The sequence below is a fragment of the Lepidothrix coronata genome, unplaced genomic scaffold, assembly GCF_001604755.1.
Source record: "Lepidothrix coronata isolate B3197 unplaced genomic scaffold, Lepidothrix_coronata-1.0 Scaffold206, whole genome shotgun sequence".
In the NCBI taxonomy this organism is placed as follows: domain Eukaryota; kingdom Metazoa; phylum Chordata; class Aves; order Passeriformes; family Pipridae; genus Lepidothrix; species Lepidothrix coronata.
The window spans coordinates 268,703-340,791 of NW_016690386.1; the positions used below are offsets into that span (position 1 = coordinate 268,703).

A 72,089-nucleotide genomic window follows, 5' to 3' on the forward strand; every position below is an offset into this window, starting at 1 on the left:
GCTTCCTCTTTTGGTGCCAGGCTGGGTCAATTAGGAAGCTAAAAACAGCTGCAATGGAATTCCTGAAGGGATGTATGGGGAAGCAGGAGCTCAGTAAGCTGAAGCATCAGATCCAAGGTTTATGATGACTACTGCGACTTATACCCTCAGAAAGGAGAAACGCTGCAGAGACTAAGACCCAAAATGTGTCTGAAAATCTCAGAAATTAATATTGATCCTGATAACCAGCTAAAATGTAGGCTTTGCAGTTGACTATACTTCTTCTCTAAAGTGGTGCAAAGGTGCCTGAGAGAGCAGAGACATGTACTGGTCCTATATGTTAAGCCCACCTGGTCTTGCACTAGGTGAGAATAGTTACAAGTTTGGGTCGTGAAGCCTAAATATTGAGGGAATAAGCCCAAGCTTATCAGCAGGGCTTTTTCTCTCATAAACATGACACTGTAAACTGCATCTGGATTTACTTGACCCTTGTCAGATTGAGTTTCTTGGCACTTCCTGGGATTTCCAGTCCTGCAGTTAAAACTGGGATAAGAAAGAAACCATATTTATGGGAGTAATATCTGTGGAGGTGAGAAGTTGAAAGGAGTTGTGTCAATAAGGTTCTGGCCTAAGATTCATTAGCTCCAGAAAACTGGTTGACATATCTCAGAACTGCATTACATTACCAAATGATGGTGCCAGAATGCTGTGTCCAGATAAGGGCTGATGCACTAGTCAGAGATCTGCCACGTTGCAGTAAGAACACAGTTATTTATGTGAGCTAATATACAGAGGTGCAATCATTTCTGAAATCAATGCAAAATCTTTCTTTCCACTGAGATCCATTTTAGAATCTAGTACATTCATTAAAAATAAAAATTGTGCAACCCTCATATCTGGGCATGGTGCTGTAAGTTTTCATCTGAAATGACCTCCAGCTCAGAGAAGGGCTGCAATTTCACTTCCTATGAATTAATCCAACCCAAACCCAGTAACCCTACACATGAATCATGTAAAATATTTCTGCAGTATTTTTAAGGCCTAGAGGGACACCTGTTCTAAGGATGAAAAAAATAACCAGATATTTGCAGCAGGATTTATTGAATACAGGTTTTAAAGAGGTTGCATTTATCAAACACTGCTGAGTGGATATATGTTGTCTGAAGTTTTCCAAAGAATTTCTAGTTGCCTATAGGTTTGTGGTCCAGATCTGGATTACTGTACAAATAACAGGGAGAAAGATGGAGAACCGGTCTTTTGAAGACTTCTCCAAAGAATTTTTGGAGGAAAAGCTCAAAGGTAGCTTCACAATAATATACTATTCAAGAAGTTCATGATTATCCAGGGCAAAGAATGGTAGCTATATTTCCCGGTGTTTCTTAGGTGTTACAGATGCTACCACAGGAGTAATTTGGCATGTTGTTTTATACTGATGCCTTAAGATCCATAAGTACATAGATTTTAATGTAGCTTTTAGCACTTTTTAGTAATTTCAGGATAGAGCTTTTACCTAAATACTTCTGTACCAAATTCCAAAATACTGTTTATGTTTCTCATCAACGATTTCAATAGATAGAGATTTTTTAGCAAGCTAAAGGACATCTAGTCTGTAAAGAGTGTACAATAGCAAGATATAACCAGCGCCTTCCTTGATACAACTTCAGTCAAAGCTATTCAGAAGGCCCAGAATCCTTGAAATTGTTCCAAGGAGGACAGAACTTCATGAGGAAGAGGAAGACAGAGTCATAGAAGACCACTCACCCAATTTGGGGAGGCAGGCCTGAGGGAGGGCCTGAGGAAGGTCATTGTGGACAAACAATTTTCAGGATGCATGTATCCCAGTACATATGATAATTAGCTAGTGTTAGAAAATTGTAAAATCTATCCTGTGTGCTTGTGCTAAAAGTATTTTATGCACCTTAAAGTGCTTTAATTAAAAGAACTGCTCTCTACCTTTCTATACTAAAATTGTCCAGAGAATTTTTCTTTGATTTTAGGCAATAACACAACCTTTATACAACCCCCAAACAAAGCACTATTTAACAGGGCAGATGGCTGGCTTTGTGTTTTAACAGATCAAATATGTAGGTGTCGCGTGAGAGGTGGGAGTTCAGATTTTTACTCATCAGTGCCCCAGGAAACTTGAGACACTGGTGCCCAACAATCTGTCAGCGTCTCATAAGGAGACCCTTCACCCACAGATTCACAAGATCAGAGGATACCTTGACCTCCCCCATTAGGAGGAACTCAACAGAGCCAGTATCCCTCAGCAGGTCCTGCCAAGGTGTTATCCGCCACCGGCAACTGCAAGGATTCACTTTAACAATTTACGGAATAACACTTTCTATTAATACAAATTGTGACAGATTAATAGGGTTTGAAGGTTGTCGGTGATAGTATCTACTGCAAAAATATATTTAAAGCAATCTACTGGAACATATATTTAGCAAGCACAAGTTCTGATACAAAGTAGTCTAACTAATATGCTATGGGGTAAGCACAAGCAAAAGCTCTAGCCCTAAAAGCAGCATTTAACGAGCATAGAGTATATTTCTCACCCAAGGCATCCCTCTGGGGGGTGAGAAGATGGACTCAGCCCATAGACTGATCCCAGCAGTTCTGGTGGAGGTCTTTTTCCACTTTCTCCTTATCCCCAACTTATTTTTATACTATTTTCTTTATGTTTGGGTGGAGTTTGAGTGGCTCTAGTCATAAACACTTTTTTTTTCTGATTGGTGTACCTAATGGGAGGGGGGTGGTGGTCGTGGTTTGGCACCTGAGGAGGGGGTTCTACATGGTTGTTGGCTTCAGCAGCAGAACATCTTGATTCTCCTTTATCAGACAGGTACTGTACGGTCTTAGTACCTCCCTTAGTACAATGTTCTCCCATTCTGCTGGAATTAGAATGGAGGGGGGCCACATAGTCTCCACTTTGTTTCACATTCCGTTCTGTTTCTCTGAGCAGATGTTTATTGATGTACTGGGGAGCATGCTGGCTTCAGTCCATCCACGGAGTTGCAGCTTCTTTTCACCTTAAAATTCTGAATCCCCTCTAGGTTTAACTCTATCCATCATCCCACAGTAGGACACACACTTATAATGAGAGAATTTTAAAACTCTTGGATATTCTTCAGATATGATATAATCCTTCAGACACAGTGGAGTCCTGTCCATAGGAACCACAGCAGTAGCTATGTATAAAGAATTTGAAAGTGCAGATATACTTTTGGAGGGGGAAAAGGATTGAATTCTGCTGCAGGTTCAGCACTGTTGTAGTTTAACTCCAGTTGCCTCACTTTCTATGGCAGGTTAAGGAGGAGCAGAATTTTCTCCAAAACCTCCGGCTGAGACACTTCGTATAGGACTACTAGGGAGAGAAAGTTTTTGACTGATGAATGATCATCAGTTTACAGACAAGCATTTACATGGATGAGTAATCTAATGATGAATAATGAATAAGCACCACTTTGGGGAAATTGTACTCCTCTTCAAAAGAGTTTGAAAATGAGGCAATAGAAAGATTTTCTGGAGTGCAATAACTGTTTTGCAGATTGTCCAGCACTCAGCCAGCCTTTGAAATGATTCACCTTTAGGAATCAGTTCCAAATTAGACATAAGATTATTAGGGGAAACTTCCATTATAAATTACTCCTTTCATGTTTTTCTCTACTGATAAACTAAATAGGGCTAATGCATTCGTCCCGAGTCCTGCCCCAAGATTGTTCAACCTATCAGTGTAACCCTAGGCACAGTTTTGAACTGTGATAACTAGGACTTAACAACATCTCAGCCTTGGCCATATTGATCAACATAACTGGTCTACTCTGGCCTCCAATCGGGAGACCTGGAGACACACTATCTTCGACGCTGCTGATGCTTTTGAGAAAGAACGCGGGATCACTCTTGATGAGAAAAGACAACGCAGAAAGAATCGTGTCTTGCAGAATTTACCACCTAAGGAGTCTTTCTGTTGTGCCTTTTGCAATCGGACATGTCTATCTCATATTGGCCTTTTTAGCCACCAACGCGCTTGCAACAAACATGGGTAGAGCCCTTCCCAAACCTTCGTTCGTGAAGCCTAGCCATGAGTGAGATGAGATGACCTAGGCAAAACCTGGGCATGATTTGGAGGTTAGTGTAGACCAATAACCTTTCCAGTTACACAGATTAGGAGTAGTCACCTCTTGTGAGAGGACAAGCAAGTGTAATTGCAGAGATGGAGCTGTGACATAACAGTGGACCTCAGTGTCAGAGCATGGTTCTTGATCCATTTGATATGTTTAAATACTGCATAAATTAATGTATACAGCAGTAACCTGCAAAATTCCTTGAGAGGCTTGTTTTGCTTTCCTGTGTGGAAATAGAATTTGTACTAACACAAAGCTGAAGGTCACTTAGACAAACTTAATTTTCGTCAAAGCTACAAGAAGGTTTGTGAAAAGGGTACAGTCACAGGTCAGGAACCTTTTTCATAATCCCTGTGCACAACCAGGTGTCCCAGCCCTCCAGAAGTATAACATGTTGGGTCTCATCCCAAAACAGAGATCTGGAGATATGTTTTTCTTTCATCTCAGATCACAGACTGACACCTTCACAAGAAAAGTTGAGATTCTCCTTTGCCACTTTTATCCTTTCAATGAGTAAACCATAAGTTTCAAAAACTGATTTTGATCATGGAAATTATGAACACTTCTAAGAATAATCAAGTTCTCTTTAGTCTGGCTTAGACATAATCAACTGATGTCAAATTGCTTCTTTGAATAGCACAGAATATAATTAGGACAGGAATAATCATGTACTTACTACCTGTTAGCAAATCCTTCCTTCACAGTGAGCTTTATATTTAATTTCTATATATAGACCTTATTGTCCTATATGTCAAATAAGTCTCTCTATGCATTTAAAGAAATAGTCTATTTCACATTTATGATACACTGCGTCACAGCAAGTCATATCAAACAGCTGCAGGATGTCACTTTAGTAATTTTATTTAATAAGATTAGCATACTTGATATGCAGACCCTTGACTTGTTTGAGGGATGTCTATACAAGTACAGAAATACAATGTTCCCTGCCATGTTTCTTTGTTAAATTGAGAGAAGAAAAGCATGAGCATTGGAGTAGTCCTCAATGAGTTTCACTTCTTGAAATCTCTCAGATTTTTTTAGGAAATCTCCTAGGATGAGAGCTTTTTATTCTTCTCCAAACTTAAACATCTTTTCATAGTTTGAGGCCAAGAGTCTTGACAAAATTCACAAAAACTGTGATGCAGTTCTTTTTCAAACGACTTCATTCTATAAGTGACTAGAAGGACAATACATTTTGTTACCAACGGTAAAATCCAAATAAGAATAAAAATGCATTATTTTTAATGAATTGAATTTTATCTCTAATAATTTTACTTGTAGAGGAGGAGTTGTATCACCTTTGCAAATATATTTGGGCTACGGTATAGCTTTATTTTGCAAATCTGGAATCTCTGAATCATTACCAGTGAAGTCTAGCATAATGTTAGAATATAATATAATGTAATAATCTGGGGGTACAGTTTTAGAGAAAATAGTGCTAAATTATTTTCTCTGTTATGATTTTGACTCTGTTTTAGAAGAGGAATATTATACCTATTAATAATCTAAGGTAGCATTAAATCAGACTTTTTTTTAGTTCGGTCACCATTCAATTCTCTGAAAAATAATTCTCAATAGTCATACCTGTTGCTCAAGGGAGAGTTTTTCATGAGATTAGGGTCTAATTACATGCAAAAAATTCATGTAATAAAGAAATATAGCTACAATAATTTAGTAATATTTAGCATGAACAGTAGTATGATAGAAGTCTGAATAAATAACAGTAACTCTATTAAGTTTTATCAGTCTTGTAATCTGATCAAAATAGATATCAAATTAATTAAATAGAATCATCCTTCCATAAGGTCATATTGATTACTGCTATTTCTATTGTCAGATTTAATTTAATCTAATGCTTTATTTTTTATTGTTCACAAGTGGCCATTTTGTTTCAAATTTATTCAGACTTTCCAAAGTAAAATGCATGTACTCTACATGTATGGAAATCACATGTGCATGTGGAAAAATAATGAGGAAAACCTTTCTTGTTGTTCTTTCTTAGGCAACTCTTAATAACAGAAACAACATGTACTTAAGTGGAGGTAGGGCCCATTTCTAGAATTCCCAGATTAATTCAATCCAGCATTTTAGTACATAAATGTAATCAAATGATGAAACAAAGATATCTGCTAAAGTATGTGGTTAAATGCTCTGTTGAACTGGATATATATCTTCCAGCTTCTTAAATTTTGCAGAATTAAAACCCGTATTTTCCACTTGGATAAAATATCAGATGGTTTTCACAAGGAAGGACAAAGCTGCTTCTCAAGTCATTAGACCAAGTTCTGATTGAAGGTATATTCCAGAGAGACCACAGTCACTCACTCCTAAAATACCTTACTTTGAACAAGTGGAAATAAGAGTCCAGACTAGCCCAGGAAGAGCTATATGTACTTACATAGGATCACAACTCATGTTCTTTCTTTGATAAAATGATGAAAAGCAATGTCAGAAATTGAGTACATGAGACCAAGAAAATGAAATCAAGTCTTAATATTTCCCAATTATGAGTTAAACATGAAAAAAAAAATCCTAGAGTGAATACTTCATTTATAATGTCCATTTAAACTGAAAGAGGACCATAACATTCAGATGCTTAAATATGCTGTGGGGTTTCTGACTTTTCTAAAGATGTTCATTGATTTTCTGTTGCTATAATTACATTTCATACATAATTCTTAAATAAAATTTTTTTACTCCAGGTCTTCAGCCACCTTAAGGATAAACTTGAAGTGGTATATGGAAGCGAGCTGAAGAAGCTAGGCAAAGAACAGCATTGAAATGCTTGAATCTTTAAGGTTCAAACCATAGAAATTTTGCTAAAACCAACATATTTAGCCTCAGGAATTGTAAAGGATAGAATTAATAAATATCTCAATGGCTCTGCAGCTACTAATTAAAAACATAAAGAAATACTTGCAGTGCATTCATAGCACAAATGTAATCTTGTCTATTCAGTGTAGATCTTCTTTCTTCCATCTGTCCTAATTATAATTCTTCCCTTCTAACAGGGAAGAAAATCACTTTTGGTCTGGTTCAAATAAATATTTATTTTTGAACTCTAAAAAAAATACTTTTACCTTTAAAAGATCAATATTAAGGCTTCTTAAAACCACAGCTGAGGTTAAGGGATGTGATCCTTCCTCTGTATGTGACACTGGTGGGGCACACTTGGCATACAGGGTCAAGTCCTGGGCTCCCCAGCACAAGAGTAACACGGAAATACTTGAGCAGGTCCAGAAAAGAGCCACAGAGATGATTAAGGGACTAGAGCATCTGACATAGGAAGAGTATGGACCCTGCTCAGCCTGGAGAAAACTCGGGGGAATATTTAAAAATACCTGGCTGAGGGCAATAAAGAAGATGGAGTCAGACTTTTCTCACTGGTGACAACTGACAGAAAAAGTGACAGTGGGCACAAACTGAAGTACAGGGGGGATTTAACCATAATAGATGTCAAGCCCAGGAACTGCCTGGAGAGTTTGTGAAGTCTCTATCCTCTGAGATATTCAAAACCTTACTGGACATGACCCTTAGCAACCAGCTCTAGTTGATACTGCTTTGAACAGGGAGTTGGATTACACAGTCCTGAGAGGCCCTTCCCCATCACAGTCATTCTGTGATTCTGTGAACAAAAGTTTCATTTCTATTTTGAACCCAAAGCCTCCATGAAGATGCAAATGTCTTGCCAAAGTCAGGAATACAGCATACATGTTCTCATTCTTCTACAACCTTCTGCAACTGAACTAACATGCAAGACAGTGCCCAACTAGACATGAAAAAGCCAGATCAGCAACATTTTCAGACTTGAGGTGAGGGAAAATTATAAAAAATGTCTAATAATTTGAGTTTATTTTATTATTTTCTGAGGGGAAAAAAAACCCAACACCCCACAGTTTTATCTTTATCACTTCCTTTACTTCCTAAATTTTTCCGTGTTCTAGGAGGGTTTCCTTTTTCTTACATGTGTTATCCAGAGAGCAGTGCTGAAATAGATTTTGTTCCTAAACCTCTGTGAGCTTTTCTTGAGCACTCCTCAGTGAGAGACACTCAGGCCTATTTGGAGTAAAGGTTCAAGTTGAAACAGGTTGCCCAGGGAAGTGATTGAGTCACCATCCTTGGAGTTATTTAAATGTTGTGGTGCTTAGGCACATGTTTTAGTAGTGAACTTGGCAGTACTTGATTGGTACTTGATTGGATCATTGGTTGTGCCAATGATCTTGAAGTTCTTTTCCAACTGAAAAGATTTCATATTTCTATGAAAGTCAAGAGGTTGAGCTGTAGTATGACATACTGAGAAGAGCTTTGTGAAGTCTCAAGGGCCATGTCCTGGTTTTGCCCAGAATAGTTAGTTTTCTTCCTAGCATCTGGTACAGTGTTGTGTTTTGTATTTGGTAGGAGAGCTATGTTGATAAGATACTGATATTTTACTTGTTGCTGAGCAGTGCTTACACTAAGTCAAGGACTTCTCATACTGCCCTGCCAGTGAGGAGACTGGGAGTGCACAAGAAACTGTGAGGAGACACAACAAGGACAACTAAACGCCACTGACCAAAGGGATATTCCATTTAGTATGGTGTTATGCTAAACAGGGAAAATGGGAGGAGTTGACTGGGGGGGTAGCAGTCTGCTGTTTGGGGCTGGCTGTGCATTTGTCATCAGAGGGTGGTGAACAGTTGCATTGTGCACCACTTGTTTTGTTTATTCTTTTACCTTTATTATTATTTTACCTTTATTTTTTGTCCTATTAAATTGTATTTATCTTAAACCAAGAGTTTTACTTTTTTTTTCTGATTCTCTCCCTTATCCCACTGGGCGATGGTGAGTGAAAAGCTGTGTGGGTTTAGCTGCCTGCCAGGCTAAACACAACAGACCATTACAAATGTCTAGGGTTAACAGTGTGACATATATATCTTGGGTCTGGTGAGGCTTAAATGAAACCATGGGACAAGTCAGATGTCCAAGAATGGATCAGTATATACCAGCAGGTTTCGTTCCTGATAAAGTAAGTACTAGTGCTTTCATACAAAATCATAGAGATGTGTAGAAACACCACTTTTGCAACCACTAACCTTGTCTTAGAGTGGACTACGTGCAACATTCTTTTAAAGGTGTCTAGCTGACACCCCAGCCTCCCAAAAAAGACAAGGAACCTTTTGTCGTTTTGCCTTGAAGATGTAACACCATAGTGCTAACTCCTCCAGTAGCTCAGAGTTTAGCCCACATAGCCAAATAATCAAGGGAACCAGGAGCCTACCACTTAAATGTATCATAGATTCAATCAGGGCTCGGATGTGGTATAAAACAGATTGCTGTGACAGAAGTTACAAAGGCTCACATTTTACCCAAATTAACCCAAATTTAGCTGTTTTCTTCTCATGAATCCAGCTTTCAATAAGGAAAATAATAATACAGAAGTAAGGACTATTATATGCTTTATTATAGTAATGTGTGACAATGTTGCATCCACAGTATTCTTTCCAGATGTACTCATGAGCATGTTTATAAATGTTAGTTTAATAGTAACTTTTCAAATATTTAAGCAGATGGAGCATCTGCTTCTATCAAGTCTATAAAGAGGGTGAGGTGTTAACAAAGGCTTCACTATTGGTACAGCAAATGTGAGAAAGATTATTGTCACTTGTAAAAGCAGTAAACACAATGAGAGGTGCAGTCTGCATACGGATGGCGAAATCTTTCCAAAGGTCCCTTCCTCTCTCATCATTAGACTGTATTAGCAGTCTATCAAAACAGCAGCTCTCTATTAAAGAGACAGGAGCAAGGCAGGGTAAAATGCTGAAAGTAAAGCCACATGGCAGTAATCATGGTGAATAACTCTCGCTGTAAAATTTCATTAAATGAAATTAACTTTATAGTCACAATAAAACTGGAAATAGTAAAGGTTATGTTCTTTCTGCAGAGAAAAGCCTAGCTGTTTCAAGTTTAGAGGGAATCACGTAGACATTTGAAACTGTCTGCAAATGTACTATTAAGCCCTGAAGTTCAGCTATAATGAACCATGAAAGAGGAGTAAAAAACTGCATATAGACGTAATATAAGGTGTAATCATATTAAAATTACATGAGATCTATGAATCTACAGTGGGTGTGCATGTGCTCAGCTGCAAGTCTCAGGAAGGGAAGCTTCAAGAACGTCAGTCTTTATTGCCATGGAATGTGATATGTATTACTTTACTATTCCTCTTATATTGTTAACTTGCTATGTACTTTGCCACTGTTGCCCTCTCCCACATTAACTGCAATCACTGCAGTGAGAATATTGCCAAGACTTCTCTTGCCTCCTTGAAGCCTCAACAATTGTAATCTCCTTTGTGAACTGCTATTTAATTGCAGTACTTTCTTTCCTCACAGACAGTTTTGTTCAGCATATTTTTTAGAATTCCTAATAAAAAATTATCAACATTAAAGGCTTAGACATCTTAATTGGGACAGTAGTTGGCTTCTGGATTCCAGCCCTGTTGTGCTGTTCAGAAAAATAGCATGAGATCATTTTCTTCTAGATAGACACACCATGGTCATTTTGATGTTCATTTGAATATTCACCAAAATATTGTCATTGATATTAGTATGATTGGCATAGCAATAACAATTACTTTTGAGTTACTTTCTTCCTTAGAATAAAGTCTTCTATTTACATAGGAAAAAAGATGAAGGGAGGTTTGGGTTATGATGGGGAGAAGGATGGGGAGCATTTGCTAGCCAGTCCTTATATATAAACACTGGTTTCTACCTCTAAACCCAGGAATAAACTGATCAAGATTGTTGCACCATTTGAGTTATGTGCAATCCTGTTAGCGTTTCCTACAGGGCAGTTCCTCAGATCAAAGGATTGAGTCTCTTCAAGAGCTTCATGTTAATTTTTTTTGTGGGGAGAGAAAGAGAGAGAGAGATATATGCATTTATATATTTATTTTATATGCATAGATATGAAGCCTGCAATCAAACAATCAAACAGTATTTTGCAACTTGATGATGGTATGCTGTTTGGGAATGACTATTCTGTCATTGAATTTAACCTTGTTCACCTGCACCTTTAACCCCCGTATTTCCAACCACTACTTTACATATATGGATTTACACTCTATTTAAATTTATTCTGCAGGATTCCAGAATTTATACCTCTGGACTTAATTAGGGCAAAATAATGCTGATATCCAATAAAACAGCAGAACAAGAAAAGTTCATGGTAGAAGAGATTTAATTCAAACTTCATCTAAATGTTTACATAAGAGAATGGTTTTTCATTAACTCTGTTGTTTCAGATTTTCTTTTAAATATTTATAACATTATACTTTCACCAACATAAATATATTTTAGTAATATTCTCAGTGGTGTTTCTTTCTTAAACCAGTCTTCTAGATTGAAAAGCTCATAGAAGAGCACACAAAAAATGTTCTAGGAAATATTCCAAGCAGCTAAAACTACTCCTAAAATGTAACAATAGGCCTTTAGTTCATGGAATAAGAACAGTACATATCCACACAAAAAACAGGGAGTATTTCAGCTTTTATGTCATTCCAGTGACAATAGTACAGCACTAATTTTTCTTTCCTATCTCCTTTGTATGACTTGATATGAGCAGGATTCAAGTGAACATATACAGTAAAATATTTAACAGTTCCCTCTCCCCTATTCCTACTTGCCCTGCTCTCCCTACTTTTTTTGGTTTTCCATATCCCATTGTGGTGGGTTGACCTTGGCTGGATGCCAGGTGCCCACCCAGCCGCTCTTTCACTCCCCTTCCCAGAGGGACAGGAGAGAGAGTAAGATGGGGAAAAGAAAAAGAAAACAACTTGTGGGTTGGGATAAGACGGTTTATTTAAAGCAAAAAAAGTAAAGCGAAGCTTGCGCATGCAGAAGCAAAGGATAGCAGGGTTTATTCTCTACTTCCCATGAGCAGTGATGGTTGGCCACTCCTGAGAAGCAGGGCATCGATACGCGTGACGGTTTCTCAGCAGGCAGCCATCAGACAGTGAATGCCCACCCTCCTGCTCTGTGCCTTAGCTTTTATATCTGAGTTGATGTCATATGGTCTGGAATATCCCTTTGGTCAGTTTGGGCCTACTTGGGTCCCCTCCCAGGATCTTGCCCTCAACTAAAGAAGGAATGTTACAGTGTTGATGCTGTGCTCAGCAGTAGCCAAAACACCGGTGTGTTATCAATACCCTTCTAGCTGCTAGTGCAAAGCACAACACTAAGAGGGGTACTCCTGTGAGGGGAAATGAACTCCAGCTCAGCCAGACCCAACACACCTGTCCAAAAAAATTCCTTCCATACCTCTAAATTGAGGTAGTATACATCCTTATAAAATCACTCCCATCTACTGTTTACCTACAAATCCCAAAAGAGTGGAACCTCTATAAAATTTTTTTTGCATTCTGTTTATTCTTAATCTGGGCTACAGTTTTTCCTTGAATATCAAAATATTTTCTAATCTTGAAAATTTGGATTTAAATTCTTTCGGTCAGGAATTAACCTTATTCCATGATTATACCTATAACTGGGTGATTTCATATTGATATAGTCCTTATACATAACCAAAATAAAATGAAACAATCAGCAAGATTTTATTAAACTATTTTAAGTCTTGTTATGCTGTAGAATAGGTGCTACATCATTTTTTTTCTTTCACATATTGCTTCAGAATCAGCACTCCCTTTATAACTAAAACCTGAGACTGGAGTTTAGATATTTTGTGTCTTGTATGGGAATGACCCTTTTTGATTATTTGTCTGATAACACTGTCCTTTGCTTAGCACGCTGTTACTATCAACCTTTCCCTTTGCCTTAACATAAAATGAGTAGAACAATACATTCCATTGTGCTGGGTTAATTATTATTAAAAGACATTGTTATTTGTTATTAAAAGACATTAAAAGGTCTCCCTTTCCTCCCCTTTTCAGAGTCAACGAACACAGAAGAGGTAATCTTTTCCCTAGCAATCCATGTTATCTTTTTCAAATTGATCAGCTGGGAGAAGTACTCAGTGAAACAAGGCATGACTCACTATTAGTAAAACTTGAGATGTTGCTGAGAGCTGTGGGGAAATATAAAAATATATATGAAGCAAAAAATGAGGATAGACCAAAAAGTATTTTAAGGATAAGTAAGGGAAACACCAAAAGGACACATCAAATAGAAAACTCCTGTGTTCATTCAAGCCAGTGAGCCAGCATCTGAATGTGAGGGCAGGGAAACCATAGAGAGAATGATATCACACCCCTCTCTACTACATCAGCAGTTTGCTGATTTTTTTCATTCTTTCTGTACTAGTGTGCTCTGAGGTAGATTTCACATTGTAAACCATGTGTTTTGGAGGAAACTGAGAGTTGTACATGTTCTGTGATTCTGTATGTGTGTGGGAATACATACTTTGTTCTTAAACCAAAATGGAAAGCAGTAGGACTAGGAAGCCTTTAGACAGCACAAAAAACAATAGTTTGAAGGAGATGATGTTTCCCTTGGGTTAAGTAAGTTCTTTATTCTTTGTAAAAGAAAGCAACATTTTTCTATCTGAAAATGGGCATCTCCAATTACTGTGAATTTGTGGATGAACAGCATGTTGTTAGGGAATCATTAGTCAGGCAAGTGGTCTTGGTGACTCACAGAGCTACTTTAAAAGTTTATCCACAGATTGTCAGGATCAGTGATGGCTCTGAAAGAGTAACTGTCTTAAAAATCATGAGGATCTTCAGAAGCTCCAAATATTACAGAAGTTAATTAGTGTCTTATTATAAAGAAACACTTCATTGCAATATTTATTTTTTTATGTGGGTCATAAAAGGGAATATGAAGACATGTAAAGTCTGTGACAACTGCTGGGGAAGATGTAGCCATGCAGTGACCCAAATTATTACTAAGGCAAACCACACAGTATAAAGCAATGCTGAAGAAGATGGGAAGAATAGTATGCCTTATATAGCAATTCAATCATCCAGACTTCTTAGAAGAAAAAAAAGATGGTAGGCTCCCTCAGCTGCCTGAAGCTCCATCTCCTCAATAGCACCCCACGGAGATTTATTTGGACATTCATGGGCAGTTTACCAAAGGGAACTTTGGGGAACCCTCCTAACATGCTGGCCTCTAAGAATTCTCTTCAGAATCTTTGGGTGTCCTTACTTCCAGTCACCACAGCAATTAAGGTAATTAGGGAACATCCCAACTGTGAGAATTCAGTGACCACATGATTTTTCTCAGATAGTCATCTTGCATCTCTTCCATGCATAAAAGATGGAGCAGTGCAGTAGAAGGTGCTCAAAAAGGTGGAAAATAATGAATAACATGCCACGGTGAAAAGCAAACTCACAGGAGAAGCACTTTGAACATAATATAGAAAATTTAAAGCAAAAGTTACCATCACAAGTCCACTCATCTGGCTTTGATATCTAGTTGCTGAGCAACATGTTCATTTGTAACAATCACTGAACTTGATAAACATGGTTTGTCTCTTTGTTGGAGGTGATATAAAGATTTCTCAGTCTGTAATCAAGAGATGACCAAACTTTGAAAAATATAGAATAAACCAGCAGGCTTAACCTGAAATCCAATTTGTTTTATAGTCTCCAGCAATAATTTCTATAACCAAGTGCTAAATGTTTGGTCAATATTACTTCTTTACTTCATGCTTTGCAACTAAATTATGCTGCTATATAAGGAAATGGTAATTATAGCACTTGAGAAGCAGTTTGTATTTCCAAAGCTCTATTCAAAAGTTAATTACTAAAAAGTGATATAGCTTGACCCCTCTGGCTGTATACTCTGGCAGGGCTACACTCAAGGGACAATTCTGTGAGGTTAGCAGCTTTCACAGTCTGTCCTGAACTGTGCCACAGATTTCCTGAATGAGTCTTGTGAGATAACTTAGGTGCAAATTTTGCTGATCCTGGTCACAATCAGTCTAAACAAATAACTTACAATTACTTCATTAGGATTTCATTAATCCAGCTGACTAACACTGTGCTTTGTGAATAGCACAGTGTTAATGAGGGATTCTCAGGGTAAATAGAGTAAAAGAGTAATAATAAATAAAAAAACCTGAAAGAATAAAAAAATGCCATTGGACGTTTTGCTCTGTAATAAACAGAGCAAAAATTTATTTTTCAAGAATTTTCATCCTGAAAGTATTTCCTTAAGACCTTGAGTATTCACAGACCTAGTTCCATAGTTGTTAACTGTGAAAAACCATCTGCATGGATGTTATCTTCTTATGGCACAAACCCAGAAGATTAATAATAATTAAGGTACAGATAAAAAAGATTTAACATTAGCTGCATGGTCTGGCCTTTGGTTAATATTTGCAAGCTACATACAGTACAGTAAGAGTTCTATCACATATCTGTAAGTCAAGCCAATGACTTTGTCTTGGCTTTCCTTTAACTTTCCAACAACTTTCCTTTGTCTTCACTACTGCAGAGAAAACACAGTATCTATACTATGTCTATACTATAATATCTATACTGAGTCCTCTCAAAATCACTTTGATGTTTATCAGCAAAACTATTCTGTGTTTCCATGTGTTTAGTGTCTTAGAGTACTTCCAGTGTTGTCTCAGGAAAGTCTGCAAAATTATGAGATCCCTTGTACTAACATTAAAGACTTGGAAAATATTCTTTTTAAGAGAAACAATGTATTGTGAGTTATTTGTATGAAAATAGCAAAATTCTCTTCTAGGTGGGACGTAAAGGTAAAATTTCTGACATCAATGGCCAGTCTATCATGTCTGACAATTTTTTTAATAAATTAATATGTATGGTTTTGGGTTTTTAATTTTGAGAAGTTTAAGGATACACTTGATCAGCCTGATGTTTTTATCTATGCTAAGATACTCTCCAATACATGACCCTTTGTTGCATTTTCAGTTGTTCTTCTGAAAAATATGTGGAAACTGTGGGAGTTGTCAGTGTGACTGTTTTGCCTTTGTGATACTTCTGTTTGCCATGAATGAATAATAGGTTAACTCAGAATTAGATAATTTTGTATTTCTGGATAAAGTCAGAAGATGGCTTTAGGTAACACACATTATCAAAATGTATGGGGATAATATAGCTTTCAGGCCTTGCACATTGTACTTCTGAATATACCTTCATATCCATAGAAAAGATCAAAAAAAAAAGATGATTTCTAAAAAACTCATCTCCTACATATATTGGGAAGCAACTGTCTCTGGATAAAAGTATACAGTGTCCAATTGCATCTTAAAACCTCCCATGATGAAGACTCTACACTCTTCCAATGATTAGTTTTTCTCACAGTAAATGAATTCTTTCCTATATCAAGATAAAACTCCTATTCTATGCAACTTATACCCTTTTTCTCTTTTCCATGAGTAAAGACCTTTTTCAGAGAGTAAAGATCTAACTCCTTCAATCTTTGCCCAGAGGGCAGATTCTTTGATCATGCTCTTGAATCTCCTTTGGACCCTTTCTGTTCTCTGTTCATATTGTTCTTGATTTGTGGGGACCAGAACTGGACACAGTAGTCCAGGTCCAACATGACAAGCACTGAGCAGAGTGGGATGATCATATCTACATGTCAGCTAGTAATGTCCCTGTGGATGCAGGCAAGGATCTCATTTACCTTCATTGCTACAGCAGCACACTGCTGACTTGTGTTCAGCTTATTGTTCACCAGGACCCCCAGGTCCCTTTCAGCAAGGCTGCTCCCCAGCCATGCAGATTCTAGCGTGATTTTGTCTCAGAGGCAGGACTTTGCACTTCTCTATGTTAATCTCATCCTGTTCTTGTTAGCCCACTCTTCCAGCCTATCCAGTCTCTCTCTAAGATGTCTCTCCCTTCTGTTGTTTGCACATCACAACACAGTTTGATGTCATCAGGAAATATGGTGATAGGGCTGTCAATTCTGTTATCCAGATTATTTATGAAGACACTGAACATAGACTATCATGACCTATCAGCAAGTTTCCTACCCATCTTGAAGACCACCCATCCAATCTGTATCTTGCCAGTTTTTCTGGGAGAAGTTTTATACTTTTAGTAGAAAAATTACAGTTTTATAAAACTCAGTTTTCTGGCATACTGGTTATTAGGCGCTATATACTGCCACGGCTCATGGTTGCACTCATAACTACAGGGAACTTGAAAAATTAATTTTTATTTGAAGCCATCATTGAGTTACCACTACAGTTTTCAAAATGAGGCGGTGCATTTGTTTTTTCTCCCTGGAGAATTTTTTAAATGCAGGAAAGGCACATACATACCTTAGATTGCCATATGCTTTAATGTTCACTAAAAGGAGTTTGGAACAAAAACTGGCTAGAAAACACAATTTCTAGTGTCTGTAGAGTAATATCCCTGCTTGTAATGAACAAAATCTAATATTCCCAATCAATTTACACTCTGCAGCTTGGTATGACACATGGTAAATTGATGCAGCCTTAAATAAATACCACTAGTAATAATAATAGGGAAAGATCCATAGGAGAAGGGAACCATTATAGCATGGTTCTGCTTTTCTGTTAATTTGAGATGCTGATTCACAGCACTAGTGTATATAAACCATGTAACTAGCTAGTCAGAGAAGGTGGATTTGGACATAATGGCAAGTGAGTATTAAAGAGATGAAGTGCGAACCAAGTTGACATCCAGAGCCAAACTAAATATAAACTCACAGCCAAACCACTTAAAGAGTACTATTGTTATTAACTAGTGTCTTAGAAAAAGTTGTGCTTTTATAGATCTCTTAGTACCTGGGTCAGTGAAGCATGATCAGTTTGGGATCTTCATTTCCTCCATATTGTACTGCAGTTTAGATAAAATTAAACACATCTTGCAGAGATAGGTGTCATTGTGTGATGCCATTAGCACAGTTTGCATTCTAGTCACATAAGTGTCCTTACACAACTTGCTATTTTCTTATTCTTAGATGTTCAACAATGTTAGACGACTTCAGAAATAGAATGTTATATTTGATGATATATTACTGAAAAAACAACATTTTCCTATGAGAAATGAGTTTATAAAGATGCTTTGATTGCACAGCTCTGTGTCAAACATTTGGAATACAGTTTCTAAATTTGCACTTGAGAAAAAATTTTTGGAGCCTTGTTTATGGATCATTGGTAAGCTTAAAGCGCGTATTAAAATAGTCATGACAGCATAGTACCTTGGAGAGTTTTTCCCTAGACAAGGAGTTAGACATATTAGAAATATAATTAATAATGATCCAGAAAACTTGGAAGTATTGTAAAGCAGTTAATTTAAACATCCATTCTCTGACAAAGTAGCCATAACACTTTCAAAAGGAAAACCATTTGGAGAAATTCACATCTAGAATATTCATTGCTCCAGTATTCTGTGAGTAGTTGTATGTAGTATCATCCATGTGTTGTATTTAATTTCTAAATTTCATTGCTTGTTCTACATATAAAAATGTCCAGTGAGATTTCTAAATGTAGGTAAAAAGCACAATTATGTTAAAGTTCATGGAAAATTTTGGACATAGGAGATATTCTTCAAATTTACAGTAGATTCTTAATTCCATCCTCTCAGCCAATCTTGATATGATAGCTGTAAAATGCGGTTTAACTTCTCATAAGTGTTATTTTGTGCTCAGAATAAGCAGTTAAAACATAAAGGAAAATAGCCACAAGGCACCAAACGAAAAACATATGGGAGCCATAAGCTCATCTAACACTTAAAAATAAAATAATTTTTTTTCCTGTTGACCTAGTAATTTAAATACAAGATCCCTTGAATTCATATTATGTTATGCAACAAGAAATAATTATGTGTTGGCAAGTTCTAAAGAGGACTGATACTTTTGGTTAACAACAAGTACATGTGGACTGCTATTGGACTACACATTAAGTTCAAAAAACAAATATTAATTTAAGCATGTTGTTCAAATTTATTGATCTTGTTACAAATTCTAGTACATTCCAAAGTTGTGTATTGGCAAAGCACGAGTGCTCATGGAAGCTGTCCTTAGGGAAACCTGGAAGCTTTTTCTAGGTTAAGGAAGCTGAAAAATTTAACCATGAGAAATGGCTGTGTCTCTTCTATTTTTTGAGCAAACAGGGCTGTTACTTAACAAAGTTGTTTAGCAGTGAAGTAGCTAGTGTAATTTAAACTATTGTGCTGTTTTTGTGGGAACATATTATTGAGTGAAAATGCAGCTATTCAACTATTTCAAGCTAACTCTAGACCTTGACGAACAATTGTACTGAAATTTCAACTTGTCAATCAATACTAGTCATTTAGATGGGGGAAAGGAAATTTCTTTTCTGTAGTCAATTCTAGCACAGAAAAGGAGGTGTTGGATATCCTGTTAGTTGTAGATATTTGTATTTTGATTTTTGATTAAACCTTAGACTAACACAAGTCCATACCAAACAGTCGGTTAAGACAGTGAAGAATTTCTTTACATATAAATATGCAAAGAATTAAACAGTAATTAAGACATCTAGAGAGAGTAATCTGAAAGCTTTCATTAATAAAATTTACAGTAGTTTACATAACCAATTAGTGTTTCATCACTGTAAAATAAGAAACTCAGAGTTCTAGAAAATTATCTAATATTTGCAATTTTATCACTCTTTTCATGAAAGATATGAAAGGTTTGTTCTGAAATTCTCTTCCAAAGGTACTAAATTGGCCATTGGAAGGTTTGGGAAGGTTTGGGAAGGGAAGGTTTGGGAAGGTTTGGGAAGGTTTGGGAAGGGAAGGTTTGGGAAGGTTTGGGAAGGTTTGGGAAGGGAAGGTTTGGGAAGGTTTGGGAAGGGAAAGGGAAGGTTTGGGAAGGGAAAGGGAAGGTTTGGGGAGGGAAGGTTAGGCAAGGGAAGGGTAATTAAAAATACTATGGATAAGATAAGCATAATGTTACAGGGAGGAATCATATCTGCTCTTATCGTAATCACAGAAACGTAGCATCACATTTAGACATACAGAAGAAAATTGCATAATTTGAAAAAATTAGATTCTCTGCATACTTCCATATATGTGATGATAGTTCAAACCCTTTCTCAGTCCAACAGATGGTGTAAGTGTAGTCATCACTTATTTCACTAAGATAGTCTTAAAAGAAGCTGAGACTTCACACCAGTGGTGGAAAATATTTTTCTGTACACAGTTAATTGCTATCCTGTATTCAAAAGATTTTTCCCTATTCTGTTCAGCTCTTGAAATCTAGATATTATTCAAAAGGGTAATCAGGGTTAACATATGATATGAGTATGGTAATTCTTGTCTTTGCTGCCATAAAGTTAATTAGTACTGAAGGCTATATTTGGCACATGTCTGCATACTTTGATCATTGAGCTGAACAGCATAGCAGTCAAACCCAAAAAATTTGTCTGGACACCTTTAATTGAGAACAATTAGAATTATTCCATTCTATGATTTGTCAAGTGCGAACCACTCATAAAAAGAGAGTGGAGAAATTTCTCTCTCCTGTTTCAGACACTTCAGACACTCTAATCTGAGTGGACCTCAATCTTAATAGAGTTTCCTTTGCCCTGAATATTGAGTAGAAAGGGACCAGCTGTGACTAGACAGGTAATTTTTACATGAGTAACATCAGATGGGATAAATCCTACCTAATAAACAACCACTTCCCACGGTGAGTCTTCTTCTGTATTAAGCATTAAATACTGTGAATAGTATCCCAAATTCATTTATGTTGTTTCCAGGCTTTATGCTCAATTAAATGATGTTGTATTTATTGAAAACCAACTAGAAGTCAGTACATTTTGAATATGGGGAAAAATTCTAAAGTCCCATCATTCCTCTCTTTCAGCCCATCTGTTTCTGGGTAGCCAGAGTCTTTCTAATACTCCTAACCACCATCTGAGCTAAGGTTACCATATGTCTAGGTTTTCCATGATAGTTTGTCTTTTCCAGCTGGAAGTTTTATTGTTCAGGAATTTGAGAGCCTCTATTATTTGTCCAGGAATTCTTGGCATATAGGTTCTGGCTCACAGCTAACTATTTCCTTCTGAAAAATGATAGTCTAAAATATGGCAGCCCTAGTGAGGGGAAAACCATCTGTCATGACTGTAGAGCTTAGATTTGAGCGCAGATAGATATATTTATCTGGACAGCTGCAACTTTGCAATTACTGCACTAATCAATAGTTTTTGGCTGCAATTTTTGCAGCAGCAGCAGTTACATTTACATTTTCTTTCCCAGCTGCAGCTGGGAAATGAAGAGAATGAAAAGAAAGGAATATCAAGGAAGCAGCACATCCGGAGGTGCTGATTCACAAGCAATTTTCTTTAGGATCTCTTCATGTTTTAGTGGTGAGACTCAGGGGAAAAGGACTGATCAATGGCTACAGACTTCAAGATACAACAGGAATAGCATTCACTCTAATGTGACCACTGCCACAACGGCACTTGCTGCCCAATGTGGCAGAGGCAGATCAGCTGTTGTTGTTACAATGGAAATGAATAAACCTATTAAAAATGCTCCATTGCTGCAAACTGTAAAACTCTAAAACTCAAATATCTAGTGGTGTTTTGGCAAATGGGAATGGAGTTATCTAATTGCATTGGCAAAACTGCAGGGACCGACATTTCCATCATTTTTCAGTGCAAGGCCTAATTTTTAACTGGAAAACCCTTCCTGATGCACACTTGGAGAGTAAATGGCAAAGGTATTTCTTTAGGAGAACCAAGTTGTTTTCCTTTTTTGCAGAAAGACTAATTTGTCACCACAGACAACAATGCAGATATTGATCATGAAAATTCTGTTCTTATTCAGAAAAGTTTCCAAACCTGCCTTCCCTGTGGTTTATGAAGTCAGTGAGTGGATTACACAGTAGAACAAGAGCCTAAATATTTGTAAAATGACAGTAAAATTTCCACTTCTTCTCTGATCTTGTTATTTATACCAGCTGTGTCTGAGGACTTGTCAAATTATGGAAGCTTCCCTTTAACCATTTCCTGATTGTAGCTCAGCTGGTCATCCATTCCAACAAAAAGAGGGAGCTGGGAGATATAGGAGATCCTAGAGACTATAGGAATATGAAACTTCATATCTACCCTATAAAACAAAACTGAAGGCAATTTCTTTTGTCTTTTTTATCTTTACATGTCAAAATACTCAAACTTTCAGGAGGTTATAGATCATATAATATATTTCTAAGTCTTTACAATGTGTTTTGTAGATAGTTAGTCAGTAAAAATATCTGACAATTACCAATTATTAGTTTCTCAAAGGCTCCTTTACCTTTAAATCACTGTATTGATGCTCTCATAAAATATGACTTGTTTAGTATTACTTTTATGTCTGCTGTAGCTTGCACACCATTACAATTACCTTCTATCTGTTCCATCTGGAAACAAGGAGAAGAACTTATCTTCTTTATAGTGTATGGAAAATAATTACCAGTGGTACTTTGTATAATAACTGAAGAAGAATTTTTACATCATAACTTGATTGCTGATTTCATAAGACAAATCTCTTTAACAATATATATTACAAGTTACTATCTGGACAATACCATAATGTTTCAAAAACCGTAAAAAAGCTCTTCCAAAGAAAATATTTTTATCACCCAGATGTGATGCACAGGATCACACCAACCTAAGGAAACAAAAAGTTGTTTGTCGAAACAGTTCCATCATGTCCCTTTTAATGTGACAATAAAAAAACCTAATCAGCAATAATGGTCAAATCTCACTAGACTTGAAATCTTATTTAGCTCAGATTAGCAGGCAAACTTTCAGATATTTATCTGAATTTAGTCAATCTATTTAAATGTAATGAGTAATGATAATAAAACCTTCCAGTCTGTAGTTCAGCAGCTTGGGCAGACTTAAACAGGCATAGAATTTCCATGAGAACAAGGATCTGATCATACACATTTTATTGCAGGAAGTGTTTCCTCATTAATTTTTCAGGTATCACTCTTAACCAGAAAACAAGTTTTTTGCAGCTTTTTGCTCTTTGTCCTAATCTCAGAACTGGAAGAGAAGCATAACGGGGAGGCAGCAGACATAGCTAAACTTTGCATACATCGAAGAAGAACCAAGATGTTTCAATTTAAATTGAAAGTGTGAAGAATTCCTTGAGTCATGACCAGAAAAAAAATGAGTTTCAAAAGCCTATGTGAAAAAATGTCACTGAAAGGGTGTTTCATATTCGCCACTATAACATAAGGGGAGGGAAATCTACGTATAAAAGCACAGTAAACTACTGACTATAAAATTGCCAACCCTCAATCATAATTTATTACCATAAAAGGAAAAAAGTTCCATATTTCCATATAAATGCCTATGTTTGTGTAGAAATTCAAAATTAATCAAATTTTGATGCCTGCAGGGGAAAAGAGAATCTATAATGCAGTGCAAACAATGTCAAATAAATAGGAACAGTCATGGATCAGATTTCTGATAAAAAAAATTGCCCCTGGGAAATTCAGATTTTTTTCATGAAGGTTTTACATCTTTATACAATGTAAAGACACACTCTTCACTGGTTGATTTATGGCAGCAAAATAAATATCTTCCCATCGCCAGTCAATATCTCTTTTAAAGATTAAAAAAGAATGTCAAAGCAAGCATTTGCAAGAAGACTTTCATCTTAAAGATTAAGTCTAATATAAAATTGCTCTATCTTGTCTTGCAACTATTTGGAAATTCATTAAATTTACAACAGTCATTTCATATGGAAATTACTACTCTCTCCTGAAGAGACTGTTAACTGTAGCCACGTATTTCATGGTCCATGACTGTATGAACTTGCCCTGTTTCAGCAAAGAGCTCAAAATCTGCACAAGACTTATTCAATGACAAGGCCTAAATTGGAGTTCAGAATATCTTTCTTGCCTTTTCTTCACATCTGCCTACAGAGGGGCTGGCTATGCATGTACTGTTTTGCTAATTGAGCATTAGATTAAGTGGACTGGTGTATTTGTTGACTGGTTTTTAGCAAATAAGTGGAAGAAATAATTGCCATCATGTGCAGTCACAAATCCACTTTACATTTTAATTTACTGTGTTTGTATGGGATCTTAATCCTTAAGATAGTTACACCCTACTGTAGCTAGCTATAAATATGATGCATAAAGTTTTCTTCTAATAGCGTGTCATCAACATTTGCATTTTCAGCATGGAAAAAAGAGTTTTGGAAAGGTCGATGAATTTCAAAATATTACAGTCAATATTTTGCAAGCTGAACAAATACAGTTTTTTCTAAGAGGAAAACTGCAATGCCATTGCTATTTATAAAAGTTGTTAGACCAGAAAGCCAGAGAAATTTTAACTAATTGCTGCAATTAAAGGCAGTCCTATACTTAGTAAATAAAACTATCTGCTTGTAAGCCATTCTAGGAACAATATAATCTAATGTTTCCGTCTAGTTTTTTTTTAATCGAACCTATTAGAATAAACACAAATATTTGAACTTTAACATGTGTCTTCAGAATATTATTACCTTATATCATATAAAGTTTTCACTAGTCAAATGAGACAGTGGTTAAATCTAGTGGTTAAAAAATTTATTTATTTTTTGAGAAATTTACTTTTTTTGGAGACAATCCATTGGTTCCTGTGTCAGGACCTGGAGGGCACTGACAGGGCTGTGTGTCCCCAGGGAGCCTGTCAGGGCCGCCCCGTCTGCAGGCCAAGGAGGCCAGGGCAGGCTCAGCCTGGGACCCCAGCCCTGTGCCTGGCCTAGGCCCTGTTGAGCCCAGCGGGGCTGCCCAGATGGACCCCAGCCCCTCTCCATGTAGCAATCCCACTCCAACTGCTTCCTGACATTAAGTTGCACAGGAAGCAGTATCATAAATGCTGTTGGATGCAAAAATTACATAGACCTTTCTGCACTAAAAAAAGCTGAGTTCTGTCAAAGTACCACCGGGCAAGAATTTCTGTTCTTCCACTGGGTAAAACTCACGTTTAAGCACCATCATCATGGTGAGGCTTCGTGAACAAAGATTTGGGAAGACGTGACAGTTCATGGGCAACCAGAGCAGACAGACGCTCAGGACATCCGCTATCCACAGAATCGAGCATGGTTCTGATGTTCCAGCATGCTAGAGTTAATTTGTGTACAGCTTTGGAGGCAGGTGTATATGCTTTTGTCTTTTGATATTTGTGTGACTGCATTTGTAGAAGATGTCGATACAGGGCTTTTTTAAATGTGGGTAAGGCCTTCGAACCTGCGCAATGGATTTTTTAGGTGAGACACAGTGTGCACAGAACTGAACCGCCTCTTTAATTCTAAGGTTCATCTGCCAGGGCAGAGCTAGCTTGGACGGTGGCAGCGAGGTCCTCAGGACATAGGTTTAGTTCGAGTGACCTTCTCTTAGATGGATGGCCTTACAGGGCTGATCGAGCTCCATCTTCCCAGGTTTAGAGTTGTCCTTCTCTTCTGTGTGTTCTGGGCTTCCCCTCTCATCTCCCACGATGGCACAGTCCGCACTGGCGAAGCTCCCCCTCTCTCGCTCCTTTCCACTCCCAAGGCCAGAGCCGGGCCGGGCCCAAGCACCCAGGGCCAGGCCACGCCACAGCGTGCACGTACCCGGGGCCACCCAGGGCCGTGGCGTGGCGTCTTTAAGCACCAAGCTACTATATTTATTTCCATGGAAGTTAATTCATCATACAACGGTCCCCAGCTGCTCTGACAACGGCTCTAAGAAGCACAGATGAAATTGTGAGTGATACTGGTTTGCAATATAGAATTTGTAGATACAGAACTAGAAAAAGAATGAGAAGTGCAAACTCACTTCACATAATAAATGAAAGATATAACAGAAGAGTGTAAGAAGAACTGTACATAGAGGAGGTGCGTGAATTGCTGCCAAGTAAGCACAGGTTGCTGAAACTGAGTAGACAAAGCTTCAGAATCCACTGGCTTCCCAAGACCTTCCCAATATAGATTTACCCTCTTTATAATTGGACAATCCAGTGTCTGGAAAGTCTTATGGTACCCAGGGCTCTGTGCCTTGAGGAACTGCCACAGTTTCTGGTAGTGTGGAACTGAAATAGGAATGTAAGTGTCCAAAAGAAAAATGCCCATCTGGACTGAAACAAATCAAATATTACAAAATTCTGTTGTATTAGATAGAAATCCCACTCCCAGCTGCAAACGATGACCCACAGGTATAATACTTGGTCATCACGGAGATCCTGCTCAAGTTGTCCTGTTTTGGGCCCAGTTAGGGTTAATTTTTGCAGTAGCCAGGAGGGGGCATGGCTAGGACACAGAGAATATTCTGTACCTCCTCACAGTCATTGCCAGGGGCAGAGGAAGGGAATCTCTTCCAAGGAAAAGGGGTTTATTTCAGTCGAGCAAGCGCAGTGAGCACTGCAGACAGAGCAGTTGGGGGGTAATGCTGGTCATGAGCTGGAGGGAGCAGTCAGGGTGGCACAGCTGTGGTTGGGTTGAGCTCTGCAGTGAATCACTCTTTTGTACACTTTTGTTATTAATATTGTTGCTGTTATTTGTTTTCTTATCTCATTGCTGTTTCCAGTAAATAGTTCTTATCTCAACCCAACTTCTTTACCTTTTGTGCCTCTAGTACAGTTCTCCTCTCCAGTCACCTGCAGGGGAGGGGAGCGGGAGAAAGGGGAGAGTAAGAGACTGGCAGTGTGGTTTGGAGAGTCTCAGTGGGAGAACTAAATTGCAGAGCAGCATTCCTAAAGCATGACACAAGTCCTCACAAAAAATGAAATTCCAAAGATATCAAAGATAATTCCCTAATGTCAATAGTATTAAGCACTTCTTTCATGAATGCTGTCTGTAGGGAGATGCTGTCATTATTTTGCTTTTCCTCTGCAGGTGATTGCCCTTCCTTGACATGAAGTTGCAGTTGCCATTTTGGTACTGCCCCAGTTTTCTAGTTCCCATAATAATGTATTGAAATTGTGTTCAAAAAATGTCACCCTAACTGTCCTAGATAGCTTTTAACCACTGAGGGGAAAGGGAATGTTTTATTGTTGTTGCTGCTTTTAAGATCTATTTAAATGTAATTATGAAAGTGGCAGAATTTGCAGACTGTGTTTCCTATGTTTCATGCAAGAACAACAGTTTAGATTCAAATACAAATAGGAACATAAGAGAAATGAGTGGTGAGGAAAAATACATGTTTTTATAGACAGATTAATATATATGCACGTGAACATTCTTTCATACATATACACAAATATTGTTTCAATTGGGAAAATTCAGAATGCAGTAGAGGCCTACTCATTTATGTATCCTGCAAATTTATACTTATGTAAGCTGTCTATATATAGTGGAATCAGTGGTCAGAAAAATTATTGAAGATACAAGCTTCACTTGCCAGCTCTCAACTCCTAAAGATCTTGTACAGAGAATCTCCTTTTGTTGGATGAATACTTAAAGCAGATTGAACCACTGGTCCACATGCAATCAACCCAGGCACTTGTAGCCTTAATTATGAGTGACAGCCCAAGCCAGAACCTCAGTGCTGGCTCACTTCACTCCTTCATCTCTGTATCCTCAGGGATTACAATTCCAATGCCTCTGTTGCTAAGGAAATTGCACAATTAAACTAGCTTTCACAGGGAAATCAATTACTCCTCAAATTTTTGAGTTCATTTTGACATCCCAGAGCCATCTTCAGGACTTCATATTGAAATGACACAACTACAACATTATTTAATATCACTTTAACTTTTCATTTCCTTAGGATATCTGTTTCTACTTTCCTACTCTTGCCCCAAAATATATCTTTTGGACAAAGAAATATGGCATTGAGTGGATATATCACATCCCTTGTCACCCACAAGCCTCTGGAAAGGCTGGTACAATGGACTGCTAAAGACTATGTTAAGAGCCTTAGGCAATGGGGCATGGAAGCATCAGGATGCAAATTCAGCAGAAGCCACTTGTCTGGTTAATACCAGAGAATCTGCTAACCATCCTGGTCTTGCCCAAACAAACCTCTTATGTACTGTGGGAGGAGATAAGGTACCCATACTACACATAGGGAATTGGCTAGGAAAGGCGGTGTGGATTTTTCCTCCTACGGGAAAAGGCAAACCCATTTGCGGGATTGTGTTTGCTCAAAGGCCTGGATGTACCAGGTGAGTAAGGCAGCAGGATGAGGAAACCTGGTGTGCACCTCAAGGAGATTTTGCTTTGCTGTAAAAGAACCTATTATATGACACAGGAAGTAAAGTGGAAGGAATAACATGGAGCAACAGAGAGTGGATTTTCTAAGGAGCAAGGACAGTGTCATGGTGACCCAGGACGGGCTGGTGTTGGTGCTCAATGATTGAGTGTGCTGTTTCTCCTGTCCTGAGCACCCACCATGATGGAGTGAAGCCTAAGTCATGGCCCTTTTTTCACCATCTGGAGTGGTGGTGGAAATCCATGGAATGAGAAAATAATATCTACCTGTGAAAGGACAGGAAATAGTTAATGAAAATGTATACATCTGTATGTTAGCTATAAAGCTGGTTTATGTACTTAAAGTTGTAAGTGTTGGTAAGAAGGGATTTCAGTATTGAGAAGTAAATACAGTGGAATAGTTAGAAGAGATATATATAAACACACACGCACATATATATATACTATATAAAATTATATGGGATCTGAGCATGAAGCAAATGGTATGGAATAAGGGGTAAAGATTGTATTGGCTCTGGCTGAGATATGAAGTGCTTCCTGTGAAGTGGCCAGACATTGCTTGCTGACGGAGTGTAGAAAATAAACTTTTTTTCCTTTGCTTGTACACACATAACCTTTTGCTTTTGTTTTAGAAAATTGCCTTATCTCAACCTATGAGCTGTTTTCTATCTTATTTTCTCTCTCCTGTCCATCTGAGAAATGCAAATGATAGAGCAGTTTGGTGGGCACCTGGGACTCTGACAAGGTCAACCCACCACAGCCCTGAACATTTTTGCTTCATGGTTCACTTGAATGTCTCTGATGAGGGTGACATATTTACATTATTACTCTGTCTTTATTCAGATAAAAATTATTTCTGTTTCACAGATGTCATATCCACCTATGTACCCTACCACTCATATTATGATTTTTCTTTCAGTCATACTATCTTGTATGTGTGTGCACACATGCATATATGTGTGTGTGTTTAGGTATATACAGGTATATAATAAAACTTCATTTCTTGCCTGGTCAAATTTTCTTATGCAGTTCCAATTTATCCTGTCTAATGAGACAACTTCTAGCAGCAGACATGTTGACAGTAAAAGTAATAGCTTTACAAAAGCAGTAACCTGTTGTTGTACATTGCTATATTGAAAAATGGATGCTCTGGTTTGGAGCACATCTTTTTATTGAGCGACTACACTTTGTGAGAAAGATACGTGAGAGAGAAGAACTTTCCTAATCACCAAATGTTCTGATAAAGAAGACCAATTAATCTTTGTCTATTAGAAATGATGATAGGGATTAATGCCTGTAAACTAGTGTGAAGACAAAGTTAAAATAAAACTTAACAATATTGAAGTTCTTTGCAATTCTTCTTTCACGCTCTGTGCAAATTACTTTGCACTCATGCCAGTCTATGGCTTAATACAATTTCTGGGATCTGGTATGTCAGTAATGCTGAGAAAAGCTTACAACTATAAATTATCCTGGCAATGACTATTATCTAAACCTGACTGCCTAGCTGCATTTAGATTAGCTCATCTTTCCTTGTTATCTTTAGGGAGTTTACCTAAACACAGCCAGCTCTGTGAGAAAGCCAGCTCTCAGACAGGAAGCTCCCCTGTTTGCTCTGGCCAGTGGTGCAAAAACGATTTGGGATCGCCAAAAGCTTGTGGCCTGACCTGTAGCAGGTTTTAAGGGCAGCCCTTTGTCTACCATGCAGGCTACTAAGAAGTTCTTCATTCATTACATTATGGCCTTAGTCTTTAAGTATTAGGCTGATGCAAAGGGTTTTTCTCTGGCCTCAATGCCACAAACAAAACTATTGCACTCACTTGTGAGCATACTCACAATGTTTCACAAATCGTGGGTGATGATTAATGCTGTGTATTTCTGAGCTCCAAAAGAATTCAATTAATGGGAAAATGAAAATCTCTTGCAATGCTGAGCTTACTGTCATTCACTTTTACCACTACCTTCAAAGAGGAGTCAAAAAAACAACAAAGCATTCACTCTTTTGCAGTATGTATTATAGGCTCTTGAGGGATTCTGTACGTAACAATATTACTGAAGGATTAAAACGATAGACCATCAGTCTAAAACACTGATTAAGATTAGATGCAGTGCAATCCACAGGCGAAATTCACTGGTATGAAGTCAGTAATCACGCTGTATGTGAAAGAAGCCTGGAGGCTTCCAGGTGCTTCATTTGATCCTTCTAACCCACCGCCTACACTGCAGGATACAGAGCTCCCCCAGAGCCATAATCTCTTACCTGCAGACTAGAGAGAGCAGTAGTGTGTTTCATAGAGCCCTGGGTCAAATGGACTTGCATGAGGCAGCCTCTCCCAGGATCCCTCGCACATCCTTCCACTTGTGCCTTTCCTGAGGATACACAGACACACACATATAGAAACATGACCCTAGAGGGTTTATCATTCCCCTTCCTGCCATCAGCCATTTTCAGCTAAGAGAATTATTTTCAATTTCATAGAATCATAGAATCAGCTAGGTTGGAAAAGACCTCTGAGATCAAGTCCAACCCTTGATCCGCTACCACCGTGGTTACTAGACTATGGCACTAAGTGCTACATCCAGTCTCTTCTTAAAAACCTCCAGGGACGGTGAATCCACCCCCTCCCTGGGCAGCCCATTCCAATGTCTGATTACTCTCTCTGTAAAAGATTTCTTCCTAATATCCAACCTAAGTCTCCCCTGGCAGAGCTTAAGACCATGCCCTTTTGTCCTACTGTTGGTTGCCTGGGAGAAGAGACCAATGCCCACCTAGCTACAACCTCCTTTCAGGGAGTTGTAGAGAGTGATGAGGTCTCCCCTGAGCCTTTTTTTGTAAGCTACCAAATTCTTTAGGGGGAATTACTAATACAAAAGTGATGAGAAAGTGTAAATTTTACATTTTCAGAAAAAATTTATTAGGGCTATAGATTTACAAACAATATTACAGACTTTTTTTAAAGCTTCGCATCAGGAACAGGGATATTGGCATCAAACAATGCCCACCAACCGTTCAATTTATGGAAAATTTTATTTCTTCAATATTTAGTTGAATATGTTTAAATCACATTTTAAAAGCATCACTAGTCACCAAAAGAACAAACTAAGCAAATTTTTCCTTTCACTGCCATTAGAGAGTAATTTTTTTGATGCAATACTACAGCTGCATTTAAGTTTTGCTTCCAAATCACTGCAAAATTCACAGGAGCCTAAAAAGAAAATACCTGTCAAGTGGTAAGCCCTGGTCAATGGTATGTCATCCACTCTGTCTCTCAATTTAGTTTAAAAAGACTTAAAAACTGTCAATTTGAAGAAACAAGTTTGGAATAACAATGACCATCTCATTCTGTTTATTGATTTTAGCCATTTTATTATGTTTTATCAAGCATGATAAAATTCAGAGCCTCCCTAGTAGCTTTCAGATATACTTACAGAAAAACTTTAAGATGGGGGATGGCTTTGAAATAGATTTTCCCTGGCTAAATTCTAACAAACAAAAAAAAAATCTCAACAGCATTTGATTTCCTTATTAGTAGCATTGTCAACTATGAAGCTATAAAATAAAGATTACAGATACCTGGTGTTGGGTTTAAAATGAAGGTTTCCCTTCAGTACAAACTGAAGGAAGAGGCCAGTAGGGTGGTTGACCTGATTTTCTGATTTGTTTCTCAGTACCTTTGAGCTCTCAATATAGAAAAATTCATGACTTCCATTTAAATATCATGAGGAATTAGTTTCTCATTATTCTATTGACTGTGTGTTTTGCTTTATTTGTTTTATTCAATTTTTCTATGTGCCATCAGAGATCTCTATTTTTTTCCTAAGTTCAAAGTACATGTTTATCCACCCATTGATGTCTTGTAATTTCCTGAATACCTTGTACAATAGACATTTCATTATTCCTTTACTACAATGACTGAACTGTTCTGGGCCATTTGATTTAACACCAGAGGACATGGCGTGAAGGGATGTCTGTTGGGCTGTCAACTTTGAGAACAAACTGACAAAGTTAAAAGTGATAGAAAGAAAAGTCCCTGGGAACAAGGAACCAAACAGCAGGAAAAGCAAAACCAGGTGAACAATAATAAAGATTTCAACATATTTCCTTATCAGGACTGAAGGTGCAAAAAAGAAAAAAAAAGAAAGGGATAATATAAAAATTCATATCTGCCATAAGGTGTTATCCTTCTTCTTTTACAGCATCTATGTGAAATCAACAGTACAATATCAACTGAATGCAGTAGTTATATGTTTGCTGTTTAGGATTTATGTCATATTGTGTCCTATCTGTCAGCTTGCACTTGAGAGCAGCTGCTATGACATAAATCACCCTCAAATGTTTACATAAAAGGTCGGAAGAATTTTTTCTTTTTTCTTTTTTTTTGTTTATTTGTTTGTTTGTTTTTTTGTTTGGATGAGGCGGCAGGGGGCAGGGAGGAGGTGTGAGGAAGAGAAAGGGGATGGAATTGCAAAAACACTAAAAGAGGATAGATATTACTTTTTAAAATTTTATGTCATTCTCAGCCTTCAGAAGTGTTTGCAAAATTTTACATGCCATCTAGAATTTTTGAAACCAGAAAACAGCAACCATGTAACTGTTCTGAAAGTGCAAACAGTCAGGGAAGACCATATACAATTGTTAATGGATTATCCTTTTTTCTGGATTGTGTCTATGACATAAGAGGGGATAATATTTGCTAAATACTCCAGAATAGCATCAGGAAAGATTTTGTTCCTGCTGTTACTGTTACCATTGCTACCTTAATGGGTGATCAGGTAACAGTTTTTATATGTTCATTCAGGCTCTGACTCTTTCCTTGTGTTGTTGCTGATTTTGTTGTCCTTGGTTCTGTTTTCGTTTCTGTTCTTTTGCTGTTACTGTTTGTTGCAGAGGAATTTGGAGATCATAAATGCTTGTGCTGTATATGTCTGTCCTGTATAGCCCACAAACTTATCTAGCTGATATAAACTTGGTAAAAGTGCTGACACTTAGCAGAGAGACAAATGCTGGTGGTAAACTGAGTTAGAAGTACTTTGACAAAATATATGGTCTCAAAGTTAGTAGAAGCTGATCAGAATTTCCATGTGACTTGGGTTTATTTCCACTAGTTTTGCCTTAAAGTCAGACAATTTGAGCCAGTCACTGGTGACTATCTTTTTCCACTGACTGTAGCAGAGAATTTAACTTTTATGTGGCTAATTAAAATAAGATGAAGTTCACGCTTTGTAGGTCCATTCATGAAGACCACTGTTAGTACAACTCCCTCTACAAGGTACTGAAAGAACTTGCAACTAGGCAGGGACAAAGCATACCATAATGACAATTTCCTTCACTTGCTCTGTACCCAAAGTGTTGGTATATAACTTGTATTCTTGCTTGTATTTATCAACAAAACAAAAGTTTGATTTTAAATGTTAAGGAAAAGTGATACATCAGGATTAAATGATAAAACTTTAATGCATGGCTTTACAGATTTTACTGTTTAATGTGTGCTCCATAAAACCCAATAATTGTTTGTATTTATTTTGTTCTAACAATAAATATCAAAACAAAACTATAAATACATATTCACATGATTTGCAACATGGCTGTTCTAGTCAACTATAAGAAAATTACACAAATGCTGGTATGTATTTCTTACAAATAAAGGCATTTTTGCCATAGCTATTTTTTTTCTCTAGAGTCATCTAGATTTTCATTTTGACTTTCTCCCTATCCTACCTTTTAACAGACAATGAAGATAAAATATAGATTAACTCTGATAACTAATGGTGTCAGCTTTTGGGAATGAATTAGAACTGAGATCCACCTTGTCCAGCAATGGAGTACCTTTAGTCCTACAGCAGGATGAAAGGTTGAAAATAGGTGTTTAATAGAGATTTGAATGAGTTTAAGACAGTTTTGACTAATCTGTTCTAGTACTACTATACATTTATTTACATTTGGAGAATAGAGTTTTTTTCTTGAAACTATAATACCCAGTTCTGGATCTCATGATGATGTTTCCCTCATGCGTACATTTTCCTTTTCCTTCTTTCTATAATACTAAAGGTTGTATTTTCGTGTTTAAGCATGGGCATGATTTTAACATCAAAATGTTTGAGAAGTTGGTCAGAGATGGAGGAATCACAACAAAAACACTATTGCAATTTACCTGTCTTGTTTCATTCAACCCTTCTGCTATTAGAGGGAAGCAGCAATAATGAATAGTGCCCAGACTGCTGAGTGCTCTCCTATGCATGAGCAGCTGAATTCATGATTTGAGGTCTCTTTTTTTTCCTGCGGTCTTGACATTAATGGCCCTTTAGCCTAGAACCCCTCTGAAAGTAAGACTTGCATTTAGTTTCTGAAAGATGTTCAGCACTTCAGCCCCTTTATGTGGCTATTACTGAACATCTTCTAAACTGACTTATAATGACTTATAATGCTTCTCTTCTTGAAGGATGCTACAATAAACAAGAAAATTGCAATGAATGTTTGCAAAAATAAATGATTCTTCTGGGCAGCAATGGCAGGGGGCAGAAGAACTCCTTATGTCAAGTAGAGCTAAGATTGCATTCAACAGCTGGCTTCATAAAGTATGGTTAAAATATGTGGTGAAAACACAGAGAAGGACCCACAGGATTCTGCGAGTTCCACCACAGGAGTCCATCACTGTTTAGCAGAAACAGGTTATTTAGACTTTGGTTGTCCTGCAGGGAAAAAGAAACAAAGGAAAAGTCAGACACAGTCTTCTTTTCCTGCATTGGGTCTATAAAACATTAAGGGTTTGCTTTTCAAAGGCAAGAGTAGTAGCAGCCAGCAAGAATTCTGTTTAGGTCTGCTTTTCATCCAGTAAAATGTTGGGTTTTTTTCAACAATTGAGTGATATAATATTCTGTATTTACTTTTTGATTAAAAGAATAAATTATAGGCCATTTGAGAGCCAGTACTAATCTTTCTTATTACTTTGTTCTACAGGAAAAATAAAACAAAATAGCTAGAGATATTTTCAGCACTACAAATGACCCTCTTTGAGAATTTTATGTCACAGATAAACTGTGAAATTAGCCATTTTTTGCCTTAATCATTCCTCCAGTTTGCCAACAGTGATTAATACAGCACCCTAATTATCCATGTTCCAGTAGTTTCATATCAGTCACAGAAGATCCATGGTTTAAAGCAAAAATCTGATGATTAAATAGTCACAATTCAGCTTTATTAATAGAAAATGAGAGGGTTTTGTCTTTGACATGTAAGGCGGGAGGAAGAAAAAGAGTGTTATCTAGATCTGAAAGCTAGAAGAATGCATCCTAAAGCATGAAGGAACAGCCAATTTAGGGGCCAATGTTTTCAAATCTATGGTTGTCTTTTTCAGATATACTTCTCTCTTTCACCAAGGGCATGTAGTTGAAAGTCAAGGCAGACACATAACAAACGTAAAATGTCAGAAAGGATATTTATACAAAATTTAAGAGTCTAATGCCAAGAAAAATGACCCACATTGTTTCAACTGTATAAGACATGCTAAAGCTCCTTGTCTACAGGTGTTTTACGGATGTCCACGGCTGTCTGAATCCCTTCTTCAGCTAAGCCAAATAACTCAGCTTTCATCTGGGTCTATCTGAAAAGCTTTAGGGTATCTGGCATTCATACAGGAGTGACAAATATAATACAGAATTTATGTACACCATTTTGGAGTAGCAGTTGAAAGCCAGGCTAGAGCATTCTGTAGTGCCTGATATCCCATCTGCTGCAGAGAAGCAATACCAAATTAATTTGCAGAATACTGCTGTCATAATCATGTAGTGAGACCACTTCTTTCATAGGAGTTGCAGGCTTCAGTTGTCTTCGTCTAGAAGGAATTTGAATCTATAGCTTCAAATCCTCTGAAAGCTACCTATCAATCCAATTACAGGATAAATAAAATGGGAGCATGTGTCATATGTCCTATTGAAGATTGGCTGCAGACGTATGAGGAACATGAAAGTCATGGACTTAGAAGGATAACTGCTGAGAAAACATCACTCTCTATCTTACTGAGTCAAAAACTTGCTTGGTAAGAAATCTATAAAATATTTATTTATTTATTTATTTATTTCAGGTGAAGTAATCATGAAATAGTTAAAATCAAATCAAGAATAATCATCACCACATGACTTTTAAGTATAAACTAAAAGTGCACAAGCTGTTTAACACTTTGAATCCCAGCTTCAAGTGGGCAAGTAGGCAAAAGAAAAAGCTAATAAAAATTAGACTATTGTTATGTCTTTTAAAGACAATCCTTGTTACAGGCTAGTTGATATGTGCAGATAATATGCAGGGAAAAACCATTGCCCAAACGAAAGGAAATTATTCCCAGAACAATTTCCAGTGCAGCAGAACTACTGTTACCAACTATGAGGAGGTGCACTAGAGGAGTCTACCCAGATGCATATTTTGTTTGGGAGACACTGACAGGTGATACTGCTTTTGGATGTAATGTTTCAAGTAAGTTCCAGGAGTAAGAAGCAAGCACGACTCTTGCAAGAAGTAAGAGGTAATACTTCAGAAGCAGAGTGTCCAAACATGACAGAAGAACAAGAACCCTAAGTCCGTAGGCATTATGCAGAAAGAATCCCAGCTGAGTTATGCGCACACACACACACACAAAACACATTATGGTATGTTTCCCGTTTCATCAGGGCCTTGGTATATTATGATGTTCATCTCACTCTCTGGTCCAACAATGAGGCCTAGTCATGAGTACAAAAGTGCTGTATTGATTTACAGCTGGTGCACCCTTGACATAACTGCAGAATTCAGACAATTGGAACAATTAGTGACAGACCCTTGTCACTAAAATTTATTTTCATATTTTATATTTTTATCTGAAAGGAGAATTGCACTCATGGATACATGTGCATTTTCATTGCACTATACCTTTACCTCCGATCACTAATCAGAGAAAGTAGGAGAAATTTAAGTCCTTTATACGTATCTCGAAGAATTTGATTTCAATATAATGAACTCAAAGGACTCATCTCAGTGTGTAGACTCCGTAAGTCAGCAGTATCAGCTGCCCATGAGCTCAGTGCATTGAAATATGCATACAAAATGATTTATAAAGATCAGTTTTGCAGGTGAAGAAAAATGAGTCTGCATAAAAAACCCTACTGAAAAAATGCTGAATGCTTTCCAGACCAGCAATATTTTCACTGAAATCAGAAAAAGGCATAACACAAAAGAAGGGGCGGATATATAAAGAACCTACTATCTGGAACTTGCTCTACTAGAAATGTCAAACTTTGTAAAGTAGGAGGGCTGTGCAATGATGAGTTGATGCAGAGGGTAGAAAGAGTTAAAGGAGATTGATTTCAGCAAGCCCATGGGAAGTTACTTGAAAAGTGAGCACAAATGGAATACATCGAGCTGCAGTTTTTCTGTGATTGTGTCTGTAATGCATTAAATTTCAACAGCACGTCTTATGCACCACTCATAGAATGAGACATGAATGTTTTCTCTCTTCTTAATCAATTTTTTTTTTAATTCCTATTTCAGTTTTCCACCTACTGATTTAAAAAAAATAAAGTGAAACATACAAAATTTTTTGTGCAACACTATTCATAATTTTAGTAATTTTCTTAAGGTAACATCAAGATTTGTTTAAAAATGGGCTCTAGTTGACCTGTAAAGTTCACTAATATAGTAAGTACTAATACTGTATTTTTTGTCTTTTTAGCTGTCTTTTTAGATGTCTCCTTAAAAATCAGATTTCAAAACCACCAATGCCTCTAATCCCTTCTTTGTACCTGGTGATTTCATTAGGTTGATAATATTTTTTCCAGAAGAAAGATTTTAGCATTTCAGAATTGTCTAAAAACTGTAGCAAGTTTTCATTAAAGGGAAAATGTTAAACTTTTACTCATTTGAACTCAGTACACCATGAATCAAATTCTTAAATCTTTTCTATATGATAAGTAAATAATGGTTCTTCACCGTTAGCAAAACTAAAATCAATAAAAATATAGATTTTTTTAAATGCTCTTTGACCTATTTCTCTCATTTCCAAATATTATTAAATTCCATATGTAATTTTTACTGATAGCAGCTTTGGCACAGTAATTATTGTATATGAGTCTTTTACAGGAACTTGCTAGTTTATACATTCTCCAGAGAGGTATTTCACATATCTCTGTACTGGATTTCTATAAATGTAATAACTATGAACTAGTGATTAAAAGGATGCTGCCTCATGTAATGAAACTTTATGAAAACCACTGAGGAAACATCACAAGGAGGAAATTGAACGACAATTTTCTTGATATTTCTTCCACGAACTCCAACAGGGTGTCAAAACATTTTAATGTAGCCAGTATTTATCCTTCTTGCTCTCTTTTGGGAAGGGAGTAAATATAAATATCCTACATGTAGGATCTGTCTCTTTATCTTCACTACCCAAAACAGTTTTAAAGTTCAGAGTCTTTGTAGAGGATTCCCAACTTCTATATTCTCCATAATCTTCAGATTTCTAGAAAGTCTCCAGAGGTAAATATGTTCACTTACCTTTACATCTGCACCACACATACTAATTCCTCTTGATAACCAAAAAATTTTCTTGTATTGTGAATGACCTAAGAGCTTCTAAAATTTTTCTATAAATTGTGTGCGTAAATTAGGTACAATGGATTCCACCCACTTTTATACTTATTAAAAGAATGAATGTTGGGTTAGCCAATGCTAATTAGATAGTGCAGTTTTCTAATCTGTTACAAGACAATGCTGATAAGTCTTTTTATTTACCCAAGTTTACTCACGGGGAATGTGATACTATCGTCCATAAATTAATATATTCATACCACTTTAAAATGAGTAAGCCAATCTATTCCTACTAAAACCAAGGCATATCTCAGGAAAACACAGTGTTATAGAATAGTAATTAATTTAACTGAGAACAGTGTTCTACACCTATTTTTTTCTAACTTCACTGAATACAGCTTAGCAACTATACTCTGCTACTTCTAAGCATTATTGTTAGGTCCTTTCTAGCATGTCTGTGTAAGTGAAGCAGCACCCTTTACAAAATTGGGACTGGGAGAGAGCCCCCTGAAGTGTGTTCTCTGTAAGGCGGGAAACAACATAAATGTTAGACCTGTCATTCTACTTACTCTCTTGCCTTCTGTAAAATATATAAACTGAACTCAAAGATCTCACTCTCCTCTTTGTTCAGTGGCCTGGTTCCTACAACTGCAACATACCACCTAATGCTCCAAACAGAAAATTGTAACAAATAACTACATTTCTCAAGCACACTGGAACTTGATCTCAAATCAGATCAAGTCCCAGAGCTTACTACAAACCACAGCTTCTGTTCCAACGCAGAGGATATTTCTACCTTTTTTCCTATAAAAGTGCAGCAGTACCCAAAACTTATTTAAACAAACATAGAACCCAGATGCTTTCCTACACTATGCAGTGTAAATCCACTTATTTCAGGCGTGAATGGTGATGGTAATGAATTGTTTGTAACCTGTTATTCAGAATAATTAATTGTTCTGCGAAGCGCAAAAATAATCATAAAATTATTAAGGTTGGAAAAGATCTCTAAGATCAAGTCCAACCGTTAACCCAGCACTGCTAGGTCCACCACTAAACCATGTCCCTAAGCAGAACATCTACATGTTTTTGGAGACCTGGACTGAAGGTTATCCCTCAGACATATTATTTTAGCCAAGTTCTAGCTCACACAATGCTGAGCCATCTACAGTCAGAGTAATTACCCAGGGTCTCACCTAACTGTATGCATTGTCTGTGTAGCTGCCCACATCTGGCTACGAACTTTTGGCTCTCTCATTGACAACTCACTAACAAAAGATAGTTACCTCCAGAGAAAAATTAGTCTACTGTCTCCTTTGGGAACAATTGTGCTATAAAAATTCATGTTTCTCTTCACAGATTATAAAGCCATATGGTCAGATGTAGTCATCAGCTTTAAACATCTGCATCAGTCTTTAGACTGCTACTCTAAAAGGGTCCAGATTGTGTAAGGTGCATATTGAACTTTCCAGCTATAGACAGTCATCCCATATACTCAAAAGTGTCTCAGACATCATTGGTACATATGTGTACACAACTGAAACACTCCTTCCATCTCACAGAGATTTAGGTGTTTAGCGTAAGTTTCCTTTGCATGCAGTGGACAGACCTCCAAGAGGAGTAATGAATCTTATTTTAAGAATGGTTCCTAAGATTAATGGTTCTCTGGAGATCGCTCACTTTCTTATTGACTCCAAAGGAAGCCTAGACTGCTATCTGAAATGGACACTTTAGTGACATGCAGTTATGGCTGAGATTAATATAACTGTTGCAGAATTAAGTGACTGTGGACTATATGTTATGGACTTGGAATTTGCAAAGCTTTTAGATGTTTGAATGACACTTCTGAAACTGACAGCTAATGTCTGCATGTGTTTTTACTCCTGTGAAAAATACTGAATTGCCTTCTTTCTTGAAAAAAAGGCAGTTTCAAATAACAAAATAGTTTATTTTTTTTTTTAAAGAGACATTACTATTTTCACACTAATATATATTGCTAAAGCCAATGTTGTCACCAGTCCTTTTACAAATTCTGAAGTCTGTCTTATGGAGTCATCCACAAAATTGACAAAAATCGATTTCTTTATGATGCGTATTATTTAGTGCAAGTGGAGTGGTATTATATTCACTATATCTTCAGCTAACTTGAGACACAATAAAAATAAGTTCGTTTGTGAGTTCATTGTAAGCCTCATTTTAGAAAGGTCTTCTAGCAGATAAAATAATTGCTAAAAGTTAGCATCCTACCATGCCATAAATATAAAAAATCTTTCAATTTAAAGATCACTCTCAGGAACTACCACTCCTACTATGTTAATCAAATCTCTTTTACAATGCAGAACTACAGTTAAGTGAACATAAAGTTGGGACCATTTAATTAAAGGGGTTAAAGTTGAGTACAAAAATTTAGCTCCTTTATTTTGCTTTTAACAATAATCCTTTTAACTGGAGGTAAAATTCCTGAAATTCCAGGAATCATAGCTTTAAGAATAGAGAATCCTACAGAATGAAATGCTGGCAGTTAGTTAGAAGTTGTAGGTGAACATAGGTGACAAGACAACAAACAACTGATGAGGTTTCACCAGTGTATAAAGTGAAGTGGAAATAGAAAGAAAAAGTAGCAAATCAGACAGAAGCCATTTGAACTATTACACAGTATCTACATGGATCTCTGAAAAGGGTAACACAGGATCTCTGTAGTGTCAGTGGAGAAAAATAGACCCTAAAAGGATGTGAGTCTACTTACTTTAGATGTCTACTGTCCTACTGTCTTCTCATTTCTCAGTGGGCTAAGGTAGGAGGATGCTCCTTCAACTTGCTGTGGAATTGGGTTTTTTTTCCAAATGAATGCAACATGTAGATACTTAATCCCTCTCATACATTAAATGGGGAGCCTGTGTACTATCTTCAGTCAAACAGATTCCATTTTTATAAATCAAACTCCGAAATTGCGAAGCTTTTAGTACAGATTTAGTGCCAGAGGAAAAATACAAGTTTTGCCTTAGTAACAAATAAAACAACATTAACTAAGAATATTGAATACTTGTGTTTTGTCAGAAGAAGAGGAGAAGGAAGGGGAAGGGAGGAACAACAGTGACAATGACAATAACAGCTTTAATAGAATTGAACTGAATTGGTCATCAAATATAGTTGGATGTTTCTGTAAAGCTGAAAGTACATATTGTTAGAAACAGTGGGACGTTATTTGATCGACAGAAAGACTGCTCATATATTGTCAAATACAAACTTTCATTAGTCCTACACAGAATTGGAGAATGTCCTCTGAGTAAGTGTTACATAAAGGGATACACCTAACCTCAAGAAATCAGCAGTTTCAGCATAAAGGAGGTAGCCTTTGCTATGTAAGAGGCCTCATCCAAAAACTTTTCAAATGCATAAAGCTCATAAAAGGATCCCAGTAATTATTACTAATATGAATAAATGTTAAAGAACTGACTTCTGCTATAAATGTATTTTTCTAAAACCCACTGAATCCTGTTCCTTGACATCACTAGATACTGGATGAGATCTTTAGTGATTACTGCTCACTAGAGTTGTCTAAAAATAGGTAGGGAATAAATGTTCAGAATAAGAATATAAAGCATACATAGTAGAGTACCATTTTTTTGCTTTGTACTGTAACTGACCTGATGTTCACAATGGCTGTCAATGAAGAACTAGAAAAACAGTGATTAAAAAGTAATGTCTTTGATATAATACTGCATAGAAAAATCTATTGTTATGATGAGATATTATCATCTATTTCCCAGATAAACAACTACTAGCATAAGCAGGAAACTTCATCACATTTTCCAAATATTAATAGGCTACTGCAAAACAAGTATAAAGATACGCTTAGATAGAAAGCAGTCAAAGAATTTAAAAGCATATTATGGCTGCAACTTTACCATCTCCTCCTATAAATCTTGCTGGTTTTGAAGTATGCCTGCACTGCACTTTAATATAGCAGCCACTTATATCCAGGAATCATTTCTGTATGAATTGCCCAATGAGAAAACAAAGCTATAACTGTAAAGCATAAAGATATCCATTGAACACTTCATAATGACAAGATGTATTCACTACATTACAGACAAGCCTAAATGCCCTGCATCAGGTAATTCTAACAGTACAGCATTTTACATATGCTAATTCACATAAATATACTCCCTTAATTGAAATATATTTGTGCCATACTGATAAAATTCAAGAAAATATAAACAAATATTTAGCTTTGGGGGGCCTTTAAATTGTACTGTCTCCTAAGTAGGCATCACATAACTTTGTTCTATTTAGAAGACAAGTCATTTAAGTTTGGCAGTTTTACACATTTTACATTAATGTTTTTGAATAAGCTTAAAATATAACAAGTGTTTAGAAATTTTCTTTTATGAACTGTAATTTGAATAGCTAGACTTTTTTTCAAATACACCTACCTACTTTTGTACAAAAGCCTTTTCCAAGTTGAGATTATCATTAATGGCAACATAAACATCATAGTTATTTTCTAATAAGAAGAACATTTCATAACATGAAAAAGAGGTACATTCAAAACTGTGGAGAAAAAATTACAAAAGCAATGCAAGCAAACACCATAAATATTTCTTAGCAGTCAAAGTAGAGCTAGAGAAATATGAAGAAAAATAATTCAGAACATTGCTCAAAGATGTGATAAAAGGACGTAAAAGGTGTGGTGAATGATACAGTTATGTACAGAAATAGGTAACGCATGACATGCATGTAGGACTGAGATAGTTGAGGAAAACTGCTAGATGGTACTAAAATAATAGAAAAATATATGAATTTATTTTATGTACCTTAGAAAGCAAACACAAGCATCAAACATGAAAAAATTAGCTAGGGTATGTGAAGTATCAAGAGATATTATTCTCCTAGAGAGATTTGGTTTATAATATCCTTGAAAAAATGTGTTTCGGTGACTGTGTCAGTGCAAAATGAGAACTGCGATACAGCGCAGAAACTCTCAAGGATCTTACTAAGCAGGAGGAAAGTTTTTCTCTCTGCACAAATGCCTGGTTGAATGCCTGTAAGACAGATTTCCCATTATGTGAAAATGAATCTCTCTAAGGAGGGAAGCGTTTCTTTCTGTTTTTCAAAACCTGATACTTAATACTCAACTGGATGAACTTTTTATAATATATTATTTTCTTTTTAGTCCCTCCCCCCCCAAGGAAAATTTGAGATTGTGATGAATAAATTTTTAGCAATTGTTCTAGCTAGACTTTTTGCCCTGGAAGTTTCCACTGACTGAAAGTAATAGTCACAACATGGTTAAAACCAAGAGTGATTCCAAATAATCTGTTCCAGTCATGTCTGAGCAGAAGAAAGCAAATCTACTCTGTGAGAATTTTATCCAACTGTGCAGAGACAGTTTTATGCAGACAGGTTATAAATAATGTGTGAGGTCCAGTCAAGTCCCAAAAAGCTAACTCTTTTCTTCTTTTGCACCAGTCAAAATTAGAAAATACCCAGTCTTCTGCCACCATAGAATAAAGCTATCTAGCTCACTGAAACCCTATTTGTCAAAGCAACAAGTCGTTGGAATAGCTCCACTAGTCTCTGACATCTCTTCACTTTTTTGGTATCATTAGGAGACTTTTATTTACCCCAGAATTACAAAATGTTTTGCTGCTCAAATTATACTTTGAACATTCTGCTGGTGGTCCTGGCCAATGGCAAGTTGAATATGAGTCAGTAGTGCCCTGGCAGCCAAGAGGGCCAATCATGTCCTGGGGGGCATCAGTTAACGCATCGCCAGGCGGTCGAGGGAGGGGATTGTCCCGCTCTGCTCTGCACTGGTGCAGCCTCAGCTTGAATATTGTGTGCAGTTTTAGGTACCAGAATATAGGAAAGGTATTAAGGTATTAAAGAATGTCCAAAGGAGGGCAACAAAGGGGGTGAGGGGCCTTGAGGGGAAGCTGAGTAAGGAGCAGCTGAGGGCACTTGGTCTGTTCAGCCTGGAGGAGGGGAGACCTCATTACGGTCTACTACTTCCTCTTGAGGGGAAGAGGAAAGGCAGACACTGATCTCTTCTCTAAGGTGACCGATGACAGAATCCAAAGGAATGGCCTGAAGTTATGTCAGGGGAGGTTTAGGTTGGATATTCGAAAAGGGTTCTTCACCCAGAGAGTGGTTGGGCACTGGAACAGGCTCCTCAGGGAAGTGGTCACAGCACCAAGCCTGACAGAGTTCAAGAAGCATTTGGATGATACTCTCAGGGAGATAGTGGGACTCTTGGGGATGGTCCTGTGCAGGGCTAAGAGGTGGACCTTGTGGGACCCTTCCAACTCAGCATATTTTGTGATGCTGTGAATAAAGTGGAACCAGATGTATGCACCACTAAACCTCAGAAGAAAGAAATAAGTCATTTACTAAAAGTTCCAGAATTCAGCAAAACCTTAACATTACACTTCAGAAACCTGTATGACTAAGATTAGGACAATATCCAAAATATGTGTTTTGCATAAGTGAAATAGCTCTACACTTTCCTTCCTTTGTTTTTACTGCAGGAAAGAAGGTAGGTGGAGAACAGTTAGAGCTCACAGAACATATGTTATTTCTTGCTATGCAGTATGGTAGGAAAAGTTAATTAAGAAAACAAACAAAAAAATTATATCAGCATCATCTAATGCTTTGCTGTTCAGCTTTTTTATATTATATTGTCATGCTACACTGTCAAAAAAGTATCAACATATTCTATTCAGGCTGCTAGAAATGCTCTCCCTCTTGGCTGTCAAAAGGACAATGTGGTCATCCTACCACCCTTCAGGCTTCACCAAATATCTGACATGGACAATGAGATTCTTAGAGCTAAAGCAACTGAACAGATTAGGTCATAACATTTTCAGAAATGCTTCATAGAGTATGTTGTCCAAAAACTATGAGCTATACTACTGGCTGCAGATCAGGTAGTTTCTGATCTACTTGTGAGATCAACTGTGGGACTGGCAAGTAGGATGCTTTGGGGCTGCTGGGGTCCAACCCATCACCTCCTTGCTTGCCCTTTATACATTGAATTTACCTGAGCTTTTCAGTGTACTATCTGCTGCAAAACTCTCTGCTCCCTTTTTTCTGATATCTTAGTTTTTACAGCACCTCTCCTATGAAGACAGACTTAGTGATTTGGCGGTTTTCGGCCTGGAGAAAAGAAGGCTCCAAGGAAACCTTTAGCAACCTTCCGGAACTTAATGGGATCTTAAAAAAAAAAAAAAAAAAGAGGAAGGGTGACTTTTTACTTGAGCAGATAGTGATAGGATAAGGGAAAATGGTTTTAAACTAAAAGAGGGGAGATTTAGATTAGATGTTAGGAGGAAATTCTTTACTCAGAGGGTGGTGAGGCACTGGAAACAGTTCCCCAGAGAACTGGTGGATGGAGTGTGGAAGTGTTCAAGGTCAGACTGGATAGGGCCCTGGGCAACCTGATCTGCTGGGTGGCATCCCTGCCCACTGTGTGTGGGAGGGAGAACTAGATGATCTTTAAGGTTCCTTCCAACCTGAACCATTCTTTGATTCTATGATTTTATAGTTGTCACATCAGGTGTGCTGCTACAAGAAGTCTGTGCAGCTTTGCACATACCTGACCATGGTTAAAAATAGCCCCTAAAGCCCTGAATTTTTCAGTCTGGTGTCATAGGATAAAGTTATATGAGTGTCAGATTTTGTTAGCCCTCCCACTATCCCAGCCTACTACTCTTAATTTCCAAGAGATAGTTTAGGTCATGTATTTTACCATCCAGTTCAATCAGCTACTGCTCTGCATAGCTCAGGGCAAGCTGTGAGCTTCAGCCATAAGGCAAGACCCTGTGGAAAGGAGCAAGGGACACTGGAGTGGCCCACACCAGCCCTGTATTAGAGGCAACGTAACATTGAATACTGCTACTCGTTCAGGCTCATTTCCTGCATCAGTTCAAGCTAATATAAATTATATAGAATTTAAGTAGTTGAGTTAAGGATCTGCCTTCCCTTCTACCAGTTTCATTGTCCAGTAGTCACCTCTGGCTAGGGGTGAAATTAAATACTAATACTATAGTATGTAAAACCTGTAAACAAAGTTTTCCTATCCTTTCCTCTTGGCGTTTTCAGGCACTTTAATCTTTAGACAGAAAGGTTTCAGCATCTAAATTTTGAGCATAAGGTCCTTGAGGGTTCCTTAAGTGCTTTAGTCTCTCTGCATCTCATTTAATAGGAAATATGCTTTTCTTGACAACACCTATATGTAGGAAAGAGAGAATAATGATTAGTAATTGTCAAATATTTGATCTGTGAACAGCATTCTTCAAAAGTACATTGATTCATGGAAGTCCAAGGGTTTTGTGCAAATTAATTTTAATGAAAAATTTAGCAAACTATTAAAAATGTTAACTTTTTTTTATACAGCATTGAAAAATTTCATTCTGACAAGGTCAAAGTACTTTTCTCTTTTGTGTTTTGATCTTAACATTGTTATGTATAATTAGCATGAAGATAAATAAAAGCTGAAGTGTTACAGTCAAGAGGAAATGCTACCTTGCATCAAAGAAGTGCTTTAATCTCATCAAAGTGAAGCAAGACCATGAAACTTTTTGAGAATTCTGAAATAATGTAAAAGGAAATGTCTTCATCAGAACATATTTATTTCAATTCCTACTTTTCTTTTCATTCAGTTGAAACAAATGTCAGAATGCTGTAGTTTCTCCCTGACCACAAATTCTGCTATTATTTTGATATGGCTAGATAAGATGCAGACAGTGCATACTCCACAGGCAAATAATGCAGTGATATTGTAAGTATGGTTTCTGTTGATATATTATGGACGTGTAGACAAGTTGCTTCTTCAAAACTGGTGGCAAAGCAGTTTTCCTTCTAGGTGTATAATGAAGATTGCTCTTCTGCCTCTTTCTTTACATGGTTCCATGATTTGAGTTATCCTCCATTACAACCTGTTGCAACCACTTACAGAAAGGTGTAAAATAAGGAAAAAAGGAGCATCTGATGAAGACATTACTGCAGGAGAAGAGGTCAGTTGGGTTATGACTCACTAGCTGAAGACATGCCAGCTGATGAGAGGGATACTGCAGAAGGTTATAAAATCATGGATGACACAGAGAAGTGTGTAGTGGTAGCTTTTCCTCACTGTACAAAACCCAGACAATTGATGCAGTATATTTTTTCACACACAGCAAATTTAATTTGGGAGTTCATTGCCATTCAATGCTTTTTATAACACAAGTACAAATGGCTTCATAAACTATTAAAAAATGTCTCTCATGGAGGAAATTCTGTCAAGAGCTATTAAACACACCCCAGAAAATGCAACCTCTGTTTCATATAGGCAAGCTGATAGCTAGAAGCTGATAGCAAATATTTTGTGAAATGTTGTTCTCACTTAGCTTAGTTTTACTCTCTTTTCATAAGTACCTGTCTGAAAATTATGTGGGCTTTTGGTTTCTCTCTGTAGGGTTCTTCAAATATTTGGTAGGAATAAAGCCCTTAAATACAGAAAATAAATTTTCAGTGTATCTATAGTCACTGGATAGCCTGCATGTATTTCAGAACCTTTCTGGCAAATGTGAATGGTTAATGATACTTTGGAAAACAAAACGCTATCAAATTATTTCTCTCTCTCTCTATATATATATATATACACACCAATGATGAAACAGGGATGTCAACCTTCTAAGTGAAGATAAGGTTCCCTTCTTTTTGCTTGCTTGTTCCTATCTAAATGACTATTTTCCTTTATGCATCAAAGCAATCACAAATATCTGTTGTGAAAGTATACTATTAAATGCCTGAAATTACTGGATACTGAGATGGAAAACTCTCTTTTAGAAGCCACATGTACCTACGTCTACCAAAGTTAAAAGAACACAATCTTTCAGGAGAAACTTTTCTTGATAATTATAGAGAAATTAGACATTCCAGTTTCACTCGGCAGTTCACTGAAACTGCAAAAATGTCCCTTTTCCTCAGGTTACAGCTAGTACAGTGTGAAGTTAGGAAAAAACCCTTTTGAATGCATCATGCAGTTCCAATTATCATCATTCTTGTAACACTGTCGCAAGTGTTATAATTAGTGATGCTAGCAAGGGCATCATCTATGAGGTCAGCTTCACCATGTTCTGGCTGTTATAACTACCACCATACTCTGAAAATTAAGCTCCTTGCACTGTCTTCTGCCCCCCTATTCATGATGTTTTCCTTCTTCTTTTCAAATCTGAAAATGTGAGTTCTCTAGTGAATATGTGTACCATTTGCATTTCTGTAAAGCTAAAATCAAAAGATCTGCCTTCTCTATTTTCGCTCTTTGTACAGAGTACTGACTTTTAAAGCTACTAACAAGGTGTTTTAGTTAATAGGAAAAATGGCTACAGAGAATGAGACAGATGACCCCACAACTGGTGCTAAAGTTCTTAAAAAGATGGAAAGTATCCTCTGGGTTGAGGAACCCTGTAATTAATCCTGTTCAGAAATGTGATTGTATACCTCTGAAAACCAATGAAGTTGGCTGTTCTCATTACTTTATTGGAAAGCCTGCTCTCTAATCACACAAGTTTTAAGGTGCAGGAAAGACTTCTAATTTTCAGCCTAGTTTTATTGAAGTAATAACAATTTCTTTTTAGAAATAAGAAGCAATTGCACTTCCACAAAGGGCAGAATGGCAGTGCCAACAATTTCACTGAAGTGTTATACTTTTATGGCACAGGATTATTATAATATCTTGTATACATAGCTTTTCTGTTTCCTTTCCAGTTTTTCTATTTTTTTCCTTGTTGTTGGTCAAAGTTCTTTATATGTGTATATATTATTTTTCTTTTGCCATTTATTGGAAAGCCAGCAATGAGCTATTACGTTATGACCTTTCTGTAGCATTTTCCATTGGGACATTAATGGTAGGTTATTTATCATTTTGCTGGGAAGGAATAGATTTCCTGTCTCCTCTCTTGGGGAAACCTTATTTTCACTTGTTTCATTGACTAAATGTACTCATTATTTAGTCTCAAGTGTATGCCTGGGGTCTAGCCCCTGCAATGATTAAGTTTTCCTAGCAAATCAACACTATGGAAAATGTTTATGATACTTAAATATGTCTCACAGTTCATTTATTTTTCTGTCCTCTCTTGATTAACTTTGAGCTTGCTTTTTCTTTTCTTTGTTTGTTTCTATATCCAGTGATGACATCTCAGTTTTAGCTTTCACAATTAATTGTCACTGTCGTGTTTTTATTATCATAAACACCCAGGACAGAGAAGCCCTTTAATGAATAATTTCCTAAGGATAACTTTTACATGTTACTTGTCTTTCTTTCTTGAGCTTTGCGGGTTTTACAAAGAAGCTTGTTATTTAAAATCTTGCACGGTGCAAAAAAAAATCCTTCACACCCTTCCCATATTCCTATCACATACACATTCACAAACAATATGCATTGGGTATTATTCTGTCATTCAGATCCACAGTTCCCAAGTACATAATGATTTAACTAGTGTGCAAAACTCCTTAAAAAGCTTGATTTCACCATTCCCTTGAGCTAAATTACATTTTCAATCATAAACTCTTGGTTTGATTAAATGATGTAATTGTTATTAATAATTTAATGAATATTAAAATTATTATCCATCTTGTGGTATAGTAGTATGCCTTCTAAGTTCTCAGTTATCCTCTTGGTTAGGTATTTATTGTGGGCAGTAGCATATTAGCTATAAAGATCTTCATTTACTTCCTGGCTCTTTTTCGAATGCTTTCCACCTCAAATTGACGTTAAGAATTCATCTTTCAGCATGGAGGATCACAGATTACATAAGTATATGGCAATGACTGTAATGATAAATAACAGGTCCTGAAACTGAACTTGCATATGCAACCCCTAAAAATCTGCCCAATTTAATTTTTAGCTCCCTCTCTCACATTGGACCACTCTACCTATTTCACTACAGGATCAATCTACTACAGATGGGACAAGTCTCAAGACTCTTGGATATCAGCTTATACATTCCACTTGGTGTTGAGGACAGAAATCATCCCCTGGACCTCTTCTGTTCAGCATTATAGATAAAGTACAGGTGACTGTAGGTGAACACAATAGCATTTTTAAGGATTCTAAAAGAGTAACAAACAAAGAAACAGTGTTAGAAGGAAACAAAGCAAAACAATGGCAGAGAAAATGTTTTTTTCTTTGCATTTTACAGTTGAAACTGAAGCTACCCATTCTTTATTTTTGCATAAAATATTAAGAGGTTTTGACTGAGACCGTAAGAACTGTAATAAACTAGTAAATATTATTCCAGGAAAACAAAAGAAGAATATTCCATTCTCTCTTTCCCACATGAAAAGAATAAAGAGAAACTAATTTGAAAGGGAAAATTTAAAAATATTAAATATACAGCTAAACAATGGAATTGATTGTTGCAGCATGGCACTCTGACCAGTAATTATTTTGATTTGTGATAGAAAAATGGGTAATGATGTGTAGGAAAAAAATTTCCTTGCAAAAATTAATTTTTAATTGTTCACTGGTTAATTCATGAAAATTTTGGATTTGGGCCAACATATTTTTGAGTTTTTATGTTTTCAAAACACCAAGACATTTTAGGAAAGGAGACATAGGGCAAGATCAAATCTGAGATTTAAATGTTTATTTCTAAACCTAAATCCTTCCCTAAGAATATAGAAAGTCACAGAATCAAGTGCTTTCAAGCATAACCTGCCTTTTTCCTTTGTTTTCTTATAACAATTGCAACCTTCTTTAAAAAAAAAAAAGTAGTAGACTGTGACTAGCAATAGATTCAGATACAGTGATAAATTCTGTCACAGTCTGAAGGTAGAAGGCAGGAAATGAAGTTGTTTAACCATGATGGGACAGCTGTGTTGGAGAGCCAAAGTATGTCCCTATCAAGCCTTATCAATTTAAACTGACACATCAGAACTACAGAATCACAGAATCAATCACTGAATGAGTAAGGTTGGAAGGGACCGCAGTGGGTCATCTGGCCCAGCCCATCTGCTCAAGTAGGGTCATCCTAGAGTACATTAAACAGGATTGCATCCAGACAGTTCTTGAATGTGAGGGAGACTCCACATCATCTCTGGCCACTCAGTTGAAGTGCACAGTCACCTGCACCGTAAAGTTCTTCCTCATATTCAGGTGGAACTTCCTATACATAGCTTTCTGACCATTGCCTCTTGTCCTATTGCTTGGCACCACCTGTCTGGCTCCATCCACTTGACACCCTTCCTTCAGATATTACAGACCACTGTCAGTCATCTCTCCTCAAGGCTGAACAGGCCCAGCTCCCTCAGTCTCTCTTCTTAAGAGATATGCTTGTCCCCTAATCATCTTTGCAGCCCTCTGTTGGACACACTCCAGGAACTCCATGTCTCTCTTGTTCTGAGGAGCCCAGGACTAGACACAGCACTCCAGATGTGGCCTCATTAGGGCTGAGTAGAGGGGCAGGATCACCTCCCTAGACTTGCTGGCAATGGTCTTCCTAATGCATCCCAGGACACCATTGGCCTTCTTGGCCACAAGGACACACTGCTGGCTCATGGACAGCTTGTTGTCCACCAGGACCCTGAGGTCCTTCCCCACAGAGCTCCTTTCCAGCAGGTCAGGCCCCAGCTTGTACTGGTGCTTGGGGTTATTCTTCCCCAAGGGCAGGACCCTGCATTTGCCTTTGTGGATTTTCAGAAGGTTCTTCTCTGCCCATCCTTCCAACCTGTTGAGGTCCTTCTGAAGGGCTACAAAACCCTCTGGGGTATCAGCCACTCCTACCAGCATTGTGTCACCAGCAAACTTGCTGAGGAGGCTTCTACCCCTTCATCCAAGTCATTGATGGATAAGTTAAACAATACTGAGCCCACTCTTGAATCTTAAGGGACACTACCAGTGACAAACCTCCAATTAGACCCTGTGCCACTGATTACAACCCTCTGGGATCTGCCATTCAGCCGGTTCTCAATCCACCTCACTGTCCACTCATCCAGTCCCCACTTGCTGAGTTTGACTATGAGGATGTTGTGAGAGAGAGTGTTGAAGGCTTTGCTGAAGTCAAAGTATCCACTGCTGACCTGTCATCTATCCATGTAGTTGTTTCATCACAGAAGGCAATCAGGCTAGTCAAGCATGACTTTCATTTAGTGAATCCATGTTGACCACTCCTGATCACCCTCTTGTCCTCCATGTGGATAGAGATGGCCTTCGGAATGAGGCACTCCATCACCTTTCTAAGGACTGAGGTGAGACTGACTGGCTGGTTGTTCCCTGGGTTCTCCTTCTTGCCCTTTTTGAAGGCTGGGGTGACATTTGCTTTCTTCCAGTGCTCAATCATCTCTCCTGATAGCCACAACCTTACAAAGATGATCATAAGTGACCTTGCTATGGTGTCCACCAGCTCTCTCGGCACTTTTGGATGCATGTTGTCAGGGCTCATGGACTCCTGGATGTCAAGTTTGACTAGGTGTTCTCTAACCCAACCCTCCTTGAGCAAGTGAAAGTCTTCCTTCCAACATTCCTTTACCTTGGTCTCCTGAGTCAGAGATTCCTGAAGGCTGGTCTTGTCAGTGAAGATGGATGCAAAGAAGGCATTCAGTAACTCTGACTTCTCTGCATCCTCTGTTCCTAGCCAGAAGCCCCCGCCCTCCCACCTCTATTTACTAATGGGCCCGTATTATCTATAGCTTCCTTTTGTTAATGATATATTTGAAAAAGACCTTCTTGTTGTCCTTGACATCCTTGGCCAGATTTTACTCCAGATGGGCCTTGGCCTCCTTTATCTCATTTCTACATACTCTGTTCATTCCAAGTGGCCTGATCCTGCTTCCGTCTCCTGTGTATTTTCTGCTTATGCTTGAGTAATGACAGGAGGTCTTTATTCATCCATGTAGGTCTCTTGACCCCTTTGCTTGATTTCTTGCTCATCGGGATGCAAGGAAGGAATAATGTTCAGTGTCATGCTAGATGGCAATTTCTATATTTTCAAGGATTATATATAAGCGTGGATACCATCTGGATCTCCATCAGTTGTGGCTGACCTGAGCTGACATAACCATTATATGAAGACATATCACCTCTGTCCTGGCCCCTTCTATGTATTGGTGCCAAGAGTTACAGCCTCATGGCAAAGTGAATGGGGGCTTGATCCTGGCAAAATTAATCCAGAGTGGAAGAATGTTTACTTTTTAGCTTAGGTCAAATCCACGATCATTTTGCATCCCACAAGAGTCAAGGCAGAATTACCATTTTCGTTGGGAGAGATACGAAGTTAACCTGGAACTACAGCTTAAGTAGCATAAGGTTTTATCGGTTATCAAAGCCTTGAATTGAAATATGAAGTGAAAGTATCTGTACATAGTCACTGTACAGTGTCTTAATATTACAATCTTATGAGGGATCTCATGCTTTCCTCTGGGCAAAAAATAACAGATTGATGTCCATTTTAAAGAGTATAAATTGTTTGTCATTTCTCAAACAGTTTTTAACTGGGGTATGAGACACTCAAATCCTATTACACAGCTAATTCCCCAGACTTCTGTGGTTTTGGGGTACAGTGAGACAGTGTGACTAGCATGAAAAGTAATCTTTGTAGAAGCTTCTGAGCACTGAACGTGCTCTGGTCAGGTAAAATTAGATGAACTGTTGCAAAACCACAGCCAAGAAACCTAATTGATCTATTCACAGTTGCACAGCATAGATAACTTGATTAATCCAGAGCCACATTTAAATTATTCTAGGATATAAAATTTTTCCAAATATATTAGTAACATTTCAGTGACAATTTCTTACCACTAGCACCAGCTTTTCTTTCCTGTAGAACTCAACATTTGATTCAGTATAAATCCAATTATTCACCAAAGAGCTAAATATACTATAGTAATTAATTAGAGAAAAATTCAGCTTCTAATGAATAAAACAACTTCATAACTTACAGGTAGAATATGCTAATCCATCCTCATCAGTGGATGAAATGTAATACAGGTTTTATCCAGCATTTCTTAATAATTATGTGCCATTCTAAAACAAGAAAGGTATTTAAAAAGAAGTAAGAGTTTTTTAGCGTGCTGCCAGTATCTACAATAAAAAATCTCCTTAGTGATTTATGAAACACAGCATGAAATGGGAAAGAAAGGTTGTTTAAGCAATCACATAATTTGAACAAAGTTTAACAAGGTTTACAGTATAAAGCAGGTTTAGTAGAAAAGACCTTTTCCCAAAATTGTTCTGTCTACTTTATAAATTTGTATTGCATTAATTTGAAGGTGGTGAAAATATTTGATATCTCTTTTGCCCATAGAAGGCACTTCTTTCTGAGTTGTCTTCATTTTGAAAGTTTTTACAATACTATATAATCTCTATATATTATTCTCTCCACCAGCCTTGTTACTTAGCAGTATTCCAGAAGAGAATTTGCCACCTTCTACATAAAACACCATGGGAATTGACAAACTAATGAAAAGGACCTATTGACTAAAGCATACACTGTTGCTTTTTCCTTTCAAGTTATGAACAGAGTACTTAGAAAAGGGTGAAGGCATATAATTGATTTAGAAGCCTACACAGCAGCATTTGACTCTTCTTGGAGGTAGAATGTAATCTAAAACTCAATTAGGCTTCCCCTACAAGATATTTTACTTTAAACAGTCACTTCACAAAAACTCAAACCTGAAACAAGAATCTTGAATCCAGGATTTATTCTTTCAAGGCACTAAGCTAAGCAACAAACTACAGAGTATGTCTTTCTTTCAGCTTCGTTTTTCTAGCTCCACAAGTCTTGGATTAACTACTAAGGGTGAAAGACAAGGAAATGAAGACTATGATCTAATCTATCCTTCGGTCATTATTACCTACTCTTTAATTTGGTAATCAATATGCTTCAGGGAGATGTGAGACTTAGGCCTTTAACTCAAGGAAAGGCACACATCCCTGGTCTCCAAGCTACTAAACAAATGCTCATTCTCTTATAAAACTAGGTAAAGGTGGCTAGTATTTAACTACTAGCATATTAAAAATAATCTACCTATACAACATCCCCGAAAAAAAAATCAGCCACTGATGCATATAGGTGGTAAAAACTTCAGCTATCAGACGGCGTTTGGATTGCTTGTTACAGTTTGTCCTTAACATGGATTTAAGGGGACAATGACTGTGGCCCATGTTTTTGAACAGATTATTTTGTCATTAATCTTTAAAAACTGTAGAGATTACACCAACATCATAAGCCTGTTATTTTCTACACAGTTTTAAAAACAGTCAGGAGAGCACTGGCCTAAGAAAAGAAACAAAAATTCAACCTTTTTACAACAGATTTCTTTTATGTAAGATTTGATTTAATTGAAAGTAAAATACTTTCTTGAAGAATAAGAGATTGTTTTTTTACAAAAAAAAAAAAGGTAAAAACCAGACTGTGATCATACTTTCAAATATATGCTATTCATTCTAACCATCTATAGTTCACAGGAGTGAAAAAAAAGGAAGAAATATTTTGGTCGCATTTGCCAAATACATATTTGCTAGTTTACTTGATAGACCTTGCAGAGTCCAATAGGGAAATTAAATTCACTGTCATGGGCTGAACAGTAGCTAACAAAGAATATAGGTAATAAAGACTGTGGGAAATAGGCCTTGTGTTCTTCTCTAGAAAATGTTTAAATATCAAGACAATTCCATTTTAAAATGATTTTAAGTAGAATGCAGGAAAATGGTGTAGAAGATATTACCTTAATTCTAATTTTCCTAGTCCCAGAGTGCTAAGGATAGATGGAAGTGGAGAAAGAGTGGATAAGTCTGCCTTACTCTTGATCTCTCTGCACTCCTGTCCCAAGTATATTCCAGGTGGCAAGACAGGAGAGAAAGTCCAGTAACCAACAACCTGAAAAGATCAACCTTTTGGCAAGAGGCCAAATAGAGAACAGAGGGAACACATGCTGGACAGATTGCTTTTTTAAGTTGTTTTCTCCGCAGCTTTTTTAGGGCATCATCAGGCAAACAAATTTGCAACCTACTAGTTAGCACAAAACTTAATTTGAAGCAAATATCAAGCAAAGTTTCAACTAAGTATGCTCTCTTTTCCTCCCCCCAGCAAATATTATTTCTAATTATTAATATCCAGGTATGAGGTGGTCTGAGCCAAGTGCCTTTGTCAACTTATTTTACCATTGTATTTCCCAATGTAGATTAGATTGTGAATAGGAGCATCTGCTCTGGGGACAGGTGTGAGTATATGTTTTGGCTACAGTAAAGCATTGCAGACTTTTAAACCCGGCATATGAGTGATTCCCACCAATAACTATTGAATATGCATAGTTTTCTAATACTATTACATGGTTCAGACTATGAATATGACATGAAGAAAAAAACTAAAATATAACCAAATAATTCAGAACCAGGGTTTACACAGAAACAAATAAAACCAAAGTAGCTGAAGGTGGTTCCCAGTGATGTCCATATAGTTTGATTTAGATCTTTTGTTTTTTGCACTTCCTGAATGCAAGGCATAATGACTTACTGCTGTATTTAAGTGCCAAGAAAGTATATGTGCTTTGTCTGAATTTTCATGTGCTAGGCAAAAAAGAATTGCACTTCATGACAGCAAAATATGGAAGTAAAACAATTGCTTTTGAAGGTGTTCTGGCGTTGCTTTTTGCTACTTTTTGTATTGTATTATCATATTTTCAGTTGGATGGACTATGTAGGCACAGGAATCTACAAGTGAGGTTAACCTTCACAGAAAAAGATGTTACGTCCTACCAGAAAATGAGTTTTACCTTCTCTGCATAGAGAACTAAGTATATGTTGGAACAACTAACCATGATGGAAATCTCTCTTCAAAGGCATTTACAGACATCAATATAATAAACTTATGTGAAATAGCTCTTTAATATTAAAAGTAACCACATGAAAGGCAATGACAGTTTTCTTTCTTTGATTGAATGTGACTGATGGGATGCACAAAGTAATTTTTACATGTTGAAATAAACATTATTAAAAATTATGTCGCTCTGAAAAATGAGCAAAGAATCAGCAAAACTATGTAAGTGCAGTACTTAGTGTCAGCAACAGAGGCTAAAAAAGCATTTAGCTTCCCAGTTATGTTATTTACTCCATCTGGAAGTATCTAGTGCAGCAGGTGAAACACTGTCCAGAAACTTGAAATTACTTATTAACCAGATGAACAATTGCTTTTCCAAATCATCAGCACATCAAATAACCAAACATTTTATGAACTATCACTGAAGGTCACAATATTCAAAATATTTTCCAGTCATGCCAAGACAAAATAAAGGTCCACTGATTCTCTTCTATTTAAGATGATTGACCAATGGCTGGGACTGAAAACCTATTTCCATTTAATGCATGAAAATGAGAAAATTCCAACTGCAGGAATGCTCCTGAATGTACAGGTATGAAGAAATTCTTATATACCTGTTGCTTCTCAGATTAATATTAGCTGACATGCCAGATGAAAGCAAGCCCTCAGAGAAGCAAAACTCATCTTAATTGTTGATGGACTACCTCTACTTTTCCAGTCTGTGTTGCAAAAGATATTTATTCCTATGTGTTAAGTGATAGCGAATTTAGAGGATGCTTGGCCCCATTGCTTAATTTTCTTTGACAGCCTGACAAAAATTCAACAAAAGTATTTTTTTAGGAAATCAATCTCTGTATTTTATACTGTTTTGAATGCAGAGTCAATAATTATTAGAGGGAAGTGTTCTGTACCTTTTGTTCTATTCCAGGAAAAAAGGTCTCTAGACTTTCCAAATGGTGACCTGTCTTCAGAGTTTATGATCATATTTCCATCTGCACTCTCATACTCACAGCCCTTTAGTAACATTTTTCTTTTAACTCTGGTAGCAAACTTCTGTTCAACACCATTTTCCATGCACATGCAGTTTTTAGAATAACTTTAATTATACAAGAAATATTTCTGAGAGAAGAAGGGTATTAGTCTCCAAATATGTCTCCAAATTTTCACCACAGGGTTCAGCCTTACCAACGCTACAGTAGAGCTACTGTTTAAAACAATGTTCCCATCAGCATTTGTGTCAGAACACTGAAAATATAGACAGCCATACATTCAGAAAAATGGACTTTGGAAACATCTGGATTCCAGATTAGACCCTCCAACTTTCCCTTACCAACTGAGCTGTACAGTGTGGAAGCCTGATACATGATGATATTAACACGATGTCATATTAAGTAGAATATATTGCTGTAACAGGCACAGCAAATACTCCTGGAAATCACAGAATCGTTTAGATTGGAAAAGACCCTGAATATCGAGTCCGACCATTAACTGTCATGTGTTGATAGATTCCAATTGCAGTCCTTGGTTACTACCCAAGACCAATGACTGTGGAATACTGCCTGGAGTTACCCATAGTCATCATTCAGATGGATGGGCAGACAAGTCTGTCTGGCTCGGAGCAGCAGTCCTGCAATGTGTGAGCAAATCGCTCCTTCCAGTGAGTTGCCCTTATTCTGAACAATAAGATCAGTTAACCTGAACCACTCCTGGCACTTATATGTTGCTCTCACTCATGCTGGCAAGTTTTCTAAACACTAGCTGGGTGATGAACATTTTGGGATGCCACAGCTGGGTGAAAGTTTTGAATAACACTGAGTAATGTAATCAAAATTCGCACACATTTAGTATTAGCCTGGATTCTTAGGAGTGTTTCATCTGCTTGCTCATAAATCTTACTAATATTTTATCACTCACTTTCCTTTTATTCTTGATAAATTTTGAATTAATCTCTGCTTGGGACTCACCCCGCACACAAGTATTTCAGGAAAAAATGATGCTGAAGCTCACAAAATACACTGCTGTTTTTCTCTTGTAGAATCAGAGATCCGGAAAAGGGAAGATTCACCTAAAGTGAAAGAAAGCTTTTCCTTTTTATTTTTTTCTTGTTTTTCCAAAGACCAGAATTCCTCAAGACAAAGTGTCTTCAAGAATATCTTTACTCATACAAGCCAGAGAGTTACTCACTGTAATCTGTTCTAACATGGGCCTGTCAACAACTAAATTGATGGAAGAATTAGTCAGATACTGGTTTGATTTTCAACAGGTCATGTGCAAGCATAATATATTGATGTCATGTGCATATTGTTATTTCATTGCATAGCTAGTGAACAGTTAATAGTTTTATTGTTGAATACATAATTATAATAGTTAATTATAATAGTTAATTATCTTTCATTCTAAATATTTTCTCAACGTTTGTGTAACTAATTCTCTACTCTCTCATTGCATGAAAACTAATGACTGAGATTTAAATATTTAAATCTACATGCCTATAATAAGAATACTTAGATGAGAATAAGTCACTTGAGTTTCCTTTTACAGTTAGTAGAAAGCTCATCACTGAAGTCAAGAGAAAAGAACATCTGGGCCTACAGTAAGCAGGTATCCAAATTAAATCAGATGAGTCATTGCCTAAAATTGCCCATAAATGGAGCATAGTTAAACCCCCTCAGCAGTTGAGACCTATGCTGTAAGCATCTAAATTTGACTCTGTAATTTTTGTTTTATGCTGTCTTTTCATTTATGGAATAGATCCTGAATTTGTCTAAAAAGAATTTTTTATGCACTGACTTGTTTTGTAAGCTGTATCACTGCACACTAACTCGGTATCGACACAGGTTAAACTGATAGAGTTTAAAGTTAAAGAGTAAGGAAGAGAAGCACAAGACAAAGCCTAGTGCTGTTGGAGAATGTAGTATTGAATGCTGTTACTCCTGAAAGATTTTTTCATATAGGTAGGTGGTGTAGAAAGAGATCAAGAGCAGAAAATCTTGAGATGAAAAGAATGTGGGTTCACCTGATCTATCAAACCAAGAAGTCTAGTATACAATGACAGTCTATAGAGACAGCCGGGTAGAAGTCTAGAAAATGTGATCAAAATTATTGTAAGGAACTTAGGCTGGTGATTTAAAAGTTTTCAACTATCACAAGAGAAAGTATAAAAACATTCAAACAAGAATAAGGGAGGGCAGAAAAATAACAATTTTTAACGATGACTGAGTACAAGACATTAGTGAGTAGAATATATGATGCTAGTGGTACCAAGCTACCAGGCTCAATGACCCAGGACTTTCTTCATGCTTTGAGCTCCTAAAACACCTGAGAATCCTGAGCCTGACTCCTTTCTCCTCTTTCTTCCCTGCCTCCACCTTCCCAGAGCTTCCCTCCTAACTGATGATTCATTTAGAAACACTTGAGGGTTTATCCAAACCAAGCTACTTACTAGTTGTAGCACCCACAGTATTTCCACATGCAGAATGACAAAGCTGTACAAGAAGAAGCAATTTCTTTAAAAACACAACTTCGATTTGCATTTATTTTCATACCACTAACAAGATAAAAAGCAAAAATAAAGCATTTAGATCTTTCTCTTTCTTTAATGAGGAACCTTAGTTAAGTGATTTTTTGTGTGTGTTTCAAGCCAGGAGGAATTGATGAATACTAAATCATAAAAAAAAGTATGACACCTCAGTGTTTGTAATTTTTATGGCAATAACCTGCATTTGCTGACCTGTCATAAATAAAATAAAATTAAAAAAAAAATAAAATAAAATAAAATAAAAAGCCAATCAAACCAGAACACCCACCTCTCATATTTATTTCCTAAGATAAACTTTTTTCACTGAAGCTAACAGTTAGACGTAATTGACTATGCTGATTAATGAAATAGTTTATCTAAGGAAATAGATATGAAAGGCTTCATAATCAATGTACTTTGAATCTATGAAAAAGGCAGATAAAATCAGGATAGAGAAGGACTAAGTAAAACATACCACTGATTTTTCTACATGATTTCTCTAGTCAACCTTTTTTGTTTGTTTGTGTGTTTCACTAGTATTCTTCAGAAAAAGTGAAAACAACTGACTATATCAGTATCAAATTATTATATTCTGTTGTGACTGTTGAATTAGAGAGATAGGAAATTTTCACAAGACTAGTTTTTACTTTCACCACTCTTTGCAAAAAAGGAGCATGTTTGGTGTTTCCAGAATGTATAGGCCTTTCTAAAGGCCATCCCGTTATTCAGCATTTCTGTAGTTTTAGGTCAGGGAATTAAAAAAAAAGAAAGAAAAAGAAACAGAATTCTCCCCTTCATTGTAGAGAGGGCCTCCCTGGATGTCCCATAGAAGCAAAACATATTAGATCCTGAGATTAGCTCAGTTGGTTAGAGTATGGTGCTAATTATGCCAAGGTTGCAGGTTCAATCCCAGAATGGGCTATTTGCTTAAGAGCTGGACTTAATGATCCTTGTGGGTCCCTTCCAACTTAGAATATTCTGTGATTCAAGACTGAAAATAATGAGAAAGCAGAATTTGTGAATGCAAACAAGGCTTAAAATAGGAAAACCATAAAAGAAATTATATTTTTCATTTAACAAAATTGCCTATATTGAATTGAATTTTGTGAGGTCTCAAAGTAATATGTTACCATGAGAGAGTTGTTCAGTTTGGAAACATAAGCAACAAAATCAAATGTTTGATGACTGAGGAAATTTTCTAGAAATAACTTTTAAGCCAAAGGAAGTGAAAGAGAATCATGTACTATATATATAAAAAGAATTTCTGAAATTGTTCAGGGGTAGTTTGTACAATTTCATTGTTCTACATGCACCTTTGAACACAGTAGTTATATGCAATCCTTATCTAGGACAGCAATTGAAACACCTCTCCTTATCACATAATTATATCTGTGGAGATAATTATGAATTCCATACTTACATTTTTAACCTTGAATATAATCTCCTGTGTCTAGGTCTGCATAAAGTTCAAGCTGAAGTTATTTATCCTTGGAAATGAGTAGCAAGAGTGATATTGCCTGAAAAAAAATGTACATAATATCTAAGACAAAGTGAGCAAGGAAAAATAATGATACAAAATGCAAAATTGCTCTTCTATCTCCCGATAATTTTGTAATTTAAGCAACAAAAAACCCTAGAGACTTAAGTAGATATGATATTCTGCTTCTTTTATACAAAGTTGAATAATGTGAGAAAAATCACTAAAGGGGTTAAATGTATCAGAGGACTTATGTTTTATTGATTTTGATTCGCTATATATAATCCACTGCAGTTTGAAATGGCAACTTGGACTTCTAAAGTGCAGAGGTCAGAGTATATAAGAACTGTATCCTAGCACAGAAACATCTTCCACAATGACTCCTAATGAAGACCATGTTCTATAGTTTATTTATGTAACTTAATATTGACTATAGAGATCATTTGGTGCACGACTTGAATAGATTTTGCTTCAAATTTTTGCTGAAGTTTGAAAATAGGAGGCAGATAAAAAATCTGAAAAACTGCTGTTGTTAATTTTACAAAACAAGATAAAAGGGCTGGTGAGTTAGGGAGGACTTTAGAGGTAAAAGTGAAAAACAGAAATTAGTCACAATAGAACTGTCAGATCTGATCATGAAATCATAATAACTTTCTCTGAGACAAGAGCATGCTCCTCATCATGGCAGCTTCCTTTGCCACACGAACCACTTGGTTCAGCAAGCTGCATAATACTTTCTCACCTTGTTCCCTCTGGCTTGTCCCAAACCATTGCAGTAAGCACTGCTCCCTGGACAAACATTTCCATAGTGAACTATCTGCTCTGAGTAGCTGGAAAAGAGAGCACAGAGAAGATGTGGGAAAAGGGCTGAGGTTATGGCTGGCCAGAAGTGAAGTGAGACTCAAAGGTTATTTGCTTAATTAGCAAAAATTAGTGTATATTTTAACAAAAAATTGTACCTGCTTATTAAACTCTGTTTAAAAGAGCTAACAAAATTCTATACATAAAGAAGGGGGAAGTCTTCATAATTTTTTTCCAGGTTTTTAAAATATTTTTCAAAAATTCCTTTAAAGTCCTTTTCAGAGAAATATGGTAAGCCCCAGATGATATTTAGTATAGTGATTAACATATATTATAACATAATATGGTGACATATTGATTAAAAAATAGTTGAAAGGAAGAAAATTAAGAGTGAGAATAAATTACTAGTTCCCCAGGAAGAAAATTTTTGATCTGAGATTCCTTAGGATGAGAACAATAAATGTAATAGAACCAGTCTTAAATTTTATCTGGAGGCATATACACAAAAGATGGATGTATGTGTGTGGACTCATAAAGGAATTTGAAACTCTCTTGAGTTCATGTTATAACTGTCTTCATGAAATAAGCATTGTTTTTCAAATGCTCTTGTGTTATGAATGAATCACAGAAGGTTTGTGTAAATTTCCTTTAAACTCCTGCCAATTCTTTTATATTGCCATTTCCACTGCATTTCAAGGTCAAGTGTGAGGTGGCCTATTTCCACAGAACAAAAAGGCATATGTCAAATGTCATATTATGTGTGTATATCTCTTTAAAGAATGTCAGCATAATCAAAATCACTTTATCTTTAAAAACATAATTTAATTCTATTGCACAAGATTCCTTGGTGGAAACAAGAAATCATGGGAGAGATTTATAATTTTTCCCTTCCTGTATTGAGATATGATTTTGGTAGTGATAACTTGTAATGTTACAAAAAATAATATTACAGTAACCAACCCCCAAGGTGTCATTTAGGGTGACATCAACAAACAATAGAGGAGAAAAGAAGTACCTAATTGCTAATCCTCCTCAACAAAACCAAGTAATAATAAAAGCTTTAAAAGCATCTGTTCTGTGATAGTAGCTCTCTCAGGATCAATCAATTAGACAGGATAGAAGTCTGTGCATGGAAGCAAATATGGATTTGGGGAAGAAGGCTTAGCTTTCAGACAAAAGACAGATAGAAGCTCTCTAGGACATGAAGTTAGGGACAATTCAAAATTCATTAAATGCAAAATGTTGTTGTAAGTAAGCTGTCCTTGTTAGATGAGAAGGGGGTCAGAGATGAGATTATACATCAAGTTAAAAGATACAGATCACCTTGTTCAAACAGTCATGAAACAGCATAAGTTTGCATGGAGCAAGCATACATAAAAAGGGAACTGGTGTGCAACGAGGTAAGTTGACTATTTTTCAAGATCCTAACAAATGATAAATAGATCAGTAAGCTTGTTGATGACACAAATCTGGGAGGAGTAGCTGATACCCCAGAGTGCTCTGCACCCCTTCAGAAGGACCTCAACAGGTTGGAGAGATGGGCAGAGAAAAACCTTCTGAAGTTCAACAAAGGCAAGTGCAGGGTCCTGCCCTTGGGAAAGAATAACCCCATGCACCAGTACAGCCTGGGGGACAACCTGCTGGGAAGCAGCTCTGCAGAGAAGAGTCTGATAAACAACAAGCTGTCCATGAGCCAGCAGTGTGTCCTTGTGGCCAGGAAGGCCTATGGTATCCTAGGATGCATTAGGAAAAGCATTGCCAGCAGGTCAAGGGAAGTGGTCCTGTCCCTCTACTCAGCCCTAATGAGGCCACGTCTGGAGTACTGTATCCAATCCTGGACTCCTCAGGACAAGAGAGACATAGAGTTTCTGGAGTTCCACCTGAATATGAGGAAGAATCTTACTGTGTGGGTGACCATGCACTGGAATCAATTGCCCAGAGAGGTTGTAGAGTTTCCCTCGCTGGAGATATTTGAGAACCATCTGGACACAGTCCTGTGCCATGTGTTCTGGGATGACCCTGCTTGAGCAGGGAGGTTGGACAAGATGTAGTTCCTTCCAACCTTACCCTTTCTGTGATTCTGTGAAAAACTGAGGAAGGCATGCAACGATACTTGACTTTGGCTTTCCCTTCAGGATTCAGACTGACTAAGAAACTATTGATAAAAAAATTGGTCTTTCATTCCTAAATTATGATTCATAGTTCATGAATAGCTATGTGAATGATGACTCAGATTTGGCCTTACATGCACGATCATACTCATTGTCACTAATGAATGACCAAGATAAATGAATACTACTGAATGTTGATTTCACAAAATATTGGAATAATTCAGAAACATGATGACAGGGGAAATTCTTCATAGTTAAAAGACAATACATGCATATTCATTCATACTTTAACCTAGATTTTCTAAAGTGCCTATAACATAGAATCATAGAATTTTTTAAGTTGGAAAAGTCCTTTAAGATCCTCAAGTCCAACTGTTAACCCAGCACAGCCAAGTCCACTACTACATCATGTTCCCAAGTGCCATATCTACATATATTTTAAATAACTCCAGGGATGATGACTCAACCACTTCCCTGGGCAGTCCATTCCAATGCCTGACCAACCTTTTTGTGAAGAAATTTTTCCTAATATCTAATCTAAACCTCCTGTGGTGCAAACTGAGGCCAATTCCTCTTGCCATATCGCTTGATACTTGAGAGTAGAGCCCGACCTTCACCTGGCTCCAACCTCCTTTGAGGTGGTTGTAGAGAATGATAAGTTCTCCTGAGCCTCCTTTTCTGCAGGCTAAACAACCCCAGCTCCTTCAGCCACTCCTCGTCATTTTATGAGCCGTCTGTGGTCAGTGGCAGCAGTGATTTGAACTATAGTAGACTCTAAAGAGAATATTTGTACCCATTTACTAATGAAGCTGAAATCAGTACATTTTTGCAAAGGAATAAACCGAAATCCACTGATACTTCTGACAATATTGGAAGCATCTCTCTCAAAGAGCACCTCTAGATGTTGTGACACCTCCCGAGTACCAGCAGCAGACAGTGGACAATAGGTGGGAGCCATATAGAATAAGAATTCAATGTATTAAATGTTGTAAAAAGCAGAACAAAACTTTCCAAATTTTCCCACAAAGAAGAATGTTTTACTTAAATATACATCTATGCAGTTGCTAGGGTTTTTCCTGAATGGTACTGTGGACCATATTCTTTTTTTTCCTTTGTGGATACAAAAACATGGTACTTATAAGGAGTAAATATTACTTATTAAGAGAGGTTAATATATTTCCTTTATTTAAAAAATAGATCAGAAGAATTTTGATAGTCAGTTTCAAGAGATTACTGTTTGAACATGGTCATTTTGGTATCTGATAGCATCTGGTAGGGAGTCAGCTTCTACAGGTAACAGCACTTAGTCTTGATTTTACAGATCCTTGTTAACTAGATGTGGTCAGATAAGTTTCTGATGAATACCTAGATAGGCTTATTATAGCAACATATATGCTTTAATGAAATACCTAACTAGTTACTGTTGGTGACTGATACCAAATTACAGAGGACATTGGAAGGATGTGAATGAGTAATTTTGACATCCTCAGGGGACGAAGAGCAGTAGCTGAGTATGTGCAGTGAGACAAGAATAAGATATCACTAGAGAACAAATCATCTCCCAAAGTAATATATATCCCAGAGCAATGTAATATTTTCCCTCTCCCACACTCGTCTTGATTTAAGCTTCTTATAAAATTACAGAACTTGCAGATCTATTTTAATAAAAACTCTATTAAAACTTAAATGAATGTTAGCAAAGGATTTTTGTGGTGATTCAAATAATTCTAAAATTAGATACAGGTATTCAGCTGAGTACCATACATTAGGAGAATCTGCAATATGATTCTGTATAATTTACTTCATAGCTTGAAAGAGTTTTTCTGTAATATTTAATGAAGGATATATCCAAAGTTTTTAAAAAACTTTTACTTTCCCAGAGATAATATGCATTCATCTTTGCACCTTTTTCTCTTTAAATTAACTAAAACATCCAAGATTATTTTGACACCACCATCAGGTCTGAAAGTAAAAGCACTTCCTTTTGTTACAGTAAAGGAGAAAAATATAATCAACGTGATAAAAGGAACTGTCACATCTTATTTCTTCAAAAATGCAAGGATAATAGCTCCTAGCTGTCATGTATGATAAGGTTCTGACAACCCATGAAATAGGAGGAAATCAGAGTTTGGCCCAAATTGTGAACCAAACTTGTGGACTATGGGATCAGTGTATCCTGTGCTGTGCCCTGGCAGCTCTTTAAGGACCTTGTCACAGCATGACTGACTCACTTTCTATTAATATCAGATTTGCTTTCTGTGGGAGATACCTGATTAACTTTCAGTTTTCATTACACCATCACCATTCTTGTTTTTTTTCTTTTTTATGAAAGAATTTGTTCCCAATACAAATCTGTGATCAGATTTTGCCTCAACTGGAGCATGAACAGCAGGTGCAATAGGTGGTTCCCTCTTCTTCCTAAGATGACTACTTGTCCTGCTCTGGAAACTATCAACATACTATGGATTATTTTCAAATTATAATAACCTCTACTTATGATGATATTACTATTTCTTTTAAACAGTGTATTCGTTTTCGTCAGGCTTCCAAACTCACTGTGCTAAGACAGCAGCGAGCCCAAGCTTCCCTTTTCACTCTCTCTAGTGAGGCAAGAATGGAGTGGGATCGCAAGGATCAGTACCTTATTGATCTATATGGATTTCATTTTTTCATTTTTTTCTTTCACTGACAAAAAAAATCAATCATCCACTCAGCTCCACCTTTAACAGTAGCATAAGTTTGTGTAAATGTTTAATAAACAGAAGTTTCATTTCATTTTAACTTGTACATGTTCCATGTCCTCAATTAATAGGCAGGTGCTGTTAGGAATTTTAGATTAAGACAAACAACCTGCACCTTACCAATCTAAATAGGTAATATTACTTCTTTGACAACTGGTTTATTATTCTGGCACTTCACCAACTCCTGAATACATTAGATTTGCCCTTAAAAAGGAACAGAAACTCTCTATTTTACAGTTTCTAACTCTGACTCTAGAATACAAATTTAACATGACAGCTCCTCATGGGCCAAATAATTTTTCCAAGCTATTTACTTGTATGAATATTTACTAAGTTGGCAGGGGAAACATTTAATATGGATGGGTTTGTCCATGGAATCCCAGCTTTTGCAGATTGTTTTACTTAAAGTACTATTAAATTCAAATCTCCTCTACTTAGACTTATATACAACCTATCTCAAAATCCAGTTAGCAACTGTTAACCAAAACCTCTTCAGTTTTTTTTTTAAATCAGGGCATTGTATTTAGACACAAATGTACCTTTAAGAATCAGGTCCAGAGTTGGGCTAAAGCTGAGCTTTGCTAAACTTGAATTTCTTCGTGGGTAATTAAGGTGCCAATGTAAAAAGACAATGTGATCAAAAAAACTCTCACTTGATTGCTGCTAGTTTCATCTGCAAAAGGGAAAATAAAGCCGTGGCATGCTTAGGGGCCAATCCCACACTTTCCAGAGATCGTCCCACTGACAAGTCTATTCCTTTGAAACAATTTTACCATTCATGGAATGCTTCAGGAGAGGGGGATGAGAAATCTGCAGCGAATGAAGCTGCACTGAGTGGGGAAAACCAATCAGCTGACTGCAATGTCCTGCTTTAGATGCACTGTTCTACCCTGAATGTAAAACAGACCATGCTTATTTTGGGAAGTAGGACATTTGGTTGGGAGCTGGAAGACCTGTGTTTTGGCCTCATTGGCCGAAAGTATTTCTAAATTACTGTCTGAACATGGTAAGTAAGTGTAAAATGCATAAACACTTCTTGAAGAGCCTGAACCCATAACTTCACCTTCCATTAACACACCTTAACCAGCAGAGGCACAGTAATCATCCTCTTGATTTTTTTTCTTTCTCTGGCTATAAAAGAGCTAGGACACTTTTCTGCACCACAGCACAAGAGCTGCAATGGAAGGTGCAGTAATGCCCATCCCTCATCCCCGTCCTGCACAGCAAGGCTTAGGGCACTTGCTGATGGGAAAACACACAAGCTTTGCTTTATTCATACGTTGAAACTGGCCCTGGCTCTCTGATTGCCAAAATGTTTTTCCTGACCATGGTTAAAAGGCGAGAGTGATTTCTCACTCAGCCAGGGAGCAAACAGTGTCTACAAGTATCCAAAATCCATTGCAGTTCCTCCCTGAGGTCTGAAAACAGGGACAACTTCAACTCACTGCTTTTGTTCAGTATTTCCAGCCAGCTACCTCCAGCCAGGCTCCTTGGCCCTGTACATGCTGGTTTATGGTGCTGCCCAGTATGTTGGTTAGTTCTGAGTTTCATTCCCAGCCATTTTTACCTACACAGAGTATCTGTCAGGCATGGTATGTTCATGCCTCACTCAAGATTTGGAGTATACTCTTTAGCAAAAACAGGGAGAGATGCACATAAAAAAAAATCTAAGAAACTTTAATTCTAATTTTGAATATGACTACAGATGTAATGCAGGGATCTAAGTTTGATCCTCTCCTTTCCCATAATTCATATGCTTTGAGTAACATCAATGAAACTTTAAATAACTTAAATGGTTTTCTCCAAACTAATTCTAATGGCCACATCCTTTCAGTCTTTGGGTAGCATTCAACTCTCCAGATGAGGTGTTAGGATCATAGAGCTACTCTGGTGTCAAATAAGAAAATATTTGATGGTCCAACTGCTGTACAATTTGCTTTCCATTTTCAATTTCCCTCCACTGGAGGCTGTGGAAGATTTGCTTTCCCTACTGTTAGAAAAACCTGAGGATATATACATAACTTACATGTGTTTTTGAGATTCTTTCTGATAGTAAGAATAAAAAAAGATATGCCTGGGTAGAAAATAAAGCAGAGATGTTAAGAACTTTGCTTCAAGTTTCATTTATGTTAAGCTTACTCTCTGAAAACTGGTATGATCTTTTTACTTTTCTACAAGTTAACTGGGGGTATTTCTTGAAGAAATTTACTTTATCCAGCAAGATGCTGCTGTAGTCTGATGAAAAGTGGTAATAAATGAAAAGAAAGTCATTACCTATGTGATTTAATGAGAAATTGTATGATTCTTTGAATAAACTGATATTCATAAAAAGTAGTGAATTATTTAGTGAACAGCTTTTTACAACTCTGGAGTTTCTTGCATATTATAAAGAACTACATAATTAGATAGCATATAATAGCAATCCTGGAATAGAATATAAAAAATATTCTAAATGAGACTAAGATAGAAAGAGCAAAGTTACATAAGATATTTAATCAGATTTTATCAGTCATCTATATTATTCAATTAGTTTTGTCATAATTTCTATATTTTTATATGATTTTATAAGTCAGTTTTACTGTAGATGTATATCCCGTATTTGTGCTTCCACTACAGATGTTGCATAAAGCTAATTTAAGCTTTCACCATACAAACAAGTAATGACAGTTATACTCATTCCAGGCACAAAGGTGATGACATTTCTATAGCCCTCATTTCAGGAAAGGGTTCTGTGGACCTAAACATGGAACATATAAGGATAATAAAGACTTCAGTATTAAGGAATTGTTCCTGAGTGCAAAATCTTTCACTTTTAGGTTGTCCAGGCTCAGAATGCAGCGTTTTTTCTCATGATATGGCTCTATATTTTCAATAGCTATAGATAATACTGTGAACAACTTGAGCTGAATTACCACAGATAGGTGTCCACAACGTTGCAGCATGGAAATTGATAATCATTACTAGGATATATCTGCCCAGACAGGTGAGTCAGCTGGATAGGAGCCAGCTGAAATTTTGGCAAAGGCACTTACACTAACAAATGCTCTTGGTTTAAAGGCTGATTTTTCTATATGTTCTAAAATACTATCCTTACTGGCTTACTATGAAATTTGGTGACTTTGACAGGACTGACCCAGTGGAAGGTTTCCAGTTCAAGTTCTGATGTCATATAAGTAGTGTTTTCCTGAGAGAAGGCTTCCCATTTACACTTCATAAAATGATGGATGCTGCAACTTTTGCATGAGAACATGAAAAATGCAGATCAAATGAATATTCATACTTCAAAAGCATTTGTAAGGGTTGTACTTCTGCTGATATCTGAATTTTGCTTTCTACATTCTATAAGACATTATTTCCAAAAATCATTTCTGGTGTAGATTAGCACATGGTACGTATTTTCAGGCACTGCTATACCAGGCAGAAGATGAGAATATCTGGCATGAAAAAGAAGTAAACTATCGTTTCAAGGTTGGTTTCTATTACCTGGGAAAAACAATCAGAATGAAGAGCTGACTGAGACACCTGTGTCACAAGGGTAGGCTCCTGGCATACCAGGACAGGGGCTGAGCAGGCACAAAGCTGGAGATGCCTGGCTTAAGCAGGGCAGCAATTGCTGCTTGTTGTGAAAGAAGGTAATGGACACAGAGGTAATGAGGTTATATAGCCACAAAAATGCCCACCCAGCCATTTTCTGCTATGCCTGCAGGTATTTACATTTGAAGGCATAGAGTCAAACACAACAAAATGATTGGTTTTTAGTGCAAATGACATAAAAATCTAACAGGTGACTGAAAGATTACAGAGCTAATGGTAGCAAGAGGAAAACATAAGAATATTTGGCAGCTCTAAGAGAAAAGATGTAATAATGTTACATCTATCATATAAAGCTGTTAGCATCCAAAGGA

The 72,089-nt window shown here is 37.0% G+C and overlaps 1 long non-coding RNA gene across 2 annotated transcripts; it reads left to right on the top strand.

The window, feature by feature from the left end:
- The first annotated feature begins 25,154 nt into the window (after positions 1-25,154).
- On the top strand, positions 25,155-50,790 carry LOC108506135. 2 transcript variants are annotated; one of them, XR_001877693.1, is made up of 3 exons: positions 25,155-25,740; positions 36,081-36,221; positions 50,671-50,790. It is a non-coding gene; the product is annotated as an uncharacterized LOC108506135 (long non-coding RNA). The 2 variants fall into 2 exon arrangements; XR_001877692.1 differs by lacking the exon at positions 25,155-25,740 and adding an exon at positions 32,136-32,256.
- Positions 50,791-72,089: the final 21,299 nt, after the last annotated feature.